This window comes from Hevea brasiliensis, chromosome 10 (assembly GCF_030052815.1).
Source record: "Hevea brasiliensis isolate MT/VB/25A 57/8 chromosome 10, ASM3005281v1, whole genome shotgun sequence".
Lineage (NCBI taxonomy): Eukaryota > Viridiplantae > Streptophyta > Magnoliopsida > Malpighiales > Euphorbiaceae > Hevea > Hevea brasiliensis.
Genome location: NC_079502.1, coordinates 98867554 through 98939642, shown reverse-complemented (window position 1 = coordinate 98939642; position 72089 = coordinate 98867554). Strand labels below are relative to the sequence as shown.

Sequence of the window (72089 nt, the reverse complement as noted above, 5' to 3'; positions counted from 1 at the left end):
TCTTAGGCCCATGGAGTCCAATTAAACTTAATTAGATCCATTTAAGAACTACCAATATTAAATTTAAATAAAATAAAATTTTATTTAAATTTAATTAAATTAATTTCTCCAAAACTTTATTATTATTATTTTTTTTTTCAAGATCATTCCACGAAATTAATAATTCAGCTCCATGCCTCCAATTACATCTTACAGTCACATAATTTTTCATCATCGGATTTCCCACGGCCTCAATGCACATACTCATCACAAATAAGGGTTTACAGCGTCCACCGAAATATATATATTTCCATCCTATATATATATATATATATATATATATATATATATATATATATATATATATATATATATATATATATATATATTATTTATTTTTCTTTTATATTTTGGGTGTGTAGAAGATTCGAATATTCAATTTATCAGTTGAAATTGTCTCTCATCCATTGAAAATAACCATTGTCTTAGAAGTTCCAGGTGAGTGGTAATTATAGTATATGGCATCGTTTTAGTCTCTTTTAAAATTTCTTAGCATTAAAATTGTTATTAAATAAAATTTTAAATTAATATTTTAATAATTATTTTACATGTGATTTTCTAGAGTTTTATTTTATTATTAAATTTTATTCCGATTTTGATTAAATAATTAATTTTGTCAATTATCTCTGCATTAGAGCCATTAGGATTCCGGGAACAGGCCTTTAATGTCTTTATATTGATTGATATCTGAATATAAAATTTATCGATGTATTACACTGAATTTATTTGAGATTGATTTGATCTTATTCACTCTCTGAAATTATTGAAATAAACTGTTGGAATTGCACTATCAGTTATTATTTGCTATCTGAAATTTTTTCATGGATTTTGATTGATTTGTACAATTTGATTTTCTGTTTTGAATTGGTACTTGTGCCCAGTATCTGTATCTGCTATCTGGCCCCACCGTGTGGACTATCACGGTAATAGGCTGCATTGTTGAATCATGCATCATTGCACTTTATGGTTTGCATTAGTATCATATGCATTGATATCTGTAAAGGAGGAGGAAAGTATCTAATATCTGGTAGCGAGCTTACCATCTGGCCTTTGGTGATGTGGGGTATCATCACCCTGGTGTACTGTACCATAAAATTTTATTGAATGAATTTATTTTATATATATGGTTTATGACATTATTTTATTAATGATTTTGATAACATAAGCATGATTTTATTGAATAGAAAATTTATTGTGAAATTAATCAAGCGTCTGCCTGTTCTCATTCCGTTGTGTGCAATAATTATCATTCACTAAGTATTAGCTCAAATTATGTTTTCTCTGTCTGTTATTTATTTCAGATTAGTAGAATTCTACAGTTGATCTAAATATTTAGTCCATTTTCTAAAGAGGGACAATATTTGATTTGTTCTTATGGTATGCCTGAATTCATGTTTCTTCGGGCTAATAATTAGTTTAGTTTATTGAATAGTTTAAGTTTTCATTTGAAATCTGTAGAGACTCTGCAGTTTACTTATGGAATATTTATGATGTTTATTAAGTATTTTGTTTATTTAGATTTTATTTATTTTTTGGGATTAGTAAGTGACAATATATTTATTCAAGATACTCTGATAAGGCTTGCATGATTTAAGAATGTTTAAATTATGTGCCGGTCGTAACACAGAATTTTGAGTCATGAAATAACCATACGACCGGCTATATTATATAGTAGTGAGTGTTTGGCACTGAAGGAGTCGTATGCGTCTAAGATAAGAGTTGCAGAGATGAAAATGTTAAGGTGGATGAGTGGCCATACTATATTAGATAAAGTCCGTAATGAGAGTATTAGAGAAAAGGTAGGAGTGGTGCCAATTGAGGATAAGTTGAAAGAAGGGAGATTGAGTTGGTTTGGTCATGTGAAGCGTAAAAATATGGAGGCTCCAATTAGACAAGTAAAGTACATTAGGTTAGAGGATAGAAAAAAAAAAATGGATAGACCTAAATTGACTTGGAAGAGAGTAGTACATGACATAGAAGCATTACAAATTTATGAGGATTTAGCCCAAAATCATTTAGAGTAGAGAAAGCGAATTCATATAACCGACTCTAAATTTTTAGGATAAAAGTTGAGTTGAGTTGAGTTGAGTATGCTATAAAGTTTTATTAATCATAATTTATTAGTTAATAATAATTTTATTTTAAGTGTTAATAAAAAATAAGTTTAATTAATATATTATTTTTTATCTTTTGTTTTTAATTGATTGACATTCACCTAGATTTAGTTAAGGATTGATTTAGAATTGAAATTTAATTAAAATCCATCAAACTTATTTTTGACTCGATCTGTAAATGAATACGTCTAAATATGAAAGCTTAATAACTTTTTTTTTATTTAAAAGATTAAAAGTCAATTTAAAATTTGTATGGACCATTTTATTTGGATCAGATCGAGATCAAAATTTTAAGGTTCATGGTTCTTATTTAAATCGAGATTAGTCTGATGGCGGGTCTACATATATTAGCAAAAGGAAAAACAAATTAGTACAAAGACAATTTAATAATTAAAATTTAAAAATATTTAGATAAAAAATTAAAAATAAAAAAAAATTATGTCATATTGGTGATTTTTTAAAGTCCTCTTGTTAAGACAGGTGGTATACCCTTTCTAAGTTATTTTTAAAGCTCAATATAAATTGATTAATTAATTTTGTTTAATTATAGGGATTAAACATTAAGTTTACCCTTTTTCTAAAAGAATTATCTGAAAATAATACTACGTCGTTTTTAAGCTCTAATGAAGGCCTCAAAAACCGCATAGCATATCTTTAGGAATTTCTTCCTTCTCTCGTCCTCAAATCCTCATACCGCTCACCCTCTATCGGTAAGATCTCCTCTCCCTCAAATTCTCTACAATGGATGCATGCGAATTAACTAGCTCGTATACTCGAAACAATTAGCTTAATATTTCTCACTTTTTCCTCTAATATCTGCTAGTTTAGGATTAATCTGTCAAGATCCATAGCAAAACCGTATCTGTGATTCAGCAGATCAAGCAAACCAATTATTTGATTCACCACTCCAATCGGTCTTTAATTTATTTACTTACTTAAATTTCTGGTGAGTGAGGGTATTTTTATTCAATTGTATATAATTAAAAGAAAATCAGAATCAAATGATCCAATCATTCATGCAGGGACATGCTTGATTTGAATATAGTTTACTTAGCCTTGGGGGGTTTTGATTGCATTTCTATCTGTTTAGCAGGATAATGAATCCATATATAGCATTGCAATGAGTTTGGAATTGAATATCCTTTATGTATGATTGATGCTTGAAGGAGTTGTTTTGCATTCTGGATTCCGATATATCCACAACCAATGGCATCAACTGTTTTGCATATTGTGAATAGTACTTTGGAGTGGGTTACACTGGCTTTGGATACTCCATCTGCTCGAGCTGTTGTTTTTGGCGTTCATATTGGAGGTAGCTAGTTTTTTTCAAGTCTTTTCAACTCTTGATACTATCATATTCATCCAGCTGCTAATCTGTAATTTCGATGACCCATATTTTTTGTGGTTTTATTGAAGGACATCTTTTTGTGGAGGGTCTTCTTCTGGTTGTCATTCTTTTCCTACTATCACAAAAAAGTTACAAGCCCCCTAAACGGCCATTAACAAAGAAGGTCCTTGTAGCAAATAGCTACTTTCCTAATTTGATTACATTATTTAATTATTTGTGTGTTGATTGGAATTGCATTCTGTTTCATGTATATTTTATCATTCACCAAGTGGTCATTCTCTTAATATATCTATCACTTCCACGCTTGTAAAGTTTTAGCCTAAGGCCATGTGGTTCTCTTTTTTTCTGCCCTTGTTAATTGCCATTTGTTTGTACACTAATGCTGGTATGCTATCCTTAAGAGTGATTATAAGACATTCATGTGGTTGCATTTGTTGTTTGTTGAATGCTAATCATGTTATATTCTCCTTAAGAGTAACTATAAGATGTATTGGTGCATGATACTCTGATTAGCTGATTCAATCTCATGTTGTTACTGTTACCTATTGTAGTCTAGTAGTTGTTGCATCATACATTCTAATGGTGCTCTAGCTACACCAAAATAGAATTGCTCAAATTGCATAGTGTCTGTAGGAAATAGATGAGCTATGTGAAGAATGGGTTCCAGAGCCCCTTATTCCTCCCATTACAGAAGAGATGCAATACGAGCCACCTGTATTGGAAAGGTGAACATACTTCTCATCTCCATATTGGTTTATTCTTTCTGATTCTTCTTGAAATTGTCAATATGCTTGTATGTGCAGTTCTAACCTTCCTTTCCCCCCTTATTCTTCTTCTTCTTCTTCCTCTTCTTCTTCTTTTGAGAAAAACCATTTTGGTAGCTACTAATTTAAGCCTTTCTGGTTGTCCAATTACTACGTTATGCCCTTCTAAAGATGCTTTTGTATAGACAGATAGTGCAGCACCATAGTGTTTATGTGACTTTAAAGATCCAAGTTAATGGTTAGATTCTGAAGATTTCTCATTTCCTCTATTTATGCAGTGCTGCTGGGCCACATACAATAATCAATGGCAAAGAAGTTGTGAACTTTTCTTCAGCTAATTATCTTGGATTAATAGGGCATGAGAAATTACTTGTGAGAGAATTTGTTCCTAATAATCCTTTTTCTTTTTTTTTTGGTCTTTTAGGATAATGGTTTTCCTTTGTTTATAACAAAGTTTTATATCAGGAGTCTTGCACCTCTGCATTGGAAAAATATGGTGTTGGTTCATGTGGTCCTCGTCAGTTCTATGGCACTATTGGTAATACTCAATTTTAAACTGTCCTCACTCCTCATTGGAGAATACTTTATATAATTATAATGTTTTGCACATAAAATATTTAACCTTCAACAAATTTCTTTTCCTTAGATGTCCACCTTGATTGTGAGGCTAGAATAGCGAAGTTTTTGGGAACTCCTGATTCAATTCTCTATTCGTATGGACTTTCCACCATATTCAGCGCAATTCCATGTTTCTGCAAAAAAGGAGACATAATAGTTGTGTGAGTACATGTAGTCTCAACTGTATTATTATTTTTCTAAAAGTAAACAAGGTGAGTATTTGGATAATATGGCAAGTGTTTCATATTATCCCTATAATTAAACAAAATTAATTATAGGCATTGGTAGCTTGGATACTTCACTAGCAGATAATTCTTTAAATTTTTATTAATTATGATAACCAACTGTGAGAATTCATTAGAGCTTAAAAACGACGTAATATTATTTTCAGATAATTCTTTTAGAAAAAAGGGTAACTTACCAACGGGTACTCTTGTTTAATTTTTTTTAAGACAGCAAACATGAGAATTCGTTTGCAAACAAATTGTTATAATGAAATTCATCTGCAAATCAAATGAAATCCATATTCCTTTATTGTAATAGGTGGTATTTGTTAAATTTTTATTAATTATGATAACCAACTGCGCTTTCCTTCTATTAGATGACCCAAAAAAGCTCCTCCGATGCTATAATATTTAATCAATCTCACTTAGCATTACAAATCTTTTTGTTTTTCTTATCTTTGAAGGTGAAAAATTCATTTATGAGTTGTTTGATGCTGTTATTCATTGCTCATATTTGCTTATGTCTTGGACTTATGGTTATATAAATATCTTGCACCTTTAAGAATTGTGGCTCTATTTTTTGGAATTTATCTTTTAGCATAGATCGAATAGTGCTTAAGTTTGTATCCCCTTATGGATGTTTATTTTTGGGGTCTTTCTTCCAGTGATGAAGGAGTCCACTGGGGAATACAAAATGGCCTTTACCTTTCTAGAAGCACCATTGTGTATTTTAAACATAATGACATGGAATCACTACAAAACACGTTGGAGAAAATAACTGCTGAGAATAAGCGTGCTAAACAATTGCGTCGCTACATCATTGTTGAAGCAATATACCAGGTATTCTTTGTCAGTTATGCAAAATAAATTTCTTCTTTCAATTGTTTTCTCATGTTTCACTATTTAATTGCACCATTCTCTTTAGTCTTAAAGTTGCAATTTTCAATTTTCATTTACTATATATTTCCAATTTTGTTGAGAATTTGTAGTTGTAAAAATTGTTGGTTGGTGGTGGTCCTGGTTTCATTTTGATAAGCTCAGGTATGAAAATGCGATTTGAACATAAAAATGATATCTGATCATGGTTCCAGCAAAGTGGGGCATTGAGAGGGAGAATCTGGAGAAATGCTATCATTCAAGCTCAAACCTTTCATAGTTATGCCAAGCTATGTAGTCTTTGATGTCAGCATAACATTGTGATGCTACTATTAAGCATTGTGATATTCCTTTTTTTTTTTCTTTCATTCTTTCTAGCAGCAGCTAATTAGACAAATAAAAAAAGAAGGAACAAAACTATTAGAATCAAAACCTTACTAAACCCAATATTCAAAACCCAAAATTCCCTAATTCATCTATAACTCTCATCCTAACCTAGATTATCGTACCAAACACTTCTATATGGAAGAAGGTTTTTTTTTTTTCATCTATCTCTTTCTTTTTTTTTTTTCATCTATCTCTTTCTTTTTTTTTTTTTCAGTTATATTACAACTGTTGTTGTAAATGGAGCTTATATTTTTCCTGTAGAAGATATCTACAAGAGAATATACATTTTTTAAATTTTTTTTGTGGTCGAAAATTCTGTAGTTAAGTATGTAACTATTAGTTGCACATCCATGTTTATGTTTCAAGGCCCTTTTTCATCTATGTCGGCAAATTTCAGTTGATTAGTGAATTTTCGGCTATACATTTAAACAAGGAGTTTAAGGTTAAGAAGTTGAATTAGAAGTAAGAAAAAGAAAATTTTAGTAAATTGTTTTGGAATGGTGATTGGTAGCTTGGATACTTCACTAGCAGCAGTTTTTGAAGACCGAAAGGGTGTAAAGAGATGATAAAAAGAAATCACACCAGGCACATGAGCCTTTTAGATCAAATCAAAATACTCATAATTCCATAATAAAAAAAACTAAGAAATATAACTAGCTGCAGAGATTTTTATGGAGATCTATAGTTCTACACAATTGACATAATACTCATATCCTAGATAGGAAATTTCATTAGAACTATACTAATTGACATAATAAATAATTAAACCTAAATAATCCTATCTAGTTATTCAAAACTGCATGGGTTTTTTTCCTTTTCATTTTTCATGTTTATTTTGTCTTTACTTGAAAGTGATTCCTTGGGTGCCTGGCCTCTATTTTTGCCCCCAAGTTTTTTCGTTTTAAAGAGGAGGGGGGGGGGGGGGGGGTGTTTGCGGAGAGGGGAGGGGGCTGTTGAATGCTGATGAATCTATTTTTCTTCCTGCCTTTATTGATTAAGTTCAATAGACTTGATTGCTGATGCAATATGGTTTTTTGGAAAAAAAAAAAAAGGATACTCACTTGACTAGAAGATTTGTTGTTTTGATCTTGAAATCTTCAGAATTCTGGCCAAATAGCACCATTAAATGAGATTATCAGATTGAAGGAGAAATATCGCTTTCGTGTTTTGTTGGATGAGAGCAACTCATTTGGAGTCCTCGGCAGATCCGGAAAAGGTCTAACTGAATACTATGGTGTTCCAGTACGTTTTAAAAACACGATGCTTTCTTTTTATTAGTATAAACTCTGTAATTTAAAATTTATGAGGTTGAGGACTTGCAGGTTGACAAGATAGATATTATAACTGCAGCAATGGGGCATGCTTTAGCCACTGAAGGGGGATTCTGCACTGGAAGTGCAAGAGTCATTGATCACCAAGTAGGAAAACATAGATGCCTAAAAATGGAACCATTTTATTGAAAGTTGGATAATCTGACTTGTTGGATAATCTGACTTGTTGGATTTAATGACTCTTTTTTTATCCTATTCTTAAATGCTTATGCATTGTGTTTGCTAATCTTTTGCAGCGACTGAGCAGCTCTGGATATGTCTTTTCAGCTTCTTTGCCTCCATATCTTGCAAGTGCTGCAATTACTGCTATTGATGTCCTGGAGGGTAATCCTGCTCTAGTAGCCAAGCTGAAAGAAAACATTGCTATATTGTGGAAAGGTTAGTGCTGATTCCATTACCATCTGTAATCACTTTTTCATTTTCATTTTTCCCCTCGTCTATAGACTGGGACTGTGTTTTTGCAAAAACTGAGGTGGCACTATTTCTATATTTCACTGTGGAAAGAAGTTGCTGTCAGTATCTCTTATTAAACTGACAATTCTCCTTATAGACTTTCCAGTGGAAGTATGTGCTTGGAAACATATTCCTTAATAAAATTTGAGCTGTATGAGTTAATGTAATGTGTCAATTATTGACATTTGAACAAGAGTGTCATAGCATTTAATCTCACAATCAATAGAATTTAATGTTGTGAACCATTTAGCTGTGGATCAAGCTTGTTTTGAGTCAAGTTGAGATACAGAAATCTAGATCACAGTATTGGAATAATGCATGCGTGCACACACATATGCATGTGCTTAGAAATGCATATTGCCCTCATATAGAGAGGAAAGAACAATTACGCAATTTATGCTGGACAGGTATGACAATTTTGCAATTAAGGGTTCAAAAAGAATGGCTGATGAATCTATAAGTCTTCATGAGTTGAACATGGTTGCTTTTAAAGAAATTAAAAAAAGGAATTTATTGAATTCTCAAAATATGCATTTAAAGTGGCTGAGCATTCAAGATAGTGAAAATTCAGTAAAACCAAAAAGAGAAAGCATTTGGAAATTGGAACAGTTTCCATCTGTATCTTTGGAAGATATCTTTTACACTGTACATTGATTTAGGAGATAGCTGTGTGAAAGGCATTGCTCTGTACTTATCTCATAAAAATAAGATATCTGCCCCCAAAAATAATAAAATAAAATAAAATAAACATGATATTGGTTCTTTCATAGTTATTAAAGGTGGCTGAGGTGCAGCCCTTAACATCTCAATCATTGAAAGGCAGGCGACCTTAATGAGGTGTGCACCTATTGTCAAGGCTTGTGCCTTGGCATGAGTATTTGTTCTGCATTTTTTTTTTTCCCACTAATGCCATACCATCTACAAATCTCCACTTCTGATTCAGCCATGCAAGTGACCTTACCATGATCTCATGTACATTGGGCCAAATTAAAGCAATTTAAAGATAAAAGGAGAAAGAAGGAAACTGATGTTGATCTAGATCAGACATAGACAGCCTATATAAAAAGGGGAAGAACTGCTTTGGGGTTTTCAGGCAGCTACAGCCAGGTTCACCCCCCCCCCCCCCCTCCTCCTTTCTCTCTCTCTCTCTCTCTCTCTCTCTCTCTCTCCCTCCCCATCATCTATCTTCTCTATTCGTCCTCACTCCAATTTTCAAGTTCTTTTCTTCCAGCCCCTTCCTTCCTTATTTGTTTTCTTCTCTTTTCTCATCTATTCTATTCCTTCTTTTCATTCTACCTATGGCGCCTCCCTTCCCGCCTGGCTTTTCTTTTCTCTTTACCTTTGGCGCCTCCCTTCCCGCCTGGCTTTTCTTTTCTCTTTCTTTAGATGCCTACTGGATCGCATGTATCTTCATGGCCTTTTTTAATGTTTTTAGTTGATTTTTTGCTATATTTTTATGGAAGAATCTGCTGACTAATCTAGCTTGCATGAATTGTTGTCATCATTAATTTGACAAGCAATGTGCAATTAAGGGGGGAAAAAAGAGGTTAGACTGACAATATACAAAACGTTTTTTCTGTTGTTTAGATTGTTAATTTTGGCTTCTTAATTTACCATGTTAAATTGTTGATTTTGCAATGTTAAATCATTAATTATGCTTAGGAAAAAGTTTAATATTGTTGGTTTTAGTTAAAAAAAAACAATGTGATGAATATGGAATTATGGATCATAAAAATTTATATTCAAAAGATTGGCACTAGAGTTCTAAATGTTTCATATTAGTACAATTAGTGTTATTTTCTTTCTTTTGCAGCTTAACTTTGTTAAGGCACACACCGGCATGATCTCTTTGTGCCCTGCACCTTCAATAGCCATGGGATTTTTTTTTCCTGTTACAAAATGGCTAAATGTTGTTATTGATATTTTTCTTGCATTTTGTTTCTCCAATGTAGACAGAATTTTATGAGCACCCAGATTATCCTTGTTATTTAAGAGTTGGTACCAAAACACAATATTTTCAATGGAGACACCTGTTTGGTCTCACAAAGTATCCCAATTTTGAATGAACAAGTATAGGTCTCTTGCTGTTATGTTGTTGGGTTCTTAATCTTTTATTTGTTTATTTCACTGCAGGATTGTCAAACATACGGGGTCTCTCTATAGCAAGCCATCCAGAATCACCTATTGTTTTTCTGAGACTTGAGAAGTCCAAAGGTTCAGTAAAAGATGACCTAAAACTCCTTGAGCAAATTGCTGATTGTGTAAGTGATTAGTTCTTTATCTTCACTATGAATCTGTGATCACATTTTTCTTGAGCCTGTTCTTATTTTTTTCCCTTAATACTGATGAAATTTCAGGCCTTGAAGGAAGACTCGGTGTTTGTAGTAGTTACCAAAAGATCAACACTTGATAAATGCCGTTTGCCTGTAGGAATCAAATTGTTCGTATCAGCTGCTCATTCAGAATCTGATATGTTCAAGGCATGTGAATCCTTGAAGAGATTTACAGAATCGTTGCTGAGTAATTATAACTGAATGTTGTGTTAGATAATTTCTGTCTGTATCTGTACTGTGCCAGATCAGATCAGATATGGACTGGCATTCTTCCTTTGAACATTGTTAGAAAGAATTTCAGTATGAGAGGTCAGTAGATATTGATAGTTTATGGAATTTTCGTTAGATCAAATGCCGTACTGGATTGATGAGTAACAAATGGTTAAATTTTATCTATGAATGGTTGTAATTTTCAAGGGCTTCTAAAATGTTTTGATAAAATAATGCAGTGGTTTGTGGAACTGGAAACACATTTGATCAAACTGAGGCTGGTATAGGGTGTGTATGGATGTCTGCTATGCTGCCAACCTGAAAAAAGGGTGTTGAAGAACACCGCACACTGACGGGCAAGATGTATTATTTTTGGGTCCAGGGCCTGGGGAGACTGACTAAATAATCAATGGTGGCTCCATCATAAACAATTAAACATGCATTAGCAGTGGGCTGGGATCTGAGTTCACAAAGAAACAAAATATCGTTAATGATATTTTAGAGAATAAACATATCACCATCAACGGTTTACACAAAATAATTCTTTAACATCATCAAAATTATTTTATGTCTATAATTAATTTAATTAATTTTTATAAAATTAATTATGTTTTATTAACTAAATTATGAGGCCTAAATCATGTAATTATTTTGGGTGATTATACGGATAAGCAAGTTTAGCTAAGGAGCGGAAGTTAAGAGAGGAGGTAAGCTGAAGATGAAAGTGTGAGTAGTTAAAGAAACCTCCAGCACGTTACATGAACGGGGGACACGAAAAAGTGGCGACTCCAAATGATTTCAGGCGAGCTTATACAAGGAGAATGAGATGCATATAAAGGTTGTTGTTTGATTGATAACTTTTAACATAATATTTAGTGTTATAATTTCAGTTAAAATATTATCTTTTTTTTTTCTATTTATATTGTTTAGTTGCTATGATACATACAGTGTTTATAATAATATTGAAAAGTTGAGAAAATGATTTATGAAATAATATCTCTCTTAATTTTTAGAAGTTGATCAGTTTTGACTATGATTAGAAAGATAATACCACTATTTTTATATTTAACAGTCAATATAACAGTTATCACTATAAAAAAAAAATTTTACAACTGATTTTTTACAATTGACTGAAATTGATTACTATTAGCAATCACTTTTGTAGCTAATTTATTATTTCAGTTTTTTTTAGTAAAATAATTAATTTTTAACTTTTAAAAATTTAACAATCGATTTCAAAAATTGGTTGCTAATAGATATTATAAAAACCTTAAATATACAATTAATAATTGATTTTAAAATTGATTGCTAAATTAAAGAGCTTTTTTAATTGACTTCAAATTTTACAAAAATCAATTGTTATTAATAACTAATTTAAGTCGGTTATGAAAATCGATTGTTAAATTTAAAGCTTTTTTTCAAAGATTAATTGTATACTTAAGATTTTTATAATATCTATTAGCAACCAATTTTTGAATTGGTTATTAAATTTTTAAAAATTAACTGTTTTACTAAAAAAATTAAAATTATAAATTATTTATAAAATTGATTGCTAATAGTAATCAATCTCAGTCGGTTGCAAAAAAATTGGTTGCAAAACTGATTTTTTTTTTTTAGTGATTTCGATTTTTCTTTTATTTGCAATCAATTTGCGAATCAATTCTAATTATTTTTGTTACTAAATTATTTGTAGTGCTAATTAATTTTTTCTTAATTTTTTTATTATAATATATATATATATATATATATATATATATATATATATATATATATATATATTTTACTAATTTGTCTTATAAATATATTTTTATGTTATTTTTATAGTTCTAATTTTTCATTAATAAATTATTATTTTTTAATATTTATAATAATTTATTTATGATAATTTTTATTTATTATTTAGAAATTTAATTTTTTTAATTCGTTTTTTAAATTAGCAACCAACAATCGATTACAAATAGTAACCAACTTACAAAGCGGTTGCAATTTTATTAAACTAAAGGCATTAATTTTTTTACAACTAATTATATATTAATTGCTATTAGTAATTGAAAACGGAATTGGTTACTAAAATAATCAAATTTAAAAAAATAAAAATTTTTTATTAAAAATTATCAATTATTAGTAACAACCGATTTATCGGTCGGTTACTAATCAGTTAGCAACTAACTTCATAGCAATCGACTGAATCGATTACTAAATTGATTAACAATCGATTTTAATAAATTAACAGCCAATTTGTTACTAATCCCTTTTTTTATAGTGTATATTTATAGAACATTTCTGTTTTGAATCACTATATAAATAGTTAGCAACTAACTAATATTATCGAACAGACCCAAAATGACCCATTCAAACCCATAAAATATAAAACATAACCTACTCATACAGTCGTACTCATAAAAAAAGCTTGAAGAAAAAAGGAGATACCCTTACAAAGATTTGGGAATTAAAAAAAAAAATGTTTTACGTCTATCATTGTCCACGTAAATGCTATAAATAAGTGAGAATCATGTAGATCTTTGAGTAGATTATCTAAACTTTCTCTACCATCTGCAAACATTACATAAACTCAACTTGATATTTATTATTGTTTGAAAATCATATTTGTCCATTAAGTAAGCTGAGGCAAAAATTTTGAAGAACCTTAATAGATATAGTTTCTTGAAAATCATCTTCTACACTAGGTAAGCCAAGGCGAGGATTTGGCTAATTTTCACCCATTATCCTTGAACTTTAAAAGTTTTATCAATACGATTTTTAAATTTTTTGTATCACAAAAGTACTATAACTTTAGTTTAACACTACCTAAAGTCCTTCATATTATTTTTCGATGGGAGTTCCGATTAGTTGCTAACATAAACTTGCTTAGGTGGAATAAAAAAAATAAAAAAAGGTCTATATCTACCACGCGGCATTTTAGCTAAAAAAAAATATCTCTACATTTAGCTCTCATACCTATCCTCCTCCCTCTCAGCCCGACATAACTTACTTAACCCATAGACCCAACCTTGTTGCTCTAGCATTTTTGAAGACCACTACTCATTCCCAACCAACAAACTCCCTCTCTCACCCTCCATTCATCATCAAACCTAGAAACAAGAAAAACATAAAATCATCAAAAAATAAAAAAATCCAAAATTTCAAACATTTTTTTTATTAATCCAAAGTGAAAGTACCATTGCAATTTCTAGAGACACTCAAACACCATCCTCGCACGTAATGATGGAATAGAAAAAATTTTCCCAAGAAAAAAAAATCTAAGAAATTAGAAAAGAAGATTGAAAGAAACTCGACATTAATAGGTGTAAAGGATGAGCGAATAACCTTATTTTCTTTTCCAAGAAGCCAAAGCAGGGTATTCCTTTCAAATGAAACAGTTTTTTGCATTACATTCTGCTCATTAAAACCTGAATCTATATCTACTTTTCCATCTTCCAATGCCAATCTTAGAATTAGTATCTCCTTACACCACCATTCCTATTCTTCATTTTCAAATCACCATCTGCGACAACATTTTTGCTCATTGAAAATGGAAAGAAATATGGCCTCCTTGAAGAATCCCCAGTTGATTTTTATTTATGCTTCTCCTTGTCCCTTCTAAGCCAAATCTTTGATTTAGAAAAGCTCTCGCTTTTAATACAAAATTCAAAGCATAAATTCTTTGCCCCTTTAAATAACCCTATATATTTCTATTGTTTACTTGAAGAAAATTCTTCATCTTCTTCTACCATATCTTTCCAGCTGAGATTTCCTCGTCATTGTGTATTTGACATTTTTTTTTTCCAAAATTTCAAACATATAATACAAGATTCATGCTCAAGGAGCAAAGGGAGGGTAGATCTAAACACAGATCAACAAATAGTCACCATGACCTTCTGCTTCGTTGCTCCCTCAACTCCCCTGCTCATCAAAATCATCATAGAGAAAGTGGGTCAATTTAACAACAGAAACCCAAAATCAAAATAAGATTGAAGAAACCCATAAAAATTTAAAGAGAAAAATTAAAAAAAAAAATCAAAGGGATAGAGAAAACCAAAATCTAGAGAGGTGATTTGCAACATAGCAAAGTAACCATTATTGAATCGAAGATGGAGGAGTCAAAATCTGATTAAATTTTATTTTCAAATATTCAAATTCAATTATTATTATTTAAAAAATCCAAACTCACTTAATTTTATATATTTTAATTGATATTTTGTATAAAAAATTATTTTAATTAATAATTTATATTTTACAAATTTAATAATTTCATAAAATATTTAAATTTTATTTTATATAAAACCAAAAATATAAAAATGTATAAATATTATTATAAAAAAAATATAATTTATATTTAATTAAATATTTATATAAACAGATTCAGATAACGAATACCCAATATGTAAAATTTAAATCGAACTCAAATTTATCACGAATATTATTTTTTAAATTTAAATTTATTTTAAACTCGATTATATAATATTTAAATTTATCCTATTAAAATTTGATCAGATTAAACATTAAAAAAATGTGACCCGTTATCGTTCCAGCGGGAACAAAATATTACTTGCTGCCCCAACAAATGAATTGACATTTCATATACAGTGTCTGAAAAGGCCAGCCGATGCCCCAACGCTGAGGAAAAACCGAAGAAGCGGATGACGATGAATTGCTGATTGTGTATTGATGAATAATACATTACTGTTAGGCTATTGTTACGAGCAATAGGCCAATTTCTAACTATAGTGCTTTAACTTTTCCCCATGAGATGGTCATGAATCCATGAAACATTCCTGATACTACCTACCGGGAGTACAATTCTTTCGCTGCGCAGTCCTATTGACTATTGATTTTCTTGGAACAAAATCCAATGGAAAAAGCCACCTATTTTCATTCCTGGAAAACTTGAACTTGAATTCCGACCATCTCTTGACATAAAAAAAAAAATCTCATTATTTCTTCTTCAATATTTAAATACTATTTTTTTCCATCAGCTATGAGCTATTGACTGAAATTATACTGATAAATTATCGAAATACAAATAAATAAATTTTAATTCAATAATATCATAATCACTTATAAAGAGATGGAATCTTAAATTTGAGTATTAGTCAAAGCTAGCAATACATATTAATTTCAATTGCATAATTATTCATAATTGGACAAACATAGTGACGGCATAGGCATTTCAAATGCACCCAAATCATGAAAATACATAAGCAGCAGACAAATTAAAAATTACTAGTATAAAAATTTTCAAGACCTAGTATAATACTAGTATTAACTTATAGCTTAGATGCTGCAACAAAATCCTTGACCTGGGAGATCAATTGGGAGGACTCTGCCAATTCGGGGAAGATGTAAAAGGCATGAATCATATTTGGATATTCTATCAGAGTTGCCTCTTTTCCGGATCTCTTTAGCCATTCGTAGTATCTCCTCTGCCAATCCTGTAAAGGGTCCCACCCGGCTACAAACACCAACGTTCTTGGATAATCCAGACCTGAAATATCCTCCGCATTAGGTCCGCTCACGTTCACCGCGTAATGGTCCCGATTCATCCCTTCCGGCAGAAACACCTTCCAACACCAATCTGTTCGAGGAACCGAAACCAACAGCGACCCAGTCAGTCGCATCTCCGACTCGGTTCTCTCCTCTCCTCCAAAAAACGGCTGTATAGATATTAATCCAACAACCTTAGCGACCCGAAATCGTGTCCGGCATGCCTTAACCGCCACGTGATGAGCCAAGTTTGCCCCGGCACTATCTCCAGCAAGGAAACATTTTGATAAATCCGCATTGGCTGGCAACGCGGTGGTGTGATTCTCATCAAGGAATTTGAGGACGTCAAAACCGTCATCATATTGACAAGGGAAGCAGTGTTCAGGGGTGAGACGGTAGTTGACGGAGATTACGATGGCAGGGAGTCTACGTGAGAATCTGCGGCAAGCGATGTCGTAATATCTGCTTGCAGCGCTAAGAAACGAAAATCCTCCTCCATGGAAGAAAATCATCACCGGGAGAACATTGTTGCTGCCCTTATCGTTAGGTAAGGAGTCATCGTGAAGCATATTCGCGCAACAAGCTGCTGCTGCTGTCTCTGTTGTACTTCCGGTTGGGAAGTATAGGCGAAACCATAAGTTGCGGGTGCTGTCAACCATGGTGTCGAAGGAGATAACGGAACGGATTGGTTTGGTGGGGGAAGGAGGTGACTTGAAGTCGAAGAAGTTGAGGAGACGGCGGTTTATGGTGCGGTCGGAACGGCGGGTGGCATCCGAAAAGGTTGAAATGAGTGAGACGGTGAGACGTGTCTTCCATGGAAGAGCTGGTTGTGTTGGTGCTGTTTCAGGGCTTGCTTTGCTGCCCATTGCAGGCTCTGGTTTAATTTTTCCCTTTTTTTTTTTTTTTTTTCCTTTCTTTCTTTCTTCAAGGTCGCTACCACCTAACAAAGAAGGCAAGTTAAATGCCAACGAGATAAAGAAAGACCCAAGGAGCCCTACTCAGCCTTCAATTATTAGCTGGCCTTTCTCCTGTCGCATCTTAGCTGTTCACTGTTTGCAAGATATACTGTGGAGAAATTCTTCGGTGAATTTCCCTTAATTTTAATTGGTTGTGAAATGGGGGCGTGGCCCACGTGTAGCCGTTCGATGGCGTAACCAGTCTCCATCGTTTCCGGCCTAACCAGTCTCCATCGTTTCCCATACGATAAATTTATTATAATAATTATACTGCAAATTTTTGCTAGAGTTTATGCAAATTAAAGTAAATGTTCCTTTTTTTATGGTCTTAAAAATTTGTCAGCCAATATGAAACCGATTTAGGTATTTGGGGAAGAAAATTTACAATTATGGGGTCCACAAGTAGATATTCTCAGTCTAGCTTTTATTGTTAGGTTAAGGGATGATAGACACACATGTGCAAGAAAAATTGTAAAATCATCAATTAATTAAGACAGTTGGGAGACAGGTGAAAGACAGCCAACCCAACATTTAATTTATTGGTAAGCATTAAGCTAGTCTATAAGATCTATTGCCTCTTTCTAAACTTTTTTAAGAAAAAAAATATTAGCTATATTAGTCATTGAAACCTTATATCAAGCGTATCCTCATATTAGCTTTCGCACACCTGAGTTTTCTTTTTATCTGAATTTTTTTTTTTGAGTAATTTTAAATATTACACAATAAAATTCATATTTAAATATTACACACGATACAATAAGGAAACGAAAAAGGTCCATTGCTTCCAAAAAAAAGGAGGAACTGGGCCTCTGAAATTTCAAATTAGTAATTTCCCAACCCCTAGGTTCACCGGTAGTAGTGCAGCGCCTCTGGCAAAACATGTGCCTCTTCTCTCCGGTTACAGTTTTTATTGGCTCTTCTCATCGGTATTACTTAATAATTGTACGCGACTCTTCATTGTTTGACTCAAATTAGCTCACTCTATGGATTTTTTTTTCTCTCATTTTGTTGCATTGCAAATGGTTAGAGAGCTGATTGTTTAGGAAAAAATAAATTTTAGATGTAGAAAAATATGTGTTTCATAAGTTTCATGAATTAGACTATTTAAATATAGGAAAAACAGATTTTAAATCTGGGGAAATGCAGGTTTCATGATTAACGGGTTTCATGAGTTAGGCTAAGTGGAGAAATAATTTCCATTAAAAAGAATATTATGACTTTTTAAATCTAGGAAAAAATAATTTTTAGCACTAAAAATCTCCTGCTACATTAACAACGGGATGTTTATTGTAATTTAATAATGATAACTTACTATAAATCATATATTTTAATTAAATTTTATTAATTGAATTCATGTGTCCGCCACTGTAAATAAGGTCTATTCAAGCACTACAATGACCCTCATTAGTGATTTTTTTTTTAACTAATAATTATTATTATATAAAACTTAGCTCTATTATTTTTTGGAATATTAATTAATAACACCGAAAGAAAACAAGTTTCAGCATATCTAGACACAAAATAAATAATATTTTTTTCAAACAAGAAAAGTTTATTTTATAGATTAAATCAAATAATTAAAGAAAACGATGATAAACCAATAAACTAAAAATCAAATTAAAATAAGAAAAAAGAGGAAAACAATTATATGTATAAATAATAATTAGAGATGACAATAGTAGGACATCTATGAAAATTAATTTACTCGAATCTAAATTTGATTAATATTTTCAATATTCAAATTTATTTCATGTCTCAAATTCATTTAATTTTATATATTTTAATTAATAATTTATATAAAAAATATTTTTTACTAATAATTTATATTTTAAAAATTTAATAACTTTATAAAATATTTAAATCCTTTTTATTTAAAATATAATATATATATATATAATTATATTTAATTAATTATTTATACAAGTGAGTTTAGGTAACAGATACGTAAAACTTGAATCTGATCCAAATCCAACATAGTTATTATTTATCAAGCTTGAATTTGTTTAAAATCTGATTGTATACTATCCAAATTCATTCTATTGGAGTTTAGTTGAGTCGGGCACCCACAAATATTCGATCCATAGCTATCTCTTGTAACAATAGATAAGTAAAAGTAAAAAGTCTATTTTGACATTTAAAATATGGATCAATAGTCATATAAGTATTTAAAGTGTTTCAAGATCTAAACAAATCTTCAAATTTTAAAAATAGATCAAAAAATTTTTTTGTAAGATCATGAATTTTTAAATAACTATTTTATGTGTAAATTATGAGATTTTAATATATTAAATATTATGATATTTAATTTAAATTTTATGGATTTTCAAAATCGGGTTTTTATTTTTCCAGAGAAATAATTTTAATAATTTTTAAAAATTAATATAAAAACCATGTGGCAAGTTTAAAAATATATTTAGACTCCATATTATTGAGTTTTTTGTAATTTTTTTAGAATTTTTGGACCTCGTTTTAAGTCTCAGAGTAAAATAAAAATCAAATTTTGAGTGTCATGAATTGAACTAGATCGGGTCAGACTGGTCAAATCGGACTGGCCCATTTCTCTTTCCTCTTCCCTTCCCTTCCCTTCGCGCGATGCACCTTCCTTCCCTCTCTCTTCTTTTTCTCTCTCTCCTCCCTCCCCCACAGCCGGCCAACCCTTCCCCCTCCTTCCTTCCTCGCTGGTGCCCCTTCGGCAAGCCTCCCTTTGTAGCTGCCGCTGCTCTGTCCTGCCGAAAAACGCGCTCAAAAGTCCCTTCTCCTTCTGCACGACTTTTTAGCTTCTCTTGTCGATTCTTGCGATTCTGACCATCAATTGGATCAGGTTCAGTCCCCATTGTGTTCTACTCCTAGAAAGCTTTCCATAAACACCAATTTTACCAATTTTTATTGAGCCGTTTGTGCGAATCGAGCATGGAAAATTTTAACCATTTTCGACTTCTAGACTATATTTCTCTCAAACCATGAACCCCACTAAAATTTGAGAGCATTAGCGCGCTCCATTCATCGAGAGTTTCGCAACGACACCAATTTAGAATTTTTCCGACACCAAAAATTCGATGGCTCCCATGAACTTACCAGTGATTTTTTAGGTCCTTAATGGGCCTTTTTAATTAAATAAAAATTATATTCTTACTCCTAATATTGTGGCCTTCGGGTAGGCATTTTTGTTTCGAGGAAATTCCACTTACAATCAAGACTATATTTTTAGGCCAGACAGGCGGGTTGCCAGACCCACTTCAGAAGTTGGTCAATATTATAGTGCTTTTCACCATTTTTAGATGCCCCGAACGCATTCTAGGTGTCAGAATTGGTGTAGGTAAACCTAAACTCCAATTTGCCTTTTTTTGCCTAATTCTAGGTTTATAATAAAATTTATAAAATATTTGTGGGTAACCAGAAAATTATAATTCATTTTGCAATAGTAAAATAGCATTGCTAAGGACTACGGGGCATGATTATAAAATTTTTGGGGTTAGTTTGGATATTTTTTGCAAATTGTTAATTTTAAGCTTAATAGTTAAATTGTGTAGTTATATGAGTTTTGACTGGTTTGGTAGGCCCAAGAGGGGCAGTATGATATTGTTGTGATGTGGCCTGAGACCATTGGATTAGAAAGTATTGTTTGAGTTGCTTTACAGGTTGGTTGAGTCCTAGATACAGGGAAAACTCTGTCAGATTTCTGGTATAAATTTAGGATATCTTTGACTCTTTAAATTCTTGTTTTATTTTAATATTAATAAATTTATAAATATAATTGTTTAGGTGATCCGAGTCAGCCCTCTTCCTCTTCTCAACCGCCTCAGTGATCCTTAGTTAATCTGTGAGTAGATATTGATTTTATTTATAATTTCAATATTATTAAATTTTATTCAAGACATACTTATGCATTCACATATATGCATGTATATATTTAGTTAAATGCTAGACATGCTTATTTATTGCACATTTTATTGAACTTGTTAATGGATGTCGCCTTAAGATAATTTAGAGCTCTGTGTGTGTGTTGGCGTGCATATGGTGTGGATATGGATATGGGTAGGATGAGTAGTTGCGGCTGGAGCTTAATTTGCTGGGACCCAATCCTTATATATAGATAAGTTAGGGTGAGTACAGCTTTGAGTTGATCTCGCTAACCCCTGCACTTGGATTATTAAGAGAAATTCCGACTTGAGTTAACCTCGCTGGAGGTATTGGATTAAGAGAGATGTATAGGGTATCAATTCTCATATATATATATATATATATTAATATATATATATTAATGTGACACACAGGTGTGCGAGTGCTCCAAATTATCTTTTGTATGAATATTGTTTAAATTATTTAAAACTATGTGAGTATGTTGCATTTTATATATAGGAATGCATTAGGTTTAGTTAGTTATAGAAATTATATTTAAAATCAATATCTTACTTTATAAGTCGAATGCACACCCCTGTTCAACTATTTTTTCTTAGGTAACAAGTAGACTTATTGAAAATAACTTGCTTTCTTTCTTTGTAGGTTTAACTAGAAAAGTTTAGTTTTACTTTTATTATCTTTTATTCAATTCTAGAACTTCGCATGCACTAGTAGCGTATTATTTTTATTTGGGGTTGTAATAACTTAATTTTCTGGAATTATAAACTTAGTCATGTGAGATTACTTAGATGCTTGGGATTTTATTACTGTGGATGGAGAGAGCTTAGCTCCCAAATATTTATTTATCTATTTTTGAGAATTGTGAGGGTGAGCTAAGCTCTCCAGAATTTTGATATTTTGTGTTATAGGTCGGGTAAGTTAATACTTCTCGTTAGATAGTCCAATTTATAGTTGAACTATGTCCATTTATTTTCTTGAAATTGCACTACTTTTATAGGCTATATGTTTGGGTTAGCAATAATTAGGCTTACAATGAGCTTCAAGGGCCTTATGCTGATCTAAGTCCTAGTGCCGGTCCAGCCCAGAAATTAGGTCATGACAAAGTTGGTATTAGAGCTTAGGCTCAAAATTCTTGGAAAAGTATACATTTAGGATTTTAAAAAGAGTCTTTTTAGGAGGTCACATGTGAAGTATAGGGTTCATATTCATCCTTGATTTGTTACCCATGCATCTAGTTTCTGCCTTGTGTCCTTGTGTATGTTTATGATTATACAGCTATGAATAGTGTATTATTTTGTTTTATGGACTAATATAATTGGGTTTCGGGAAGTATGCATAGAGGAAGGAGAACTATCTCGGCACAAGAGCTGAAAGTGCGGATGAGATATCGGCACAAAATGAGGTACTAGCTTCTAGAAGGCATGGTAGGAGACCTAGGGCTGCTCAGGTGGAAGAGCAGCCACAAGCACAGGAACAGCCATATATGGCCCAGGGTCCTGTAGATTTGATGGCAACCACCTTTGCAGGAATGCAAAGGACCATAGATATGATGGCCAAGTATATGACACACTGTCCCCAGTAGCCCCCAGTACAGAGGGCCGAGCCATACAAATAGATAATTAATTTTAAAAAGTTGGTGCCTGAGGTATACGACAGCACAGAGGATACATACAAGTTTTTGGATTCTTGCAAATAAGCTGGCGTGGAGCTACAGTTGACAGAAAGGAGATTAATTGAATGTGCACAGCATGTTTTGAGGCCTGTACTGAGACAGTGGATGACTGACTATATACTCTCTCAGATTAAAGGGCTATCTTTGGTACAGTTTGTGGAGCTATTTATAAATAAATTTATGCTAAAGAGCTTCAAGGATAGAAATAGTGGGCCTTTGAAGCTTTAAGATAAAATGGGAGATCAGTAGATGAGTATGCATATGAGTTTCTAGAACTGAGTAGATATGCTCCAACTGCCATTGCCACTGTAAATATAAAGGTGAAGAGATTTTTGAAAGGATTGGACCAAAAATAAGCAAACTTGGCTATGCTGTTGAACCAGCCTTTTGATGTAGTAGTAGATAGGGCCCGACAAATAAAAATAAGCTACATGGGTGATGATGGAGGTAGACCAAAGAAGAACAAAGCTGAAGGGTCATCTGGTGCACCCTGTATGAGTACGATGGGAGGAGGCAGCCAAAGTAACTATAGTGGTAGAACCAGAGGCAATAAGAAAGAGGGCCTTAGACACAGATTTAGGGGGTTCAGATCTGGATATGGCTCTAGCAGTGGCCAAAGCTCGGGTTACAGCAATTTAGGGTCTGGCTAGGGATCCTCTTTTGCACTATTTACTCAATGTGAAAGAGTACATTCAGAACCCTGCTTGATGAGTACAAGAGAATGTTTCAGATATGTCCAGTCGGGTCATTTTGCCTAAGAATGCCTTATGTTCGGTGAGCATTAGATGGGGTCTTAGTGTTGTGTAGTCAATGTATCCCGCCAGCTACTCCCTAGTACTTCTAGCATAGCGGGTAGCCAGTTTAGTGGCTAGTAGGGCCGTGGTAAAGGGGGACACAGTTTTGGAAGCAGATCTGATGGAAGAAGTTAGTTTCAGGGTTCTGCATCTCACGGCAAAGGACAGGCTCGGGTTTTCACCTTGATACATTAGGATGCTCAGGCTTCAAATGCAGTAGTAGCAGGTATTCTCACAGTCTATTCTTTTGAGGTACATGTTTTAGTAGACCCAAGTACTACGCACTCGTTTGTTTCCCCTATGTTTGCTTTGAGATTGGGTAAAGTGTCCCCTGTCTATAGCCACTCCTCTCATTGATGCTATAGATGTAACTATGGTTTTTCTGGACAGTTCAGTGATAGTAGAAGGAAAGATCCTCCCAGCAGATTTTGTTCCCTAACCAGTGATGGACTTCGATGTGATTTTGGGCATAGATTGGTTGTCAACTCATTATACCATACTAGACTTTGACAAAAGTGTAGCTCCATACAATCTACTATCAGCCATAAGTGCTAGAAAGATGTTGGGGCATGGTTGTCAAGGTTGTTTAGCACTGGTGAGGGATACTTCTGTTGAAGGTACTGATATGAAAAATATACCCGTTGTTAAGGAATTTATAGATGTGTTTCTTAAGGAGCTTTCTGGGTTACCATCGGATAAGAAAATAGAATTCTGCATAGATATTATACCAGGTACACACCTCATTTTTATGCCACCCTACAGGATGGCACCAGCGGAGCTAAAAGAATTAAAGGAGCAACTACAAGAGTGATGGGTGTCGAATCCACCAGAAATTAAATTAACTGAAATTACCAGTTGTGAAATATTTTCTGCAATAAGCGGTAAGTCCAGGTCGAACCCTAGAGACTGAATTATTAAATTTCGTGCACTTGTGTAATGGAAAAAGAAACAAAGGTTGGGGGGGGGGGCTGTAATTCACAATCCAAAGAAGAAATAAAAAATTAAGATCTAAAATTAAATAAGAAATTCTCAAATTAAACAAACTTCAGTCCAAGGTAAACCCCTAACTTCCCTATACTCATTAATTCGAGCCTAGCACTCTTATTGACTCTAATTATTAACTGAGTTGGTATTAAGCAATCCTCATCAAATTAATAACTGCTTTAAGAAAAAGTAATTAAGCTGAACAACAATTTATGAAGCATAAATCATTTAATCCACCTTATTGTTTCCTTAGGTTATTATCGAAAACTTATATCATAATCAATAAATCCTAATTGCTACTCATATTCAATCTTACACATAATTACGGATTATGAAGATGAACTAGCAATTGATCAAATCAAACCATTAACTAATAGGCCTTTTTAGCAAATCATTCAACAGATAAAAAACAATTAAATCAGAAAATAATAGATATTCAAAACGACATAAATTAAATTAAGAACTTGGTCTCACCAATCATACATAAGAACTTGAATCCCTTGAACTGAATTAAAAACTTAGCCACTCATGTTCATGGCTTACAGAAAAATAAAGAAGAAATCTAAAAAAGAATGGAGAATGAAAGCCTTCCAACCCTTCATAGAAGTTATAGAGGTGGCTCTTAAGGTTTAATTGGGCTTGGCCTTGCTTCATTTGGATGTCTAAAACTCCAGAAACAAAATAAATATTGAAACTGATCGTGACCCATCGAGTCTAGGCTTTTGCAATAGATCCATAGCTCATTTTGTCAACCTTGGAGACTGATTTGGGCTTTGGTCCCTCTTTATCATTTGAAGTGCTCTATCTTAGCTTTTCAATGGATTAAACAGCAATCAATTTGGAGACCCACAACTTTAGAAACACCTGAAAAATACAGCAAAAGTCAAATACTGAAAATTTCTCCATTTAACACAATTATTCCACAACTATCTAAAAATATGCCTAAATGATAAATATATTTTAACTAGCTGAATTAAACATAAAAACATACTAGAAATACTAAATGTGATGGGAGTAAAATTAATAAATTATGCACTTATCAAATTCCCCCACATTTATTCTATGCTTGTCCTCGAGCATGACTTAAATTCTCAATTAACTCCACTTAGAAGTTCCTTAACTTCACCCTATCACAATATTTTCTAACAAAAGATTAAAAGTTTGAAAGAAGAAGCAAGTAAGGTAATAACCATCATAATAAATTCCATCAACACCATATGAATATATCAACAATTTTCCAACACAAAACAAAAGGCTTGAAATTAGTTAAGCTCACACAATTAAAGTTCCATAAAATTTTAAGTCAATACACACCAAAACACAAGATTAATTTATCAAGGCACAACAATTATAGCTCTTTGCAAATCTTAGGGGAGATAGAAATGCCTTATATATATAATTAGTACTTCTCTCTTGTCACAGTTACTTTTTTTTATTTCAACCGTCACTTTCAAAAAAGTACCTTGCTCATATCCTAGCTAGCTTTTGGCCTGAGAATCGACATGGGGTTCATGAAGACCCCTGGTTAGTTTGCTTAACTAAAATAGCGAAGTAATTTTTAAGTTTAACATTTTATTTCTCCCAATTTATGCATCTACATATTATAAAGTGCTCTGATAGATTAAACAAAGTTCTGAAATATGCATGACACTAGTTTAAAGCTAACATAACTAATCATTTCACCATTAAATCAAGCCTAAATGATTTCTGTAGAAAAAAAATTGCTCTATGGTATGGAGAAGAAGGAAAATCCATCATTAAAGTTACTATTACCTTACTTAAAATTTCAAAAATTTAATCTAAAATAGAAAAGTCATTTCAAGAACAAAGCACTTCTCTCCGATAGTTAATAAAGAATCATGAATCAAGCTTATGAGAACAAATTTTATTTTTATTTTTATTTTTATTTATTTTTTTTATTATTATTTTTTATTTTTTTAATAATTAAAAAGAAATTGGAGCAACAAATTTCTCCTCCCCCACACCTAAAACTTACATTGTCCCTAATGTAAAGTCCAAATGCAAAAAAAAAGAAAAAAAATGCTAGAAAATAAAATAAAATAAGGAAAGGAAAACAAATCTGATTGTGGCTAACAAGCCACCCATGGGTTGCCTCCTAAGAAGCGCCTTTGTTTAACGTCGTTAGCTCGACATGGCAAAACTCCTTAATCCACTGAATGCTTCTGAAACCCCTCATAAAATGGCTTGAGTTCATGACCGTTGACCTTGAACACTTTGTTAGTTCCTAAACTTTGAATTTCAACTGCACCATAAGGAAACACATTAGTAACAACAAAGGGTCCAATCCAACGAGAACGCAACTTACTAGGCATCAGCTTCAATCTGAAATTATACAATAAAACATTTTGTCCAATCACAAACTGCTTCCTTATTTTGTCATGGAATGCCTTTGTTTTTCCTTTATAGATCCTAGAATTCTCATAAGCCTTAAGGCAAATTTCCTCTAATTCATGCAAATGAGATTTTCTTTCTAACTCATCCTCCATGCTTAACTCAAAATTATTCTGTACAAATGTATCAACAACATCAATAGAAAAGACAGAATGATTATCAGCAGGATATTTCATAGCATCAAAAATATTAATTTTGATAGTCTCTCCATCAAACTCCATAGTTAAGGTACCCTCATCCACATCAATTTTTGTCTTGGCAGTTTTTAGGAAAGGTCTTCCAAACAAAATCAAAGCTGAATTTGATGAGAGAGCACTATCATCCTCCATATCCAGAATGTAAAAATCTGTAGGAAAAATTAATCCTCCAACTTGCACCAACACATCCTCAACTACTCCCAATGGGTAAGTATTAGAACGATTAGCTAACTAAACAATGACACTGATTTCTTTCAAAGGACCCAAATTTAAAATTTGAAAAATTGAATTTGACATAACATTAATAAATGCTCCTAAATTTGCCATTGCACTTTCAAATTTAGAATCACCTATACTGCAGGGAATAGAAAATGAACCTGGATCCTTTCACTTAGGGAGTAATTTTCACTGAATTAATGCTAACACATTTTCCCCCACACTGATCTTCTCATTATTCCTCAACTTGCGCTTTGTAGTGCATAATTCCTTAAGGAATTTAGCATACCTAGGAACTTGTTTGATCACATCAATTAAAGGTATATTCACTTCCACCTTTCTGAAAGTCTCCAAAATTTCTTTCTCTTGTTCTTCTTTCTTATTTTTAGCCAACCTGCATGGGAATGGAGGAAGAACAGAATTATTAACCTTATTCAGTTTAGGTTCAGTATTTACCTCAACTTCAAGAACTTCTGACTCTTTTGCTCCTTGCTTCTTCTTTTTTATTGGCTCATGTGGAGTCTGATTATCAACTTTTTCCCACTTCGCAACAGTATCGTACTTGTATTTTCTCTGGGGTTCATGACTATTTGTAATGGAAGCTTTCCAGAACCTTAAGCTTCAAGCTTGCTTACAGATGAAGCTAACTGACCAATCTGCCTCTCTATGTTTTGAATGCTATTTCTGGTCTCCTGTTGAAACTATTGGGTATTGTTAGCTAAAGCCTTAACAATTTCATCAAGTGACATACCTTGATTTGAGGGAGGTGGAGGTGGAGGCAGTTATGGTTTATTCACTTGTGGTCTTTGCTGCTGGTATCGGTGTTGCACCGGTTGATTCCCATAACTCAAATTGGGATGATCTAGCCATCTTGGATTATAAGTACTAGAAAAGGGATCATACCTGTGTTGCGGATGTCCATAATTTCCTACTGCATTAACATGTTGCATTGATTCATCCTCTTATAATGCAGGACACGTGTCAATAGCATGACCCGAACCCGAACAAATCCCACATACTTTAACAGTTTGCATTTTCCCTGTCACACCTTACCCCTCCGTAAGGCATAACATGATCCCGTAGAATACTTAATGAACTACCGAACTTCACCTACCGATAACTCATTAAGTACCCTACAAGGGATTTTAAAATAATTTTCTTACATTTTGGAAGTGGTGAGCATTTTAGTGAATTAAAAACCATGTATTCAAAGCTTAAGGACTAGTAAAAATTTTTGTCCATTTTAATTTTGCCGCAAATTTTATAAAAATTTTGACAGAGTTCCCTCTGTATTTTGAGAAACCAGTTCTTCAAAGACCTATAAAAAGCACTTCCAAAAGTTTTCCACAACTCCCAATCTCCAATAAAACTCAAATCAACCCAATTCAAATCACTTCAAAGCAATTTCCACAATTTAATCAAATTTGGTCATCACAAAATTTTTAATACTTCATTAACAAGGCATAAAGCAGAAAATTCATATTTACAAATATTAAATTTACAGAAGCAAACCCAAAATAATATTATTACAATTTATTTACAACTGCTCAATTTACATTGATACTTATGACATTACAGTATTTACATCAAAATAACCATAAGGGTATAAAACAATACCCGTACAAAAGGGATCAAGAAGTTCTTGTCAATCCCGCAGCTCACTCTGCTGCTTTCTCCTTGCTCTTATCTGCGACAGTAAATTAAACTATCGCTGAGTATAAACATACTCAGTGGTGCACAATAAAAATTCAAAATGCGATACATAAATCATTTATTGATGAAACATAATTTGAATACTTCACAATCACATTTCACAAATATCAAAGCTCATAACAACTCATTTTGTCAAATAATATATTAAACACAGTTTATTCAAACAATTTCATAAACACAGTGTTGCCAAAATCATACACAACTTAAGCCATGACACAAAATTTCCGATCAATGCCGCGTTGTACACCACGACGAAGCAATCTACAACCCCATTAATCGAAATCAATGAGGGAGGTGGCTAGCTAGCTAATGAGTACTCATCCGATCTACAACCTCAACTGGTAAGCCAGAGAGGGAGGAAAATAATCGATCTTAACCCCATAAATGGAGGAGGAATAATAAGTAACTGTCATGCTAAGTGTGAATCAAAAATCCATTTCAAACATTTCATTCAAATATTGCATACAAACAAATCAAATCAATTTCCAAAGTTATAATTTGATCACAAGGTGGTAACACCAAAGTTCATAAATTCATAATGCGTGCTAAATCAATTTTTCAAGGGTAAAATGCTTAAATAAGGTTTATTGTGCACAAACCTCAAACGAGTTGTCCCTTAGCCTCGACTCGGTTCCTCGGATTCCTTCCCGATATTCTTTTCAACTGAAACACACAATTTTACAATGTTTCAGTACTAGAACTTAAAATAAATCCAAAATAAACTTAGCTTCACATTTACCTAGCTCTAACATTAAATTCGACGTTCTCGAAGTTTTTGTGTTTCGGGTTACTATTCACTACACTATTCAAGTCAAATTGTTGACTTTTTAAAGATTAATAGGTATGGGAACTCCAACTTCACCCACATACCACATTTTGGTCATTAAACTTGTTGGTTTTGGTCATTTCCTCAAAGTTTAGGTCATTTTGGCAAAATTGCCAATTTTCGGTTTTGTGCTCCGAAGTTGCACTGTTCCATTGGTCGATCTACTGTTGGAATTTGGCAAAACTTCCTTCATAGAAAATGTTCCTTATTGTCTTAAGTGTATTCTCATTTTTGGATCACCCCAATCGGAGTTTTTTAGCTCAAGTTATGGCCAAAATAAGTTTACTGTTCACGTGCACTGTTCATACTGGTAACTTGGGTTCTGGCAGATTTTAATCCAACTTTGGTCAGTAATTTGATCAAGTTAAGTTCATAATTTGGTCTAACTTTCTTCATATGAAATGTTCTACTATGCCTTAGGTTTCCATCGGTTCAAGAATCGCCTAAATCCGAGTTTTCTGGAGAGAGTTATAGCCATCCAAATATTACTACTCAAATGAAAATCTGCAGAGTTGCAGGTTTGATTACTCAAATTTGCTCAATAATTTGAATGGGTTAATGGCATAATTTGGGGTGATATTCTTCATGAAAGTTTTAGATCTATATCTCCTCTAACCCCTGGCCAAATTTCAGGTCAATTTGACCTGTCTAACTCGAGTTATGACCAAATGAACAGTTACACTGTTCATTTGGTCATTTTGGTGCAGTGGCAGCCTGCTCTCATTTCACTTTGGTCAATTGTTTCACCAAGTTTTGGTCAGTTTTTGGCCATGGTTCCTTAATGAAAATTGTGCTATTTTATGTCTATTTTCATCTCCAATTGGTGGCATATCAATTGGGCTTGTAAAATTTGAGTTTTGGTCCTTCAAAGTGGGTTTGGTCATGCTACCAGCAGCATGACCATTGGACCTACGAATTTGGTTTTCATTCCAACAATTCCCACACATCTCTTTTGGTCATTATTGACCATTTTTCATCTCATAATAGACTAAAGTCATCATTTAAGCATTTCTCCAAAAGTTGGTTCACAAGCCCTAGCCTCCAAACCCTAATTCACTTAAATTGTGCAATTAACTAAATTCAAAACTTTAAACCATAATCAATCAATTAAGTAGGGTTCCTAAACTCATTCAAACCCATTAAATTCATGCAATCCATACTCCCTTTAGGCTGGACGAAATTTTAGTTTAGTCCTTCTCCCATGTTTGTTTCATTTAATCAAGTTCTAAGCTCATTTTCAACCATCACATATGCATTTGAATGGATAAATGAAGAGTTTAGCATACTAACCTCAATTTAAATGCCAAGCCTTTAATTCCTCTCCTCCTTTCTTCTTTCTTTCTTGTTCTTAAGTTGAGATTGCAAGGTCTAGTGAGGTTTTTAGGGGAGTCATGTTAATTGGGTGAAGGAAATTAAGCTTATTGGAAGCTTAAAGGAAGAAAACTTTATGGAAATTCATGGGGGAAGTGGGGCGGCAACCAAGGGCAAGGAAGAAGACTTTTTCTAAATTTTTTTTTCTTTTGTTTCTTTTAACCTTATCCCTTTTTGAAGACCAAAATTCCCATTTATTAATTCACTTAATTAATTTGTTTATGACATTATTCATGATGTCATCAACTTTGACTTTTCCATCTTTTTCTTCTTTTTTTTTCTATTTATTTTTCTATTAGTTCTTTAATTTAATTCTCGATTCCGAAATTTTCTTTTCTCCGATTTTATTTGTGATTAGGTCGAGTCGACTCTCGGTCAATTGACCAAATCGCCCCTCGCCGGTTCATCCCGGTTTGCAAATAATCCAATATTTCTTCCGGCTCCCTGACCTAATTATTTGACTAACTTAACAGTTCTTTTTCGTGATTTTCTCTTTTCCAATGTGTTCATAAGGGTCCTAAGGACCGCAGCGTCACTTTTTACGGTTCGAAATTTGAGTTTAAAACGACTTCACGATCGTTCAGGAAGTCACTCATCATTTGTGACTCTCGGCTCATTTAACCTCTTATGATCTGTTTTAATTATTTATAGTTAACTAATTAAACATTACTAATTATTTGTGCTAAATGCTTCTAAAGTTAACTTAATAGTGGCCCTAAACCCATTAATTGTCAGGACCGACACGATTCTGAGCACGATGAAATATACTGAGCTATGCAGCGGGGTGTTACAATTCTCCCCCTTAAAAAATTTCGTCTCGAAATTTTTACCTGGTATCAATCTCTGAACAGCTGTGGATGTTGTCTCCTCATGTCCTCCTCTCGTTCCCAAGTAGCTTCTTGGCCTGAATGATGGTTCCACAGCACTTTTACCAACGGTATCTGCTTATTCCGTAGCTGCTTCACCTCATAAGCCAGAATCTTTATGGGTTCTTCTTCATATGTGAGGTCTGGATTCACTTCTATTTCTTCTACTAGTAGTACATGAGATGGGTCTGATCGATACCTCCTCAACATGGACACATGGAAGACATTATGTATCTTCTCCAACTCTGGAGGTAGTGTCAACTGATATGCCAAAGGACCCACTCTTTCCAGAACCTCATATGGCCCGATAAAACGAGGACTTAGTTTCCCCTTTCTGCCGAATCTCATAATCCTCTTCCAAGGAGAAACCTTGAGGAAAACTTTCTCACCCTCTGCATACTCACTATCCCTTCTTTTCAAATCAACATAGGACTTTTGTGATGCGATGCAGTTTTAAGTCGGTCTCTGATTACCCTGATTTTCTCTTCAGTCTGTTGAACAATTTCGGGTCCAATCATTTTTCTTTCACCCACGTCATCCCAACATAACAGGGTTCTACATTTCCTGCCATACAAAGCTTCATATGGAGGCATCCCAATGCTTGATTGGTAGCTGTTGTTGTAAGCAAACTCAATCAAAGGCAAGTGTGTATCCCAACTACCCTCAAACTCAATCACACAAGCCCGTAACATGTCCTCCAAGATCTGAATTACCCTCTCGGGTGGCCATGCATGCGTGGGTGGAATGCGATCTTGAAGTTCAATGTAGTTCCTAGGGCTCTCTGAAGACTACCCGGAATCTAAAAGTGAACCTAGGATCTCTGCGATACAATGGAATCGGCACTCCATGCAGTCTCACAATCTCATCAATGTACAACCTGGCCAATCTGTCCAAACTGTAGTCCATCCGGACTGGCAGAAAATGAGCAGACTTAGTCAGTCTGTCGACTATGACCCATACTGCATCATGACTCTTCTGTGTCCGCGGAAGTCCCATTACAAAATCCATTGTTATTCTTTCCCATTTCCATTCCGGCACTGGTAGTGGATGTAACAACCCAGTGGGTACTTGATGCTCTGCCTTTACTTGCTCACAAGTTAGGCATTTGGACACAAACTCTGCCACATCTCTCTTCATACCCATCCACCAGTAATGCTCCTTTAGCCCTCTATACATTTTTGTACCACCAGGGTGCATGGCAAAAGGAGACTCATGTGCTTCCTTCAAAATGATCTGCCTCAAATCAACATCATTAGGAACACACATTACGCCTGGTGTAGCGATAAACCATCATCTCGATTGAGAACTACGGTTTCTTGCCTGTAGGACTTCTTCCAATAGCCGATACCTTTCATCATTACGAGCGACCATTACGATCGATCAATCAACACTCGCTGTACATGCCATGCAACTGCTGCCCATCATCATTAATCTCTAAACTGGCATGTAATAACCTCAACTCATGTACCAAAGATAAAGGAGTAACCTGTAGACTTGCCATAGTCTTGCGACTTAGGGCGTCAGCCACAACATTAGCTTTCCCTGGCTGATAGTCTATCAGACAATCATAGTCTTTTATCAACTCTAACCATCTCCTCTGTCTCAAATTCAACTCTTTCTGGGTGCCCAAATACTTCAAACTCTTATGATCTGTGTAGATGTAACATTTCTCCCCATACAAATAATGTCTCCAGATCTTAAGAGCAAACACAATGACTGCAAGCTCCAAATCATGTGTCGGATAATTCCTCTCATGCGGTTTTAGCTGGCGTGATGCATAGGCAATGACATTTCGATCTTGCATCAACACACAACCTAACCCGTTGTGAGAAGCATCGCTGTAAACTGTATATTCTTTACCCGGTGTGGGTAAAGTCAGGACTGGAGCCTCTGTCAAACATCTTTTCAATTCATCAAAACTTTGCTGGCATTTGTCCGTCCACTGAAATTTCACATCCTTTCTAAGTAGCTTGGTCAATGGAGATGCCAACATGGAGAATCCCTTCACAAATCTACGGTAGTATCCAGCTAAACCCAGAAAACTGCGAATCTCTGTGACATTTCTGGGTGGCTTCCAATTAAGGACAGCTTCAATCTTGCTAGGATCTACCTTAATACCCTCTGCTGATACTATGTGCCCCAAAAAGGATATCTCCTTCAGCCAAAATTCACATTTCGACAATTTGGCATATAGCTGTTTCTCCCTCAAAGTCTGTAGTACAATCCGCAGATGTCTATCATGCTCTTCTGCATTCCTGGAATAGACCAATATATCATCAATAAATACCACAACAAACTGGTCGAGATATGGTCTGAAGATAGTATTCATCAGATCCATAAAAGCAGCCGAAGCATTAGTTAACCCGAATGGCATGACCAAGAACTCATAATGACCATAGCGGGTTCTGAAGGCAGTTTTTGAAATACTATGCTCTTGTACTTTCAGCTGATAATAACCTGATCTCAAGTCAATTTTGGAGAACACAGCTGCACCCCTCAACTGATCAAACAAGTCATCAATGCGGGGCAACGGATATCTATTCTTTATTGTCACCTTATTCAACTGCCGATAATCAATACACAAATGGAGAGTGCCATCTTTCTTCTTTACAAACAACACTGGCGCTCCCCAAGGTGACACACTAGGGCGGATAAAGCCCTTGTCAAGCAGTTCTTGCAACTGCACTTTCAACTCTTTCAGTGCGGATGCCATTACGTATGGTGTTATGGAGATTGGGTCCACACGAGCATAACATCAATTTCAAATCGCACTTCTCTTTACGGAGGTAATCTGGCAATTCTTCAGAAATACATCAGGAAAGTCACATCTGATAGGAATGTCCTCCAATGTTGGACTCCCCACTTGGGTGTCAATCACATCTGCCAAGTACTCCTCACACGCTATTCTAATCATTATCCTGGCCAAAGCAGCTGAAATCAAGTGTGAAGGAAATAACTGTATCTCCCCATGTATTACTACATCACCATATTGAGGGAGACCAAAAGTGGTATCTTGATCTCTGATCAATCATAGCGTGATGCCTGGCTAACCAATCCATGCCCAAGATAATGTCATAATCTCTGAAGGGCATTTCAATTAAATCAGACAGAAAAGTGCGTCCTTGGATCACCAAAGGACAGTCCCTATATAACCTATTTAGCCTGACCTCCTGGCCTAATGGACTAGTTACTATCACATCATAGTCCATTGGTACACACTGAATAGCAGTAGAACACATCACACTAGCACTAACATATAAATGTGTGGAGCTAGGATCAAATAACACGTACACATCTTGGTCAAGGATGGAGAAAATACCAGCTACTACATCTGATGTTTCAGCTTCCTCCCTCTGGCGCATGGTATACACTCTGACTGGTGCACCACTGGGTGTTGGTTGGTTAACAGTGCTTTGACTTTCAGGGGTGTTACCAGGACCCCTACCTCTACCTCTACCTCTACCTCTAGCAACTGATGGTGACCCTCTAGGTGCAGAGACTTGGGTTGATCCTTCAGATGTGGCAAAAGATCCAGACCGGCGCGGACTAGTGCAATCCTTAGCGAAATGTCCGCTTCCTCCACAGTTAAAGCATGCACCAGTAGCCTTGAAACAAACCCCACCATGAGTTCTACCACACGTTTCACACTGCCGAACCGATAGAGCTCCTCGGGGTGCTGCTGGTCTGGCGACTGCAGGGTGGTCTTTGGCCAGAAAATCTGCCTCTGCCTCTACGGGAGCTAGATCCCCCAAACTGTTTCCTCTTGCCAGAACCACTTTCAAATGCTTGTCCATTAGTCTTTTCAGCCTTCTCTTTCTCTTGTGAACCCTTCTTCACTGCCCCTTCGGATTCTATCCTTTCTAATTCCAAGGCTTGTGAGATCAATTCAGCAAAATTCTGATGTCTGAAACCCACAACTTGCATTCTCAGACTCTGCCTTAGCCCGGACTCAAACCTCTTGCATCTGTCTCTGGGGGTGGAGACTAAGCTTCCAGCATAGTGGCTTAGCCTTGAGAAATCTCTCTCATATTCTGCTACAGTTCGGTTCCCTTGTTTCAAACTCAAGAATTCTTGTAACTTCATGTCCACATATGCATCGGTAACCCATTTCTGTCGGAACTCCCTCAAGAAGTCTGACCAGGTTAACACAGGTGGCTCCACCAGGCTGTGGGGGATGGTCTTCCACCATTCATAGGCATCCCCTTGTAATAAGGAAACAGAATATTCGAACTTCATCTCTTCTGTGCACTGCAGCTTTCTAAAAAACCGTTCCATTCTTTCCAACCACTGTTCTGCCTCCAGTGGATCCACAGTACCTTTAAACTCGGTGGCCCCAAATTTCATCAATTTTTCATACTGCCGAGCTGAGGGCTGTGGTTGTGCTACAGGTACTGGCATCTGAGCTTGGGGTGGCACATTACCCGCCATTTGTTGAAAGAAGGCAGCCATCTACTGCATAAATTGAGCAGGAAACTGCGGTGCTGGAGCAGGAGCTAGAGTGGCTGACCCACTCACATTCTGGAGTGCTGGGGCTTCCCTTTGAACCTCAGCCTCAATAGATTGTTCTTCGGAATGATCTCCTCCTTCCATTCCGTTTTTCACAATTTTCTACTTATTGAGATCAAACACAAGGAGGTTGGCCTCCATTAGTGCATATTCATAATGTAAATATGTCATATGTATCAATTAAAGACACTTGAGCAGTTGTACTTATCAAAGAAATATTCACATGCATAGTCAAAATTTATTGCAAAACCATGCTCTGATACCACTAAAACATGTCACACCTTACCCCTCCGTAAGGCATAACATGATCCCGTAGAATACTTAATGAACTACCGAACTTCACCTACCGATAACTCATTAAGTACCCTACAAGGGATTTTAAAACAATTTTCTTACATTTTGGAAGTGGTGAGCATTTTAGTGAATTAAAAACCATGTATTCAAAGCTTAAGGACTAGTAAAAATTTTTGTCCATTTTAATTTTGCCGCAAATTTTATAAAAATTTTGACAGAGTTCCCTCTGTATTTTGAGAAACCAGTTCTTCAAAGACCTGTAAAAAGCACTTCCAAAAGTTTTTCACAACTCCCAATCTCCAATAAAACTCAAATCAACCCAATTCAAATCACTTCAAAGCAATTTCCACAATTTAATCAAATTTGGTCATCACAAAATTTTTAATACTTCATTAACAAGGCATAAAGCAGAAAATTCATATTTACAAATATTAAATTTACAGAAGCAAACCCAAAATAATATTATTACAATTTATTTACAACTGCTCAATTTACATTGATACTTATGACATTAAAGTATTTACAACAAAATAACCATAAGAGTATAAAACAATACCCGTACAAAAGGGATCAAGAAGTTCTTATCAATCCCGCAGCTCACTCTGCTGCTTTCTCCTTGCTCTTATCTGCGACAGTAAATTAAACTATCACTGAGTATAAACATACTCAGTGGTGCACAATAAAAATTCAAAATGCGATACATAAATCATTTATTGATGAAACATAATTTGAATACTTCACAATCACATTTCACAAATATCAAAGCTCATAACAACTCATTTTGTCAAATAATATATTAAACACAGTTTAGTCAAGCAATTTCATAAACACAGTGTTGCCAAAATCATACACAACTTAAGCCATGACACAAAATTTCCGATCAATGCCGCGTTGTACACCACGACAAAGCAATCTACAACCCCATTAATCGAAATCAATGAGGGAGGTGGCTAGCTAGCTAATGAGTACTCATCCGATCTACAACCTCAACTGGTAAGCCAGAGAGGGAGGAAAATAATCGATCTCAACCCCATAAATGGAGGAGGAATAATAAGTAACTGTCATGCTAAGTGTGAATCAAAAATCCATTTCAAACATTTCATTCAAATATTGCATACAAACAAATCAAATCAATTTTCAAAGTTACAATTTCATCACAAGGTGGCAACACCAAAGTTCATAAATTCATAATGCGTGCTAAATCAATTTTTCAAGGGTAAAATGCTTAAATAAGGTTTATTGTGCACAAACCTCAAACGAGTCGTCCCATAGCCTCGACTCGGTTCCTCGGGTTCCTTCCCGATATTCTTTTTAACTAAAATACACAATTTTATAATGTTTCAGTACTAGAACTTAAAATAAATCCAAAATAAACTTAGCTTCACATTTACCTAGCTCTAACGTTAAATTCGACGTTCTCGAAGTTTTTGTGTTTCGGGTTACTATTCACTACACTATTCAAGTCAAATTGTTGACTTTTTAAAGATTAATAGGTATGGGAACTCCAACTTCACCCACATACCACATTTTGGTCATTAAACTTGTTGGTTTTGGTCATTTCCTCAAAGTTTAGGTCATTTTGGCAAAATTGCCAATTTTCGGTTTTGTGCTCCGAAGTTGCACTGTTCCATTAGTCGATCTACTGTTGGAATTTGGCAAAACTTCCTTCATAGAAAATGTTCTTTATTGTCTTAAGTGTATTCTCATTTTTGGATCACCCCAATCGGAGTTTTGTAGCTCAAGTTATGGCCAAAATAAGTTTACTATTCACCTGCACTGTTCATACTGGTATCTTGGGTTCTGGCAGATTTTAATCCAATTTTGGTCAGTAATTTGATCAAGTTAAGTTCATAATTTGGTCTAACTTTCTTCATATGAAATGTTCTACTATGCCTTAGGTTTCCATCGATTCAAGAATCGCCTAAATCCGAGTTTTCTGGAGAGAGTTATAGCCATCCAAATATTACTGCTCAAATGAAAATCTGCAGAGTTGCAGGTTTGATTACTCAACTTTGCTCAATAATTTGAATGGGTTAATGGCATAATTTGGGGTGATGTTCTTCATGAAAGTTTTAGATCTATATCTCCTCTAACCCCTGGCCAAATTTCAGGTTAATTTGACCTGTCTAACTCGAGTTATGACCAAATGAACAGTTACTGTTCATTTGGTCAGTTTGGTGCAGTGGCAGCCTGCTCTCATTTCACTTTGGTCAATTGTTTCACCAAGTTTTGGTCAGTTTTTGGCCATAGTTCCTTAATGAAAATTGTGCTATTTTATGTCTATTTTCATCTCCAATTGGTGGCATATCAATTAGGCTTGTAAAATTTGAGTTTTGGTCCTTCAAAGTGGGTTTGGTCATGTTGCCAGCAGCATGACCATTGGACCTACGAATTTGGTTTTCATTCCAACAATTCCCACACATCTCTTTTGGTCATTATTGACCATTTTTCATCTCATAATAGACTAAAGTCATCATTTAACCATTTCTCCAAAAATTGGTTCACAAACCCTAGCCTCCAAACCCTAATTCACTTAAATTGTGCAATTAACTAAATTCAAAACTTTAAACCATAATCAATCAATTAAGTAGGGTTCCTAAACTCATTCAAACCCATTAAATTCATGCAATCCATACTCTCTTTAGGCTGAACAAAATTTCAGTTTAGTCCTTCTCCCATGTTTGTTTCATTTAATCAAGTTCTAAGCTCATTTTCAACCATCACATATGCATTTGAATGGATAAATGAAGAGTTTAGCATACTAACCTCAATTTAAATGCCAAGCCTTTAATTCCTCTCCTCCTTTCTTCTTTCTTTCTTGTTCTTAAGTTGAGATTGTAAGGTCTAGTGAGGTTTTTAGGGGAGTCATGTTAATTGGGTGAAGGAAATTAAGCTTATTGGAAGCTTAAAGGAAGAAAACTTCATGGAAATTCATGGGGGAAGTGGGGCGGCAACCAAGGGCAAGGAAGAAGACTTTTTCTAAATTTTTTTTTTCTTTTGTTTCTTTTAACCTTATCCCTTTTTGAAGACCAAAATTCCCATTTAATAATTCACTTAATTAATTTGTTTATGACATCATTCATGATGTCATCAACTTTGACTTTTCCATCTTTTTCTTCTTTTTTTTTCTATTTATTTTTCTATTAGTTCTTTAATTTAATTCTCGATTCCGAAATTTTCTTTTCTCCGATTTTATTTGTGATTAGGTCGAGTCACTCTGGGTCAATTGACCAAATCGCCTCGCCGGTTCATCCCGGTTTGCAAATAATCCAATATTTCTTCCGGCTCCCTAACCTAATTATTTGACTAACTTAACAGTTCTTTTTCATGATTTTCTCTTTTCCACTATGTTCATAAGGGTCCTAAGGACCGCAACATCACTTTTTACGGTTCGAAATTTGAGTTTAAATGACTTGTGATGCGTTCAGGAGGTCACTCATCGCTGTGACTCTCGGCTCGTTTAACCTCTTATGTTCTGTTTTTCTTATTTATAGTTAACTAATTAAACATTGCTAATTATTTGTGTTTATGGCTTCTCAAATTGTCTTAAGTGTGGCCCTAATCCCATTAATTATACGGACCGACACCGGTCACCGGAACAGTGAAATATACCAGGCTATGCAACGGGGGTGTTACATTCCCTACAGCCAATTGCCTCACCAAAGAAGTTAAATCAGAAATCTGTTTCTCAAGGTTAGATGCACTTACCTCATTAACCTTCCTAGGTGTGTGGTCCATTCTCATTCCAAACTGCTGAGAGTCTGCTGCCATGTTAGCAATCAGCCTCCTTGCTTCTTCTGGTGTCTTGTCAACCAATGCTCCTCCACTAGCAGCATCTATCATACTGCGGTCCATTGGTAGAAGTCCCTCATAGAAATATTAAATCAAAAGCTGCTCACTTATTTGATGATAGGGACAGCTTGCACACAGCTTCTTAAATCTCTTCCAATACTCATACAAGCTCTCTCCATTGTACTGCCAGATGCCATAAATTTCTTTTCTTATGTTGGCAGCACGGGAAGCAGGAAAATACTTCTCCAAAAATATCTGCTTCATCCCATTCCATGAGTTGACAGATCCAGAAGGAAGGTAATACAACCAATCCTCAGCTGTGCCCTCCAGTGAGAAAGGGAAAGCCCGAAGCTTGATCTGATCCTCTGAAACTCCTTGAGGTTTCATGCTGGAACACACAACATGAAATTCCTTTAGATGCTTATATGGATCCTCACCTGCAAGACCATGAAACTTAGGCAACAAATGGATTAGTCCAGATTTCAATTCAAAAGCAACATTTAAAGCAGGGTATTGGATACACAAAGGCTGTTGGTTTAGATCAGGAGCAGCCAACTCTTTCAAAGTCCTAGTAGCAGCCATGGTCTCATTTTCGGAACTTGACTCTGAATCCGAATCCGAACTTAGCTCCTTTGGAGATTGGACTCCTTCAGATATACTTGGAATCTGCCGAGCTTGCTTAGCCAATTTTCTCAACCGTTTAGCTGTTTTTTCTACTTCTGGATCAAAGATCAACTCACCAGATTGATAAATTCTTGTCATCAACCAAAAAAAAAAATCAAAGTAAAAACAGAAAAATGCCTTAAAACACTAGAAAATAATCGAATTTGGCCTCAAGAGGGTGGAGCCAAAAAATCATATGGATTTATTGGTCTTGATCAGAGCGTCGTTTCCTTTAAAATAGGTATGGACCACCCTCCAAATTCAACCAAAATCCTTAATGAACAGTAACAATAAACAGTAACACCGTAATTTTTTTTTTTTTTTTCGAAAACCTAAAAATAGCAACACTTCACAAACAAAATATCCTAACACCAAAAACACGAATTCCAATAAATTTCAGTCCCCGGCAACGGCGCCAAAATTCTTGATAGATGTCAAATCCACTAGAAATTAAATTAACTGAAATTACCAGTTATGAAATATTTTCTGCAATAAGCGGTAAGTCCAGGTCGAACCCTAGAGACTGAATTATTAAATTTCGTGCACTTGTGTAATGGAAAAAGAAACAAATGTTGGGAAGGGGGGGTGTAATTCGCAATCCAAAGAAGAAATCAAAAATTAAGATCTAAAATTAAAGAAGAAATTCTCAAATTAAACAAACTTCAGTCCAAGGTAATTCTCATTCTAATGCATTGATTCTATCATAGACAAAAGAAATACAATTATATCTTATTGAATACTTAACGTAGATTTACCAAACAGCGAGGTAAACCCCTGACTTCCCTATACTCATCAATTCGAGCCCAGCACTCTTATTGACTCTAATTATTAACTGAGCTGGTATTAAGCAATCCTCATCAAATTAATAACTGCTTTAAGAAAAAGAAGTAGTTAAGCTGAACAATAATTTACGAAGCATAAATCATTTAATCCACCCTATTGTTTCCTTGGGTTATTATCGAAGACTTGGATCATAATTAATAAAACCTAATTGCTACTCATATTCAATCTTACACAACAATTACGGATTATGAAGATGAATTAGCAATTGATCAAATCAAACAATAAACTAATAGGCCTTTTTAGCAAATCATTCAACAGATCAAAAACAATTAAATCAAAAAATAATAGATATTCAAAAAGACATAAATTAAATTAAGAACCTAGTCTCACAAATAATACATAAGAACTTGAATCCCTTGAACTGAATTAAAAACTTAGCCACTCATGTTCATGGCTTATAGAAAAATAAAGAAAAATAAAGAAGAAATCTAAAAAAGAATGGAGAATGAAAACCTTCAAATGAAGAACGAACGTCTGAATTGGGATGCTCTTAGCTGCTGCCAAAATACGTATTTATACTAAAAAAACCTAAGCAACTTTCTTTCCGAATCTGCCTCTGCTCTCTTTAGGAAAGTTGTAGCCCTATTTCTTAGCTTTCCAACGGGTACTCATTGACCCAAATCCAAGGTCTACAGCCCAAGTTATGGCCCAAAAAAGGGACTGGTTCAGTCAGACGGTCCAGCCCATTGTGACGACTTCATTACCATTTTTGACAATTAAAATGGCCTCATCTCTCGTCTAGCCCTTCATAGAAGTTGTAGAGGTGGCTCTTAAGGTTCAATTGGGCTTGGCCTTGCTTCATTTGGATGTCTGAAACTCTAGATACAAAATAAATACTGAAACTGGTCGTGACCCATCGAGTCTGGGCTTTGTAATAGATCCATAGCTCATTTTGTCAACTTTGGAGACTGATTTGGGCTTTGGTTCTCTTTATCATTTGAAGTGCTCTATTTTAGCTTTTCAATGGATTAAACTATAATCAATTTGGAGACCCACAACTTTAGAAATACCTGAAAAATACAGCAAATGTCAAATGCTGAAAATTTCTCCATTTAACACAATTATTCCATAACTATCTAAAAATATGCCTAAATGATAAATATATTTTAACCAGCTAAATTAAACATAAAAATATACTAGAAACACTAAATGTGATGGGAGTAAAATTAATAAATTATGCACTTATCGAAGAGCTTTTGGATAAGGGTTTTATCCAGCTAAATACTTCACCTTGGGGTGCTCCCATTTTGTTTATGAGGAAGAAAGATGGGTCATTGAAGTTATGTATTGACTACAGAAATCTGAACTAGGTGACAATTAAGAATAAATATCTGCTCCTTCTGATTGATGACCTATTTAATTAACTGCAAAGAGAAAAATACTTCTCAAAAATAGACCTATGGTCGGACTGTCATCAGTTGAGGATAAGGAGTGAGAATGTGCCAATAACAGCATTCAGGACAAGGTATAATCATTATGAGTTCTTAGTGATGTCATTTGGATTCACTAATGCACCAGCAGCCTTTATAGATCTAGTGAACAGAGTGTTTAGACCGTTCTTACATCGCTTTGTCATTATTTTCATATATGACATTTTGGTATATTTTCAGACCAAAGAAGAACATGCTTGGCATTTAAGGATGGTGTTGCAGACCTTGAGGGAGTATCAGCTGTATGGTAAGTATTCAAAGTGTGAGTTATGGCTAGAGAGTATTTCATTCTTGGGACATATGGTCTCCAGTGAAGGTATTCAAGTAGATCCCAAGAAAATTGAAGCAGTAACTGATTGGCTTAGGTCTACTACAATCACTGAGGTGCGAAGTTTTCTAGGTCTAGTAGGTTATTATAAGCATTTTGTGCAAAACTTCTCCAGGATAGCAGCTCCTCTAACACAGTTAACTCGAAAGAATGTTCCATTTTTCTAGTTAGACGAGTGTGAGAAAAGCTTCCAAAAGCTTAAGAACTGTTTAACTACAGCTCCTATGTTGACTTTGCCTATGAGTGGAAAAGAATATACGGTGTACTGCAAAGCTTCTAGAGTTGGGTTGAGGTGCATCTTGATGCAGCATGGTAAAGTGGTGGCTTATGCTTTGAGATAGTTAAAGAAGCATGAACAGAATTACCCCACTCATGATCTGAAAATGGCAGCTGTAGTCTTTGCACTAAAAATTTAGAGGCATTATCTGTATAGTGAAATGTGCGAGATATACACCAACCATAAAAGCTTAAAGTATATCTTTCAACGGAGGGATTTAAATTTGAGGCAGAGGAGAGGGATAGAGCTTTTGAAGGACTATAATTGTACCATCCAGTGCCACCATGGTAAAACAAATGTTGTGGCAGATGCTTTGAGCAGGAAATCTTCTGGTAACTTGGCACATATAACAATAGAGAGGAGGCCGTTGAAATAGGAGTTATATGAGCTGATGGATCAGGGTTTAATTTTGGATACAACTACTTCAAGTGCATTTTTTGCACATTTTAAAGTACAACCAGATCGGTGGGATAGAATTAGAATGTCCCAGCATAGGGACCCACAGTTGATGCGGATTGTGGAAAGGGTGCAACAGAGAGAGGATTGTGAATTTGAGTTTGATGGAGATGATACACTTATGCAAGGCTCTAGGGTATGTGTGCCAGATGTAGGCAACCTAAGAAATGAGATTATGCAGGAAGCACACTACACACCTTACAGTGTTCACCCAGGATCCACAACGATGTACCATAATATAAAGGATAGGTACCGGTGGAATGGTATGAAGAGAGACATAACAGACTTTATGTCCAAGTGCATAACTTGTCAAAAAGTAAAGTTTAAGCATCAGAGGTCGTTAGGGAAGTTGCAGGAGATTTCCATCCCATAGTGGAAGTGGGAAATAATCACCATGGACTTTATGACTGGGTTGCCTCGTACTACCTGAGGGTATGATTCCATATGGGGACCATTTGACCAAGTTGGCTCACTTTTTCCCTATACAGACCACCTATTCTATTACTCAATATGCAAACTTATATATCCATGAGATAGTCAAATTGCATGGTGTTTCTGCTTCTATAATATCTGACAGAGGCCCCCAGTTCACTTCTTAATTGTGAAGGAAACTTTAATAAGCGCTTGGCACACAGCTAAATTTTAGTGTAGCCTTCCACCCATAGACAGATGAGTAATCTAAAAGAATAATACAAACATTGAATGATATGCTTCGCATGTGTGTCATGGATTTTGGAGGTCAGTGGGATGATCAACTACCATTGGTGGAGTTTGCTATTAATAACAGCTATCATTTCAGTATTGGAATGGCACCCTATGAGGCATTATATGACAGAAAGTGTAGATCCCCTCTGTGTTGGGCAGAAGTTAGAGAGGCGAGAGTACATGATGTAGATCTTGTGCAGTATACTTCAGAGATGGTTCCTTTGATAAGAGAATATTTAAATATAGCTTTCAGTAGGCAAAAGAGTTATGCAGATCCAATGTGAAAAGATGTAGAATTTGCAGTGGGTGACTATGTGTTCTTAAAGGTCTCTCCTATGAAAGGGGTTATGAGATTTGAAAAGAAAGACAAGTTAGCACCCCATTATATAGGACTTTTTGAGATCACGGATAGAGTGGGAGAAGTTGCCTACCAATTGGAGTTACCACCAAACATTTCTCATGTCCACCCAGTATTCCATATTTCCATACTTAGGAAGTATGTTCCTGATTCTTTTTATATGCTGCGACTAGACACAGTGGAGTTAAATGAGAATTTGACCTTTGAGGGGTAGCCAGTAATCATAATAGACTATCAGATGAGACAGCTTCGATCAAAACAAATCTCCATAGTTAAAGTTCTATGGAGGAGTCAATCTATGGAGGAATGCACCTGGGAGTTAGAGTGAGATATGCACAGCAAATACCCATATTTGTTTAATATGTAATTTTATGTTATTATTTGGCCTTGTGTAAAATTCGAGGATGAATTTTCTATAAGAAGGAAAGAATGTAACATTTCGAATTTTTAAATAATTATTTTATGTGTAAATTATGATATTTTAATGTATTAAAATATTATAGTATTTAATTTGAATTTTTTGAGTTTTCAAACTCGAGTTTTTATTTTTCGAGATAATTAATTTTAATGATTTTAAAAAATTAATCTAAAGACCACATGACAAGTTTAAAAAATATATTTAGATTTTATAAATTTTTTTGAATTTTTTATAATTTTTTCGAAATTTTTGATCATCGTTTTGGATCCCAAGGCAAAGTAAAAATTAAATTTCGAGTGTCCTGAATCAAATCAACTAAATTGAATTGAATCGGGTCAAATAGATCAAATCGGATTGGCCTATTTCTTTTTCCCCTTCCCTTCCCTTTGCGCAATGCACCTTCCTCCCCCTCTCTCTTCTTTTTCTCTCTCTCCTCCCTCCCTCACTACCGGCTGACCCTCCACACTCCTTCCTCCCTCACCGGTGCCCCTCCAGCAAGCCTTCCCCCTCCTCGCGCCTCCCCCCCCCCCCCAGCTGCCACTGCTCTGCTCAAAAGTCCCTTCTCCTTTCGCCTGACTTTTCGGCTTCTCTTGCTGATTTCGACTACTAATTGGATTGGGCCTAGTCCCCATTATGTTTTACTCCTCGAGATCTTTTCATAGACATTAATTTTACTAATTTTTATTGAGCAGTTTATGCGAATTTAGCCCATGAAGTTTTAGCCATTTTCAACTTCTAGGTTAGATTTCTCATAAATCATGAACCCCACTGAAATTTCGAGACCACCAGCGTGCTCCACTCTTCGAGAGCTTCGCAAAGACATTAATTTGGAATTTTTCTGACACTGAAAATTCAATGAGTCTCACAAACTTACCAGTGATTTTTCGGGTCTTTAATAAGCCTTTTTAATTAAATAAAAATTATATTCTAACTCATGGTGTTATGGGCTTCGCATAAGTATTTTTGTTTCGAGAAAATTCCATAGGCATTTTCAAGCCAGACAGGCGGGTTGCAGGACCTACTTTAAAAGTGGGTCAATATTACAGTGCTTTCTACCATTTTTGGACGCTCCGGATGTATTTCAGGTGTCAAAATTGGCATAGGTAAACTCGAACTCTAATTTGCCTTTTTTTGCCTAATGCTAGGTTTAGAATAAAATTCATAAAATATTTGTGACTAGCTAGAGATAGTATTGCTAAGGACTGCAGAGCATGATTATAGAATTTTTGAGGTTAATTTGGATAGTTTTTGCAAATTGTTAATTTTAAACTTAATAGTTGAATTGTGTAGTTATATGAGTTTTGACTGATTTGACAGGCCCAGGAGGAGCAGTATGATGTTGTTGTGATGTGGGCTTGAGGCCATTGGATTAGGAAGTATTGTTTGAGTTACTTTGCAGGTTAGGTAGGTCGTAGGTACAGGAAAACTCTACCGAATTTTGGGCATAAATTTAGAATGTCTTTGACTCTTTAAATTCTTATTTTGTTTTAATATTGATAAATTCATAAATATAATTGTTTAGGTGATTCGAGTCAACCCTCCTTCTCTTCTTAGCAGCCTCAGTGATCCTCGGTTAATCTATGAGTAGATATTGATTTTATTTATAATTTCAATATTATTAAATTATATTCAAGGCATGCTCATGCATTCACACACACACACACACACACACACATATATTGGCATACGTATGGTGTGAATATGGATATGGGTAGGACGGCTAGTCGCGGCTGGAGCTTGACTTGCAGGGACCCGATCCTTATATATAGATAAGTTGGGGTGAGTACAGTTTTGAATTGCTCTCACTGACCCCCGCACTTGAATTATTAAAAGAAAATTCGATTTGAGTTGACTTTGCTGGTAGGTATTGGATTAAGAGAACTGTACAGGAGATCAACTCTCATACATATGTATTGATATGATACATGAGTGTGTGAGTGCTCCAAATTATCTTTTGTGCGAATATTATTTGAAACTATGTGAGTATATTGTATTTTATATATAGGAATGCATTAGGTTTAGTTAGTTATAGAAATTATATTTAAAATCAACATCTTACTTTATGAGTCGAACACTCACCCATGTTCAACTATTTTTTCTCAGGTGACAGGTGGACTTATTGAAAATAACCTGCTTTCTTTTCTCGCAAGTTTAACCAGAAAAGTTTAGTTTTACTTTTATTATCTTTTATTCAATTCTAAAACTCTGCATGTATCAGTAGCGTATTATTTTTATTTGGGATTATAACAACTTAATTTTCTGGAATTGTAAACTTAGTCATGTGAGATTGCTTGGATGCTTGGGATTTTATTATTGTGGATGGACAGAGCAGAGCTGCCAAATGTTTATTTATCTATTTTTGAGGATTGCGATGGAGAGTGCAGCTCCCCATATTTTTGATATTTTGTGTTACAGGTCGGGTGAGTTAATGCTCCTTATTAGATAGTTCAATTTATAGCTGAACTTTTGAAATTGAACTAATTTTATGGGCTATATGTTTGAGCTAGCAATAATTAAGCTTACTGTGAGCTTCAGAGGCCTTATGCTGACCAAAGTTCTAGTGCCGGTCAAGCCCAAAAATTAGGTCGTGACATCCTTCTATTATTTTAGGATAAATAAACCTTTTAACTTTTAAAAATATATAAAAATATTAAACTATAATTTATCTCTAATATAAATCAAATCAAATATTATATCTGAAACAGATTGATAAGTTGTTTTTTAATCAAATGATTCAAAAACTCTATGGATTCATTGTCTCAATAATAGTTTTCGTTAAAAAGTTTTAATAAAGAATAACTATTAATTTGTTCCAGATGCAGCAAATATATTTGATATATTTTTAAAAATTTGAAAGATTTATTTAATTTTTTTTTAAATGGAAGATTTTAATTAAATTTTGAAATATTTTAAAGACTTATATGCCACTGGTTGATATAATTTAAGAGTTAAAATAAGTATTTTGCTGAATTAAGTAAATAAATAAAAAAAGAGAACATAGATGAAATTATTTGTTAAAATTTATTTTTTAGGTAACAAGACATGCCAAATCAACTTTATCTTGAAGACTTATTTTTAAGGAAAAGTATGAAAAAGTAATTAATTAATAATTTTTTTTGGTCTGAAAGTAATTAATTAATAATTGTGTTTATTGAGTACGGAAGGTGTGATTTACTTTTACTCAAGAAAAAAAAAAAGGTGTGATTTACTTTGTGATGATTGAGTACTTTATGTTATCACGCTGATTATATTTAAGTGACGAGTCCATTAACACTGTTAAATTTACTTATGTGATGTTTATGTGCATTTTTTTTATTAATTTTTATTCTAAATGGTATAATATGCGCCCTAATTATGACTTATGCTTATGTGACTTTTTTTTTTAATATTAAAAAATTTATTGCATAAATTCATTAGTTTCCTGTTTAATTTAAGGTTGCCGATCAAACATTATCATGTTCGATTTAAAATGAGTTTGAAATGACATTACTACAATTATGCAAAACTTAGCTCCATTATTTTGTTTATAATTCCAATTAAAAGCATTGAAAAAAACAGTTTTCGGCATATTTAGACAAAACAAATAATATTTTTCAGACAATAAAAATTTACTCCATAGATTAAATTAAATAACTAAAGAAAATGATGATAAGCTAATAAAATAATAATAAAATAAAAACAAAAAAAAAGAAATAAAGAAAAAACTTGTAGAAAAAACATAAGGAACAATAGAGGAAAAAAAAATAGGAAAAGAGAATAATAGAGAAAATTATTTTAAGATTTTATTAAAATCAATCAATAAAAGAACACTGTAAGAATTTGTTTAATTCAATTCTATGATAAAGTTTATTTCATTTGTAAATGGATTTCATGATATAATTTATTATAAATAATTTCATTTGTAAATAAATTTCATGATAAAATTAATTATAAATGAATTTTTTTGTTTGGTATATTTTTATATTAAATATAAAATATATTTCAAAATAAATAATTTTTATGTTGGGTATAAATGAATAATTCAATTCAAAATGTTATTTTTTCAAAAAAACCCTTCCATGCATTCGGCACATTTTCTTCTTATTATTTTTCTTCTTTTTTGTTTTTTTTTAAATTAAAAGTACAGACATTTAAAATAATTACAATGCCATTTATTTGCATTTGCGTTTGTCTATCTGTTTTATTTGTGTTCGTTTGTATTTATATTTGTGTCTGTACCTGTTTGCTTACGTATGTATATGTAAGTATCTATTTTATTACAGTTGTATATATCTGTATCTATTTATATTTGTATTTGTATTTATGTTTATCCGCGTCTGCCTATTTATATTTATATATATACCTGTGTGTATTTGTGTTTGTGCCTGTTTATTTACCTCTGTATATGTTTTTATCCATATTTATGTTTGTATTTATTTGTCTACATCTATATATATCTGTGTCTATCTATATTTGTATCTACATCTATATTTATATCTATTCGTGTTTGTCTACTTATGTTTATGTTTATATTTGTGTCCGTGTCTTTTTGTTTATATCTATTTATGTCTATATTTGTATTTGTGTCTGCATATATATTTTTTGTCTAATGTCTGTCTATCTACGTCTATCTATATATGTGTCTATATTTGTACTTGTGTTTATTTGTCTATGTATTTATATGTCTGTATATGTCTGTATCTATTTGTATTTATATCCATGCCTGTATTTATGTTTATTAGTGTTTGTCAGTTTATGTTTATATTTATGTCTGTGTCTGTATTTGTATATGACTATTTTTCTATGTATTTTATATTTGTCTATGTCTATGTCTATATTTGCGTTTGTGTTTATATTTTTATCGGTGTCTGTCTATCTGTATTTGTGCCTATTAATGTTTTTGTTTGTGTCTTTCTATATGTATGTGTTTGTATTTGTGTTTGTGTTTATTTTTATATATGCATGTGTTTGTTTGTACCTGTATCTATGTCTGTCTATATCTATATTTGTCTGTATTTATGTTTTATTTGTCTGGCCATATTTGTCTGTCACATAGACCGAATGAGAGAATATAAATATTAAATAAAATAAAATAAGAGAGGATAATTTTATATTTTAAAATATATATAATTTTAAGTTCGAGATTTATTTGTAAGTAGTTATGTCTAATTAAACCAAATAATTATTCAAATTACGAACGTAAGCTAGTTACTCAAAGCACATTGAAAATTCGTCCTAGAGTTGCTCCACCTACTAAAACACTTAGAGGAGCTTATGTGTCAATCACTTCCATTCCTCTCATTAGATCAGCTTTAACACTCATAGCTACAATGTGAACTTAATTTTATAAAATTAGTTGTTAACAATTTTAAATGAATTTTCATCCAAACCAAACATTCAAATTTTATATTTACAAATAAATTTTATAAAATTTATTTATATTAAAGAAAAACCAAAATTTAAAAGAGAAATATATAGTAAATAAAATATAAAATATTAATTCAAGTTTCAAATCACAAAGTTTTACTAAAAGTTACGATGAAATCTTAGGGTTCGTAAAATGATTAACTTGTTTTGTAGGAGGCTTCTATGTGTTGTTGGGTAAACAAAGACATATAACAAATCAACCTTAATTTGAAGACTTTTATTTTTAGGTAAATTAAAATTTAATTATCGGGGTTTGGGTAAACATACAATATAGTTTTTGTAGTTTTAAAATTAAATACTTCAGTCACTAATATTTTAATAAATTTATAAGTTAATACTTAAGGTTAGAGTTTGAATTAAATTACCATTAATTATGATAAAAATGATCAAAATGCACTCAATCCTATTATCAAATTGAGAATAATTTAATTTTTAAAGTATGATTAAACATGTAGCCCAATCCTTTACTTTTAAAATCAAATAATTTATTTCTTAACAATTTAATAAATCTATAAATTAATTATTACTATTAGAATCATCATTATTTTATAATTAAATTTAATAAAAATAATTAAAATAATTTTAACTTTATTCTCAAATTGAAAATAATTTAGTTATGATATTTTTATTTTATTTATAATTTACTCATTACATTTTTTAAACGTGAATTCTATTAAATTAAAAATTTTAAATTTAAATTCCTTCCAGAATTGCGTTATGGGAGCCGAACCTTGAGTCGCCATCAGTGGACACCCGCCACAGTTAGAGAGGCCTGTTAATATAATTATTAAAAATATCGTTTAATTATCTTAGGTTGTTAAAAATTTTGATTAATTATAAAAATATTAATATATTTTATAAATTAATCTTCAAATGTTATAAATATTTTAAAATAAACTCTTATAAATTTATAAAATTCTATTAATTTTATTATAATTTCACTAATATATAAATAATTATGTAAATATTTATCGATTTATAGTATTTTCACATATTATATTATATTGTTATAAATAATAAAATATGATTTTGGAAAAAAATTGTTAATAAAATAAACTTTAGTGACTAAATTATTTTAAATTGAAAAATAAAATTATGGGAATTTATATCATTTTTGTTAAATTTAACTGAAAATTAATGGTAATTTTAATAGTGTGAACTAACATATAGGCTTATTAAAATGTCAATGACTAAATTACTTGATTTTAAAATTATAAAAATTAAAATATAATTTTAATCAAATTTTAAAAATTAAATTATTAATAAAATAAAATATCAGTAATTAAATTATTTTCAAAATAAAAAAGGAGTTAAAGATGTTTTAATTATTTTTATTAGAATTAATAACAACTTAATTAAGATTCTAACTTCATATATTAACTTGTAAATTTATTAAAATATTAAAAATTAAATTATTTTATTTTAAAGCTATAGAAACTAAATTATAAATTTAACCAAACCCAATACTCTTTATTTTTTAGAAAAAAAATATTAAAAAATACCTAATAATTGCACGAATTGAGAATGAAGTTACTCTGCTTGTTTAGTACTCTATGTTATTGTGCAGTTAACATTTAAGTGACAAATTCATTAACACTATTAATTTTATTTATGTGGTATTTTCTAATTATAAATGCTATATGGGCCCTACAAACCAATATTAAATTTTTAAAATTTTGATTAAAAATAAAAAATTGAACATATAATTAATTATTACTTTTTTTATTTTATTTTATTAAGACTCTATTTGTAACAACTTTTGAGATAGTGTTTAATATTTTAATCAGAGTCAAAATATAACTTTTTTTTATATTGTTTGTTGATATAGTGTTTATACTAATTTTTTGAGATTGAGAGAGTATTTTGATTAAAGTTAAAGATTTTATCATTATTTTTATATTTAACAGTGAATCTAATAATTATTTTTACCGAACACTTATACTTTAATAATTATATAAATAACTAACAATTAACAGCTAATATCTAACAGCTAATAGCTATTAAAATAGTTGACAACTACTAAAACAATAAACAACTATTAAAACAGCTAATATTGATAAATAGGTTTAAGTCAAAAAATTCAAGCATAAGCGCACCCAACTCAAGTGACACAATTCTTTTATTATTCTTCTCACCATGATTTCACTTTTATAATCACCCAATTATGTAATTCAGACTGAAGCATTTTTTTTAAATATTTTTTAGCATTTTCTAGTGTATGAACACTTGAAAAACAGACCAACCATAAATATTTTAATTAAATTATTTTTAAAAAATCACTTTTTCTTTCTTAAAAAGGAAATCTTTTTCTTGATTTTGATATTTTTATTAAAATATAAAAATATTTATACATATATAATATAAATATATACCATTAGTATAAAATTACAAACAAACAATAAAAAATATTTTCATGAAAAATATTTTTTTACACAAGTTATTTTTGAGAAACAAATGTAGCCAAATTTAATTAAATTTAAAGTCCCTGAAATATATAATAAAAAAATTCTAACAATATTAATTCATCACAATATTATAAATCATTCATCATTTCAATTATATATATATATATATATATATATATATATATATATATGTTAACAAATTCAAAACAACATTCTTAATTTTTCTTGTGTGCACTGAAGGAGACGCTACACTATCTAGTTATCACACATATAGGCATTCAACATTAACTAATTGTATTTGAGAATATTAGACCCAATTATAAAGGAAGGGACATGCATAGTATTGGAGAGGGAGAGAGAGATGAAGAGAGACAAAAACAAGGAGGTAGAAAGAGATGATAGATACAAAATGGAGAGAGAGAGAGAGAGAGATAGATATAAAGGGTGACGAAGGTGGTGGAATGTAGAAATAGGAAATAAAAGAGAGAGAGAGAGAGAGGGGAAAGGGAGAACTAGATGTAGGAAAAGAGAAAAAAATTGATAAATTAAACAAATTTAGTTTAATATTAAAAATAATAATATATTTTTGTTAAATATTAAGAATAAAATTTACATAAAGTATTGACTCTTTAATATTAGTTAAATGTTCATTTTGACCTTTTAACTAATGTTTAATATTATTTTAAAAAACTTAATAAAAATAATTTGTAAATTAATTTGTTTTATTGATACTTTAAAATAAAATTATAATTAATTAATAATATTTATTTTCAATAAAATTATATAATATAATTGTGATAGTATAAAATATAAAAATATATATTAAATTAAATTATTTAAATAAAATTATAAATAATTTACACATTTAAAAATAAATCAAAGCTTAGAAATTAAATTGTAGTTGACTCTTGACTCATTTCCAAAGTAGAGAGGCCGACTCTTAATAATCGATAAATTTGATGGACTAAATTATAATTATACCTCATTTATTTTTCCCCCGGATTTGTGAGAAACAAACAAAACAAGTCCTTCGTTTATGATTCTCTAACTACGAGTGATTGTCCATCTCAATATCCTTTCTCCAATGGTTCTACTATAACTTATTGAAATAATTATAAAGGTAAAGATTAAAAAAAAAAAATGAATATGGCTTTGAGCTTTGAAGAGTCGAATGTGGTGCACGCGTTGCTAACATCGGAGCAACGGCCAATAGATGAAATCTTGGCGGAATTCAGCTCGAAACTTGGCCGCCCTCGCTATTTTGCTGTCTGCAATTCTCTCTTACTCCTCTTAGAGGCAAGAAACCGCTTCTCTCCATCTGTATTATTCAAGAATAGTTTTTCTTTAATTTTGTCCTCACATAGTGAACAATGTCTGAATTGATTAGGGTTTTAGGGGTTTGGCGTTGGATGGTATTACTTTCTTGATTTGGGGTTTGGGTTTCTTGGAATTACTTTTAGTTGGGAGACTTATCTTTCGATAGGTTGCACATTTCTTGTCTATTATTAGATTTCAACAAACACAACATTCGCTGAACCAGTTATTGGTAAAATATACATTACACTTGCTGCCAAAAAAAAAAAAAAAGCGCTTCGTTCTAACTTGAAAGTTTATGATTCGATGTCTTCACTGGGGATGTTTTTATTCAGATTCTTCAAATTCATGTCTGTCAATGGTCGGTGCAGTAACCACAAGATTATTGTAGCTCTGTGTGTTTGTGTTTTTTTTTTTTTTTTTTCTGAAGACTGGTTTTTACTATGCAACTTAAAAAAGAGAATTGAAGATGTTTTGCATGTTTTGTTATCAAGAATCCAGAAATTTTCAGCAGGAGAAACTAGCATCTTGTTGAGCACTTCTAATTTTGAATTTTCATACAAGTCTCAAATTCATGAGCTTCACAGAGGACTCCTCTGGCTATGCAATTTTTTTCTTCATGTTTTCCTGAAATTGTCCTTCCTATTTGTTTGTTTCATTGATAGAATTACTAGCTCCTTGGTATTTGGGAGAGTCTCTCATATGAAGTTGTGGGCAGAGGGTGATGCACAATAAACGACTTCATATTGTAATGGGATCAATGACTCGTATATTTTAAAAATAAAGAGTATTTAAGTATTTTTGCAATTTTGCTGGAATGGGTATCTTGAATCTTTATTTAAGTGTACTTCAGTTTTGAGTCGTAACATGAAGTCCTAATAAGTCTGGAAGTAATAAGTCCTAGTAAGTTTACTATAACCAGTTAAAGTTTTCAGGGAAATTTAGGTATCCTGTTTTCTTTGTAGGGTTTAAATTTTGTTATGCTCATGTAATTCTTTGACCCTTTAGCATTATTTTGCTGTTGATTGAATCAACAACAAAGTTGGATTTTAAGACAATTGTTTTTATTTTTTTATTTTTTTTTTAATGCTGTTCTTTTCTCTTTTCTTTGTTCTGGATCATAATGTAAATCATATGTTTAATTATTTTATTGGGATGTCAAATGACTATTTACTTGGTACCTCATGTTCTTTGCAAGTGTTCTTAGGCATTGTTCTTTATGTAAGTATTCTACATATGATAATTCAACTATATGTCAGCAATTTGTTCTTTGTTTAATAGTGTGTATATATCAATTACTGAGAAGCTGTATGTTATAATTTCAGGATAGAAGGATGCTCAAAGCTACTGAACGTTTAATTGCATTTGCTATTCTTCACCAGGCTTATTCGTCCCTGCCGAATTCTGTGAACCCATTCATATCTTATATTGTTAATGTAAGCATTTGATATTTATGGAACATGTATCCAAGTTCATTGAGAGTTTTGCATCATTACTTTTGACATAGAGGTCCATTTTCAATAGATTCTTATCTCTGTTTGTGTGTCACATATAATTGGAGCTGTTTATTTGCAGAGATTTCAACTTCCTGTATGTGCTAATCTCAAGAATTGATAGTTTTCTAACGAACAATGATTAAGAGTAGAACATGTAGCTGTTTTAGTGCAGAAATGAGGCTAAAACATGAAAATGAAATAAACTATAAATTCATATTCTTATCTTGATGCATTTAATTTCCAACTTCTATCAATGTTTTCATATTGAACCTTGATTCTGGATAAATCATTCAACATGCATTTAAAAAAAATATGCTTTAGTTGTTGTTGCAAGTAATTTTTACCCTTATGGGGAATGGATTATCTGATTTGCAAGTTAATTTTTAGTGACTGATTAGTTACAAAAAATTATGAAAAGAATGCAAGCATTATGTTGGCTCCTGACTAGAATGAGAATGAGAAAACAAAGTGCAGGTACCTTGTCCCATACTGTTTGCCTTGGGGGGTGGGGGTGGAGAGAGGGGGAAGGGTGGCAATGAACAACAAATCTTTCTTTTAATGGCTCTTGTTTTTTATTATGCTTAGACCTGTTAGCATTTGAAGGTTCCATGTGAATCTTTTCAAACAGATCTTGTAGTGAACTGTTTGCACTTAGAACTAAAATTTTTCATTATTTTTTTAATTTTATTATATTTTCACCACTTTATTTGTGTATGGCCAACTGCATAGTCTTATTGAACTCATGGTACTAGTATGTGTGGGATTTTACTTGAATCTTTTTTTTTTTGAAGTAACTTATCCAGGTGATTGCCTGATTGATTTGGTATACTATCCACTGTTTGGTTAACTGATAATGCTAGTGTTTGCATTACAGTTTCAATAATATCATTAAGATATATTGAAAAAAAAAAACTTTTTTTTTTGTGAAATTAGACTTTATATACAGGAATTGATTTGGATTTTTTATTGGTAGATTGATTGTATGTCATGCTGATGATTTGAATTTGAGATGGAATGTTTCATCTTTCATGTATGTGTGTTCCTTCTTACTTTCCTCTGGGGTTTATAGAAGGAAAGTCACGGATAAAATTTCTGAATGTGTTTAGTGTCTGGACCATACAACAGAACAAAGTGTTGTGTGCTGTCATATTGAAAACTCTCTCTCTCTCTCTCTCTCTCTCTCTCTCTCTCTCAATTACATAACATGTTCTCAATAGTCAATTCTGGTTTCATTTCTATTGTTCTCTTGTTAATCTTTTCTCATAGCATATTGTTACATATTGTGATGCAGACAGTAGGGGAATTCTGTATGGGATTGGATTAATTATTTGCTGGAGAATTCATTAGGGTATTTCTGTATTTTTGTCATTTCTGTGCTAGTTTTATGGGTCTTAATGTTACTTATGCTTGAATAATGTTAACAATCCTATGGGAGCAAAAAGGGGTTGGGGGACCACTTTGCTTAGGAAGTCATATTTGATATGGAATTGGAGTAGTAACTAGTAAGTAAAGGTTTAGGATTACTTTTGGGTTTATAAACACTCATGCTTGTAATGTATTACTATTCAGTTTTCAAGTGAAGAAAATCCCCAGCTATTATGCCTTGTGCTTTTGAGTTGTGTGATACAATTCTAGAAAGTTTGCTGCTTTCTTGGTAGGAATGGGCCCTACATCCTTCTATGATGGGTGTTCAAACCCTTGTTCAGGTCCGTTTTTTGTTGGGTCATAACCTAAACCAATTTTGAATGGTATTAATACATAATTCCTCAAGCTGATCAGTTTAGATCTGGGATGAAATTATCAAATTTGGTAAATTAGGGTTGGTTTTGGTTCGGTCGGAACGGGTTTTTCGGGTTATATGAAAGATGAAAGAAAAAGACAAAAAATTGTTTTCCTAGAAAAATAGTTTCCTTAAATTCTTTTCAACCAAACAAAAGCAAATCTCTTTTCCGTATTCATGAATGAACTGCAAAGAGTAAAGCAAAAAAAGCATATATTCAAAGTAAGTTTCATAAGGGGAAAAAAGGAAATTTGTTGAAACTTTCAAGTTTAAAGGAAAAGTGATGGACTCAAACCCATTAATTTTCTCCATCAATTTTTATAACTTAGCTATCAAATTATTCCATTGATAATGGCACCTAAAATCAATGGAGAATGGGAAAATAGATTGATTACCCAAAGTGAGGAGACTGGAGGAAAATAGAGGAGCCATGATGGAGAATTGACAAAAAATGGGATGAAGAGTTGAAGAATATCGCTGGAGAAATGAATAAACAAATGGCGAGTGGTGGGGTTGATCATTGATAACAAGAATGGCAATAGGTTAAGGGGATTGGTAGAGTTTTTGAGGAGTGATGAGATCAATGGTTCCAACGATGACCAATAAAGGAGATTGGGTTGTAGAGGGGAGATGAGATGAATTTTGTTAGGAATTAGAGAACAGCTAGGGTTTGTATATCTCTCCCATACAAATGTAAAAAATAAAAACAATTACAATTAAACCTTAAACCCAAACTAGTCGGAGTCGGCTATATAGATCTTTTATTCACTATTCAACTCTGTTAGACACTAAATCCGTATTAATATCCAAAACTTGTAAGTCCTTTAAAATCATTTCCCTCAATTTTATCGTAGGATTAGATCTTTAGAAGTAAAGGAAGCACTTAAGAGAATGAAAGTGGGTAAAGCCTGTGGACCCGATGAAATACCAATTAAAGTGTGGAAGTGTTTGGGAGATATGGGAGTGGCATGGTTAACTAAATTATTTAATAAGATTCTAAACTCAAAGAAAATGCCTGATGAATGGAGGAGGAGCATTTTAGTATCTATTTTTAAAAATAAGGGAGACATACAGAGTTGCTCAAACTATAGGGGAATTAAACTCATGAGCCATGCTATGAAGTTGTGGGAGAGAGTTGTGGAGCATTGACTACGTCATGATACTTCTATCTCTCTCAATCAATTTGGTTTCATGCCCGGTCGTTCAATTATGGAAGCGATCTTTCTCATTAGAAGCTTGATGGAGAAATATAGAGATGTGAAGAAAGATCTACACATGATTTTTATTGATTTGGACATGATTTTTATTGATTTGGAGAAGGCTTATGATAGTGTTCCAAGAGATGTCTTATGGAATGTGTTAGAACAAAAGAGGGTATCTATTAGGTACATACAAGTGTTGAAAGATATGTATGAAGGAGCAACTACTATTTTGCGCACAGTGGGAGGGGATACAAGAGATTTTCCGATCTCAATTGAATTACACCAAGGATCAGCCATAAGCCCTTACCTTTTTACATCAGTTTTAGATGAATTGACGAAACATATACAAGAGAGTGTTCCTTGGTGAATGATGTTTGCGGATGATATTGTTCTGATAGATGAGACACGAGAAGGAGTCAATAGAAAGCTAGAGTTTTGGAGAAATACTCTAGAGTTAAAGGGTTTTAAGTTAAGTAGAACGAAGACAGAATATATGCATTGCAAGTTCAGTGAAGGCCAAACTGGTGATAGGGAAGGAGTTAGTTTGAATGGAGTGGTACTGTCCCAAAGTAATCACTTTAAATATCTAGGCTCAGTCCTTCAAGTAGATGGGGGATGTGAGGAGGATGTTAGTCATAGGATTAAAACCGGATGGTTGAAGTGGAGACGTGCTACGGGAGTTTTATGTGATCGTAAGATTCCCAATAAGTTGAAAGGAAAATTTTACTGTACAGTCATACGACCGGCTATGTTATATGGTAGTGAGTGTTGGGCACTGAAAGAGTCGTATGCGTTTAAGATAAGAGTTGCAGAGATGAGAATGTTAAGGTGGATGAGTGGTCATACTAGACTAGATAAAGTCCGTAATGAGAGTATTAGAGAAAAGGCAGGAGTGGTGCCAATTGAAGATAAGTTGAGAGAAGGGAGATTGAGGTGGTTTGGTCATGTGAAGCGTAGACACACGGAGGCTCCAGTTAGACAAGTAGAGCACATTAGGTTAGAGGATAGAAAAAAAAAAGGGGTAGACCTAAATTGACTTGGAGGAGAGTAGTACAACATGACTTAGAAGCATTACACATTTCTGAGGATTTAACCTAAAATCGTTTAGAGTGGAGAAAGGGAATCCATATAGCCGACCCCAAATTTTTGGGATAAAGGCTTAGTTGAGTTGAGTATTCTCCTACTAACTTATCACATTTTCTTATTAGGGCATTTGATTCTCTATGTTGTATACAACTCGACTCAACTCAACTAAGCCTTTATCCCAAAAATTTAGGGTCGGCTATATGGATTCGCTTTTTCCACTCTGAACGATTTTCGGTTAAATCCTCAGAAATGTGTAATGCTTCTAAGTCATGTTGGGTTAAATTCTCTATGTTGTATATGACCAAATAATTTTAATTGATCGTCTTATATTTTATCTCCAATGTGTGGTACATACATTTTCTGACAGATTTGCTCATTCTGAATCTTACCAATTATCGAGTTATCGGACATCAATGTTAAAATTTGAATTTCAGCCACACTCATCTTGTGGTATGTTGTCCCTTAGATGTCAAACATTCACTATACAACATGGTTGGTCTAACCACAGTCCTATAGAACTTATCTTTCACTTTGTTAGGGATTTTACGGTTACATAATACACATGTCGCACTCCTCCATTTCATTCATCCTTTTTTGATCTTATGAGTTACATCATCATCTAACACTCTGTTCTTCTGTATGATAGAACCTAAATACTTGAATTAATAGCATTTTAGTCGCCAAAACCCCATTCAAACGAATCTCACTCCATTCCTCTTATGGGGGCTAAACTCACATTAGATATATTTCGTCTTACTTTTATTTAGCTTAAAACCCTTGCTTTCAATAGTCCTCCATAACTCCAACTTTTGATTAACTCTTTCACTAGTTTCATCCATTAAGACAATATCATTTGCAAATAACATGCACCATGGGAAAGCAATATCATTAAGACAATATCTATTGGTTGATTTTGTTAAGTTTACTAGGCAAGTAACCTGATCCAATGGCTATTTAAATTGTAGAGTGGTGCAGACCAAACTGACCTGACTGAAACTCCTTGGAAACTGAATTCTTGGCTTGGGTTAGTCAGGACAATCTTGTCAGTCTCCTTTTTGAACACCTCTACCTGCTTGTGCCAGCCCAGTAGTTTATTTTGTTTGTTTAACTTTTCTTTGTTTTTCTGAAGAAATTCAAATATGCCAGGTTATTTTAAAGCTCCAAATCTTGAGCTCTACAAAGTAAAAACACTAAACTCTAAAAATTAATTTTTTCCTATTCTACATCATGTAGCATCATGGATCTTATTTGCCTGTTGTAATACCTTTCTTCCATAATTATATTGATCTTTGTGAATGCACAAGTTACATTAGATATCTGCATGCACTAAGTTAAAATTTTATTTGTCATCCTATTTGTTTAAATATGCTCCTGTTTTTAAGTTCTCTATATATAGGTTTGGATTGCCTATGATGAAAGTTATCTGACTTTATGGTTAACCAAATCAACTATTCATTTTCATTCAGCTGGATAAGTATGTTAAAAATGAGAATGAGCATCTGAATTCTGAAAGCATATAGATATGCATGTAACAAATCATATTTGATTTCTTGGTTGACCACATAGACTATGTTTTTTCATTTAGCTGGAATGCTGGATAAGTATGTTAGAAATGGGAATGAGCATCTGATTGCATGTGGAAGATAGGTATGCATATCGTTAGGACTTTGATGTCCTAAATTATTTACCTTTTGATTTAATTTGGTACTTTGTGAATGTGAAACATTTGTTATCTTAAAAGCTTTTGAATATTAAATCATTTTATGTTTATTCTTTTGGCTTTTTATTTTTATTTTATTTTTTCCTTTAAAGCATTTCTTCCCTGTGTATCAAATTATAATTCATCTTGCAATTACTTATTGATAAAGATGATGCAATGACCATATCATGTGTCCTTTCGCTGTTCTTCTTTGCAATGTCCAGGCAGCATGTGATGATGAGGCTGAAAAATGTGAGAGGGCATTTATTCTTCAGTTGTTAGTCTCTGGAGGCTCTAATGGTGGCAAAGAGGTTTATCTTTCTTTTTCTTAAACCTATTTGATATTGTATTATCTTTTTGCCAAAATTTTTGTGCTATAGGACAACAAAGTTTGGCAAGCTGCCATTTGATTTTGCAAGCCAGCAATTGATGGTTATAAGAGCTTGGCACATTTACATAAATTTTTAATGATCACTTACACTCAGAATAATTTTGTTGAGAATGTGGCTTACACTGCACATTAAAAGACACATGCTTTGTGTCCTAACCAATCGGCCTTTGTTTGCATCTGTTGCCATTCTATTCTCTGAATTTTTTTTTTTTTACCTTTTTTACTTTCAAATGTTTCTCTTTTAAGATTTTAATTTCATTTTCGTTTTTGTTTTGCCAGTTTCTTGAACAGTCTGCTGCAAATTACATCAAACTCTTTGATTCTTCGGCTCATGTAAGTCATGCACACATATATTCTCACAATTTTATGTATACAACCATGTTTGGCCAAATAAATCTATGCAATTGCAATGCCCATCATGTGCCAGTGATATAGCTAAACAGTATGGACTGAATGATTCTCTTTCTTTATTTCGTCATATCTTTTCTGTTTCCTTTTGTGTTGACAAATTTATCTACTTGTTGTCAGGCTTTTCCACAATGTGAACAGTTGCAGCAACAATACTGTGATGAAGTCCATTCAGAACCTTATAATTGCTTTTTTAAAAATGCTGCAGTGAAAAATGTAGTGCCAGATCCTGATGTACCCCAAAGCTGTGATGCAAATTCGCAAGAGTATGTCCTTTAAGGATCAAGGATCATTTTGAATAACATTTTCTTTCTTCACAATACTTTTGACTTCTAGCTTTCTGTTTGAGTAAATTATTTTGCTTCAATTAATATCATTGACATTAGTGGGGTGGTTGATTCTAGGTTTGATTTGCAACCTGGAGCCAAACCTAAAATTGGATCTGGAGATCGAGACGAGACTCTCACTGAGTTGTTGGCACACTTGTCACTAGAGGGATTAGGTCCTCAGTGGATCAGGCCTCGTCCACCAATGTTGCCAATACAAGATGGTGAGGTAAGGGCATGGTTTGGTTAAATATTTTATTGATTAGTTCAGTTTACTCTATTTGCTTACATTTCTTAAGCTTAATCCAGCTAGTGTGGATCAATCCTGACAACAATCATGAGCTTATGTGGGATCATGGTATGTGTGCGGATACAAGCAGGGGTGCAGCCGTAAGGGACTTGATTACAAAAGCTTTGAAGGGACCACTGGCTCCTGCACAGCAAGAGGTTTTACATTTTTTTTTTTGCATATTATATTATATATAGATTACAGACTACTAATAAGAAGATCAATGAATTAGTTTTTGACTAGATAGTAGATATTGCTCAAATATTTCAAAAAGTTTATGGAAAGTTGGGAAAAATGGCATAGGATAATATGATTTTTTGATAAAGTAATTGTGTCATTTTTGTCTATCAAATTTCTCTGCTTTTTAATGTCACAATGTTTCCCAACCCTCCTTCAAATAGCTATCTTCCTTACCTATATAAAGTTGTCTTTTTCAAGCTCCTTTCCTACACATGCTGTTTGCAGAAGTGAAGTTTTATCGTTTGTTATGTAATTACCTTTTTTTTTCTTTAATGCCTGGTTATTTTATTAAAGACTTGCTTAATTAATTTCATGCATTGTCTTTCTTCAAGCTCCTTTCCTACACATGCTGTTTGCAGAAGTGAAGTTTTATCGTGTGTTATATAATTACCTTTTTTTCTTCTTTAATGCCTGGTAATTTTATTAAAGACTTTCTTAATTAATTTCATGCATTCATGTTTCTCATGTCAAACTGATTGTGTATATTTCATGTCATAATGTTGGATATTCGTATTTTAATCAAATGCTGGCATATCACAAGTTAGTTGTTTGTGTTTGGCATTTAAATGAGATAATAAACTTGATTGGTTGCATTTGATTTTGGATTTTATGGATTTATTTATTAGATCTACAAATTTCTTCTCTTCTTGTGCTTGTTTTCCCCTATCCTCTATATCTGTGGCACACTGGCAGTCAGTCAGTCACTATTGGTGGAGGGGAATTTTCTATCTCTTGCTTTGTGGTATGACGGGAGTGTTTTTGTTCTGTACATGCATCTTTTTGTTCAAAAAATTATATGTTGATATGATGCTTTGCATGACCAATTGACATGTTAGTCATTCACGTGAAGCTGCTGTTTTCAGCTTTTTATGGGATTTTCTTATTTTGCTAGCTAAGATACAATATATGATATGGTGCTTTTAGAAAAATCCTAGGGTTGATATCCTTTTTACTTCTGCATCCTTTTGTATAAGAAACCTTTATAATCCATTAATTGGGAAACTTAAAGAAACAAGGGCTCAAAGTGGCATATTTACTTCTATGAATTTCTCTCCTGGTCACTTTTTGCAATATAGTGAAAAAAAAAATGATTATGTGATATGAATGGTCCTGGTCATATTAGAGACTGTCCTGATGTAAATGGCTTAAAGACTCTTGAGTATTATATATTGATTTGACCTAGAAATTACTTATTATTAATAGATCGTAATTTTTATTCATGGCTTGTCAGAGTTTCGAAGTCTTCTTTAAGCCAAAATATGCATACTCACATATGTGTAGGGCTAAGCAGAATTCGGTTCAAACTGAAAAATCAAACCGAACCGAGTCAATTCATTTTAATCAGTTCTGTTTTAAAATTTAATCTGTTCGATTCGGTTTTACATTATAAAAATTTGGTTATTTCGGTTCGGTTCGATTTTGAAGAGAAAAAAAATCGGTTAAACCGAACCGAATAGTAATTTATATAGTCAAATCGAACCGAATCGAACCGAATCGATTTTTCAATTGATTTATTTTTATGAAAAATTTATGAATTATATTTAATTTTGTATATATTAATTGTTTAATTTCATTGATTAATGGTTATTAGGTTCAAACCAAAGTTAAAATTAGACCAAATAACTTGAAAATCAAGTCTAAATTAAAAAATCAATAAAAAATCAAACCGATCGATTTAAACCGAACCGAACTGAAATAGAGCGGTTCGGTTCGATTCGGTTTTTCACCCATTTCGGTTCGATTTGATTTCTAAAATTTACGGTTCGGTTTTTATAATTTAATTCAGTTCGGTTCGGTTCGGTTCAAACCGAATGCTCACCCCTACATACGTGTGTCTGCATTCTGTTTGTTACTTGATTATATTAATCATGTCTTAGATGTGTGTCTGTGTTCTGTGTCCTTTTGGTCCAGCAAGTCTTGGTGGAGTTGGCAAATGACCCGAAGCTTGTATATCACTGTGGATTGACGCCAAGGAAGTTGCCTGTATGTGATTTGATAATCCCAAATTTTGTTGATGTTAATGAGTTTGTGTTGCCTTGGGATTGAAAGGTATTTTTATCTTGCTATCAGGAACTCGTGGAGAACAATCCCCTAATTGCAGTTGATGTTCTTACTAAGTTGATAAATTCTCCTGAAATTGCCGAGTATGTTTTTCGCACATGGATAAAACTCTCTCCCTTCCTCCCTTCCTCCCTCTCTCTCTCTCTCTCTTTCTCTCTCTCTCTCTCTCTCTCACACACACACACACACACATCTCAGGACTACAGGAATTGATTTTTTTTTGTCATATTTGTATTCAGCTATTTTACGGTACTTGTTAATATGGACATGAGTCTGCATTCAATGGAAGTCGTTAACAGGCTTACAACAGCAGTTGAACTTCCAAAGGAATTTGTACGCATGTACATAACGAATTGTATTTCATCCTGTGAAAATATTAAGGTACTCCACTGCACACATTGGTAGTTGCTTTATACCTATTCAACTGTAGTGATTGAAGGACTCGAGGATAGCAAAAGTCAACAAAAAACAGTTTACTATACTGGTTGTGGTAGTGTTCATCTTATGGGTTTAGGATTACAGGTAATAAGAAGAGGATTAGATTGTGAGAAAGATAATTTTTGTGGGCAGAAGAGAGAATAAATAGGAAGTTTGGGAAGAGGAAAGTTGCAGAATTCAGGGGAAGATTTCCAGGATTCTTCTCTCTTTTCAAAGGTGCATCCAATCACACATTGAAGTTAGGAGAGAATGGTTCTTTTGTTTGTTGATGGCTTCAAATTATTTTCCTATTGGTTTGTGATCGTTTGCCCTCTGGATAATGTTGAATTTATGATCGAAATGGGGGAGGGATTGGCCATCTAACCTACATGGTGACTAAATTAGTAGACTTATTTGTTGTTTAAGATTATACCTGCAAGTAACAACTTCCTCTCCACAATATGAAATGCTCCCAAAAAGTTTTCATTGATTTTATTCTGAATTAATAGTTTCCTTCTAGCTAGTTTTTCCTGTCAAACCATTTCTGGTTGATGTAAACATGTTTTAGATATATGTAGCAGTTTTAAAGTTTTAATCCTACTTTCCAGTGTTGACCAGAAGTCTGTTTTAATTCACATTAACTAAATCAATGGATTGATGGCCATAAATTCTTAGCTTTAATCAACATTAGATGATCAGTATTTGATTATAGTATTGAAATTATATAATTTTATTTGTTGGTCATAAACAGATCATGATGTAGTATACTAATCTCTCCCCTATTTTACAGGATAAATACATGCAGAACAGGCTTGTCAGACTTGTTTGTGTTTTCCTGCAGAGTTTGATTCGGAATAGAATTATTGATGGTCAGTATGCCTTTCTATACTTGTGGTTAGAACTTCTATACAAGTCAGTTAAATGCATGAGATCATATGCGTCAACATGGACATTCGTCTTTGAGTCTGTATTGGAATTTTTTTTCCTTTGCATGATCTATAATAATCATTGCCATAAGAAAATAAAGAAAACCATCTATCTCTCTCTCTCTCTTTCTCTCTGTATTTTTGGTGGGTTGGATTCATTAAATAAGTAAAATGAAAATGGAAAAAAAAAGAAGTAAACAATCCATTATTTTTACCAGAATGAATATTTGCTTACCAACTCGGGACTGACAGTGGAAAATGGTGTGAAATATGTTCTAGGAAATTCAGCCTTTGGAACATGTTTGAAATTTCTCTTAAGAGGCAGTATAATTACCCCAAGATGTGTACTAATGGGATTGTTTGGTGTTTTGTATGCTGAGAAAATGTGGAAAAAAATACAGTATCTTGGAATTCTATAGCAATTGGACTTAGAATGGCTTTTGGATGATTTGTACTTTTGTTTTGCTCAGATGTAAAGCAATCAAATAAAGGATATGCTAAATCTTTTTTTTTTTTTAAAGGACATACGAAAATTCTGTTGGGAAAAATTAAATGCCCTTTAGACCATGGGTTCTTGGCAATCGAAGGAATTGGCATTTTGGTAATTGGTAATAAATATCATTTCATGAGTATTCAATTATTCACCTTAATCTATGCGCATATGCCTATTTGGCGCTACAAGATGGCAACAAATTTTGTTTATTAACTTACCAGTTGATATGATTGAACTGTGTAATTTGCATGTATTTTTTGTTCCAGTGAGGGGGAGAGTTGGGTAATAACTTGAATTGACTATCAGCATCAATGTAGATAATTGGCTATTAGGCCAGTGGTCCAATGACATGTCCATATTATATTAGGTGTTGAAAATTATGCTATAGGAACTTGTTTTTGATTTCTTATGCTCGTATTTTGTTTATCAATTATTCTTTCATTATATCATTTTTTACTGCGTACTTTGTTCATGTTTTGCCAATGATTGTTGGTTTGCAGTTAAGGATCTCTTCATTGAAGTCCAAGCCTTTTGTATCGAGTTTTCACGAATTAGGGAAGCAGCTGGCTTGTTTAGGCTTCTGAAAACCTTGGAGTGAATGGTCCTTTTCACCCTTTTTTTTTTTTTTTTTAAACTTTGTTTCTCTTGCTCCAGGCGGTTGTTTTGCTTTCTTTTTCATTTTGGACGACCTAATATTCTTTTACCCTGATAGATGATGAGTCATTTGGAGTGCTGGTAAGAACCTTTGCCTGTTTCTTTCTGGAAAGAAATGGAAACAGAAAAATATATAATACGAAGTTGTACCTTAGATGTCTTATTTTAATCAGTTGGAATTATTTCTTATTTAAAAAAAAAAAATGAGGTGAGTTTGGTAGATTTTGAACAGATTGAACATTGAAGTGCGGAAGGGATCTGACAAAACGCCTTTGTTCGGTCACAAAGTATAAATTATAGACTCTGAAATAAAAATGAGTGAAACTATAAGGTAATTTTTTATAATTTTTTTAATAATTTATATGAAATAAAATTAAAAAAATAATTAATTTATATATTATGAAAGAAATTAAGATAAAAATATTAAATTTAAATAAATATTATATATTTATATATAAAAGAAAAAAATTATAGAATTTTAATGTAATTTAACCGACAACTAACATACCAAGTCACCTCTTTCTAATATTTGGCTGGGTTTGGGTTGGGTAGGTTGACGGGCTTGTCTTTTTGCCAATCAGGGCTTCTTTTTCTCTTTCTGATGTTAGATTCAGTTTGTAACTTTGCCCGACCTTTTTAATGCAAGATGCATATTAAAAATATATATATTCAAATTTAAATAACTTGGATTCATCCTTATGATCTCATCTTTTTACCACTTATCATATCTTAAATATTATAGCCAAAATCTACAGAAGATGCGGCAGCAAAACAAAGAAGAAAAATAAGTTGGGAAGTTAAATGCTTCTATCTTAAGAAATTTGCTCTCTAAGTCTCTATGGCCATAGATAAAGAGAAACAGAAACAGAAAACAAGATCAATTATCAGCATTTTACAATCCAAATAGGAGACAAGGTGCCACCATAAGAGGGCTCTGGATGAAATTCCTCGCGTGTCCAAACCATGAACCTTTACAAACTGTTAATTAAGATGTCGCAAAGAGAGAAATCTGCAGGATGAGATAAGCAAATGCAAGAGTTGGGTACAAGCCATGTGGAGGATCTTTCTAAAGATAATGTTTGCAAACCCTTTTTTTTTTTTTTTTTTAACAATTACTAATGTTTACAAACTAAATCTAAGGTAGATCTGCCATCTCATTTCCAGGGCTGCCTTTTTGACACTATATGATAAATAAATTTTATTCTTAATTTTATTTATTATCATAACATTAAAAATCTATCTTAATGTTTATATTTCTACCAAATATTAAAAAAATCACACGACAACAATCGTACGTCTTGAAAAAATGTGGTCATCTACCTCCAATTATGTACAATATCAAAGCTTCACTTCTAAATTGAATCGAAGTGGGTCGATCTTATTTGGTACGTGGTTGTTCCATGGTAAACCACAGTATACAAGACAGCTCGTAATCATGATCAGACCAATTATTAATTATTTCCTCGATTTAATTTACAACTATTGGTTAATTTTGCGTCTCAACAGTCTGTCCACTTCTCCGTAAGAGGTACTTTTGGTCCTTTTAAGATGAGATCTGTATCCGGATGGAGGATGAAACATGTGAGAAATGGGTGAGAGGCATTGAGCATAAATACTGTATATTATGTGTGGTGAGAGGCTCCCAGTCCCTTATTGATATCCTAAACGCTGAAGCTTGAGCCAGGTCAATAACATAGTCTTGGAGCCGATAAATAATCTGAAATGGGCTTTGAATATTTGCTAGATAGTATTTACAGAGAGACCAAGGGAATAGGAGTACTCAGACTCATCTGTAAATTTTTTAGGGGTTTTTAAAAGAGATTGAGAAGGCGTACAAGCCATATTTTTTTTTTAGATTTAATTTATTATAGATTTAAAATATAATATATATAATGAGATTCATTTATTAAATATATATATCTTAAATTTATAATAAATTAAATCTAAATCAGAATTTTCTTATAAACCAATTAGAGTCGATAATTATTTTTATTTCTTCATTTAAATTAAAAAAAAATTGCTATTAGTGATTAAAAAAATTTTCAAAATAATTTTAATTAATTAAGTAAATTAATATTTATACTCTAAGATTTAATAAAATTTATCTGTTAACATTTATTTTTTAAAATCATATTAATCAATTTTTAATATTTAATTTCATTAATATAGTATTTTTTTTAACACTTTTCATTAGTCAATGACTAAAAGAAGCAATCAAAAGCACAAAAGAATTTGAAATACCCTTAATTAACAATTCCTCTAGAATTTATTTTACAGAAAATTTTCCCAAAAAAAAAGTATTTCCAAGAAAAAAATTTAAGAAAATAATTTTTTTTAAAGAAAAATATGGAAAAATTATTTCCAAAAAAATTATTTATTTTGAAGAATAACAATTTTCCCAAGAGAATTGTCACGACCCAACCTATGGGCCGGACCGGCACTAGGACCTGGGCCGGCCTAAAGCCTCCGAGGCCCGTAGTAAGCCTAACTATTCTTCAACCCAACTCTAAGGCCCATTTGGGTCCAATTTCAAGAATTCAATCGAACAGAGTCCGGCCATAATATGAACCATTTAACGGGAAGTTTTTTACTTGCCCAACCTGTAAACATAATATATAATCATCTGGGGAGCTCAGCTCACCCTTCATATAATCATGAAGCTATAAAAATAAATGGGAGCTCGGCTTCCTCATCCAGTCCAATTATACATGCATTTAACAAGTTTACAGGTCTAACATGACAATTATATTACAGACCCAAATCAAATAAATATTTCTAACACATGCGGAATTCTAGGAGTTAACAGAATTATACAAATATTTCAGACATTAATAGACGACCTGCGAAAAAGAAAACCAGATTAACTATAATAATAATCCTCTTGTAGCCTGAAAAAATAAATGAATAGAGTGAGCGTTCGACTTAGAGAGTAGAATATCAATTTTAACTATAATCTCTATAGCTATCTAAAGTTAATGCACCATGTGGAGTGAAATGCAATATCGTCATAAATTTCATACAAATCACATCAAAAAGGCAATTTGGAGCACGCACACACCCGATAATGTCAAACAATATATATATGGGAGCTGATCGCCTATACAGCTCTTTTAATCCAACCTCTGCCAGCAAAGATCTCAAGCCGGACTTTCACTTAATAAACCAAACACGGGGTCCCAGCGAAGATCTCAAGCCGTGTCTACCCGTCCTGTCCATATCCAACACTATACCACACGCACGTACACTGCTCCAAATTATCGCAAACAACATCCATGGCACTTCAACATTTATGAATGCAATGTAAAACGTGCCTAGTATTTAACTACATAGATACATACATATAAGTGATGCATGGGCATACTTGAACATATAATAAT

The 72089-nt window shown here is 33.2% G+C and overlaps 3 protein-coding genes, 1 long non-coding RNA gene and 1 other non-coding gene across 6 annotated transcripts; 3 read left to right on the top strand and 2 right to left on the bottom strand.

Moving 5' to 3' along the window:
- The first annotated feature begins 2727 nt into the window (after nucleotides 1-2727).
- LOC110668293 (long chain base biosynthesis protein 1) lies at nucleotides 2728-10903 on the top strand. 2 transcript variants are annotated; one of them, XM_021829479.2, is made up of 13 exons: nucleotides 2728-2863; nucleotides 3320-3465; nucleotides 3570-3664; nucleotides 4135-4226; nucleotides 4544-4637; nucleotides 4731-4803; nucleotides 4912-5044; nucleotides 5773-5947; nucleotides 7472-7612; nucleotides 7693-7788; nucleotides 7938-8079; nucleotides 10288-10415; nucleotides 10512-10903. In XM_021829479.2, the coding sequence occupies exons 2-13, from the start codon at nucleotides 3360-3362 to the stop codon at nucleotides 10686-10688; spliced, it is 1452 nt and encodes a 483-aa protein (XP_021685171.2). In that variant the 5' UTR covers nucleotides 2728-2863; nucleotides 3320-3359; the 3' UTR covers nucleotides 10689-10903. The 2 variants fall into 2 exon arrangements, with proteins under 2 accessions (XP_021685171.2, XP_021685172.2); XM_021829480.2 differs by lacking the exon at nucleotides 2728-2863 and adding an exon at nucleotides 2977-3099.
- A 3109-nt stretch (nucleotides 10904-14012) lies between these two features.
- Nucleotides 14013-14797, bottom strand: LOC110668292 (uncharacterized). The gene is made up of 2 exons (XR_002497494.2): nucleotides 14734-14797; nucleotides 14013-14600 (listed from the first exon to the last, which is right to left on the bottom strand). It is a non-coding gene; the product is annotated as an uncharacterized LOC110668292 (long non-coding RNA).
- Nucleotides 14798-15755: 958 nt separating this feature from the next.
- LOC110668291 (probable carboxylesterase 18) lies at nucleotides 15756-17209 on the bottom strand. Its single transcript, XM_021829478.2, has one exon. It carries the CDS (start codon nucleotides 17045-17047, stop codon nucleotides 15965-15967), a length of 1083 nt encoding a protein of 360 aa, XP_021685170.2. The 5' UTR covers nucleotides 17048-17209; the 3' UTR covers nucleotides 15756-15964.
- Nucleotides 17210-40750: 23541 nt separating this feature from the next.
- On the top strand, nucleotides 40751-40857 carry LOC131170089 (small nucleolar RNA R71). The gene has a single exon (XR_009141032.1). It is a non-coding gene; the product is annotated as a small nucleolar RNA R71 (small nucleolar RNA).
- Nucleotides 40858-54931: 14074 nt separating this feature from the next.
- On the top strand, nucleotides 54932-68881 carry LOC110668296 (uncharacterized). The gene is made up of 12 exons (XM_058128458.1): nucleotides 54932-55226; nucleotides 56570-56680; nucleotides 62732-62818; nucleotides 63178-63231; nucleotides 63427-63572; nucleotides 63711-63861; nucleotides 63942-64079; nucleotides 66073-66144; nucleotides 66232-66305; nucleotides 66462-66603; nucleotides 67430-67508; nucleotides 68559-68881. The coding sequence occupies exons 1-12, from the start codon at nucleotides 55071-55073 to the stop codon at nucleotides 68654-68656; spliced, it is 1308 nt and encodes a 435-aa protein (XP_057984441.1). The 5' UTR covers nucleotides 54932-55070; the 3' UTR covers nucleotides 68657-68881.
- Nucleotides 68882-72089: the final 3208 nt, after the last annotated feature.

Coding starts and splice junctions, on each gene's coding strand:
- LOC110668293 (XM_021829479.2), top strand. CDS start 3,360: ATGGCATCAACTGTTTTGCATATTGTGAATAGTACTTTGGAGTGGGTT. Junction 7,613..7,692: donor CTGAATACTATGGTGTTCCA/GTACGTTTTAAA, acceptor GAGGACTTGCAG/GTTGACAAGATAGATATTAT. Junction 10,416..10,511: donor TTGAGCAAATTGCTGATTGT/GTAAGTGATTAG, acceptor ATGAAATTTCAG/GCCTTGAAGGAAGACTCGGT.
- LOC110668291 (XM_021829478.2), bottom strand. CDS start 17,047: ATGGGCAGCAAAGCAAGCCCTGAAACAGCACCAACACAACCAGCTCTT.
- LOC110668296 (XM_058128458.1), top strand. CDS start 55,071: ATGAATATGGCTTTGAGCTTTGAAGAGTCGAATGTGGTGCACGCGTTG. Junction 64,080..66,072: donor TGGCTCCTGCACAGCAAGAG/GTTTTACATTTT, acceptor CTTTTGGTCCAG/CAAGTCTTGGTGGAGTTGGC. Junction 66,306..66,461: donor AATTCTCCTGAAATTGCCGA/GTATGTTTTTCG, acceptor ATTTGTATTCAG/CTATTTTACGGTACTTGTTA.